Raw genomic sequence first — 71587 nt, forward strand, 5'->3', positions numbered from 1 at the left:
CCTTGTACAATACTGCGGTTTCCTGCAGTATAAAAATCCTATAGGATCCATTAGTGTCTCAGCAAAATAATATTTTATAACATAGTTATCACAGGCAGAACTATTAACAAGGATCAGGAATGATGGCCTGTGACAGGCACCTGCAGACTTCTGCTTGTAAAGGTGGGGAAGCAATTAATTTGCTGCTGAACTCTTCACAGAGTTACTTTGTATATTTTGGGAAGGGCTAGAATTGAAAGGAAAGCATTCTGCTAGTATAAACAGCAAAAGCAACACCTCAGTTCTACAACAGAAAGATTAAAAAAACCCAAAACCTCAACATTGTATACAGCACAATGAGAACATCCCATAATTTTTCACCTCTGAGTCCCAGCCCCAAGAGACCAGCAGCCTGAATGCTGGTTGCATCTGGTGAAGCCTCTGGCTCACCCAGGGTTATGGCAGCAGTATAACTGGTTCATACCTGACCAAGTACCTGACAAGCCAGAGAAGTCAGAACAGGGCTGAGGCTTTGGGATGTGCCAGGTCAGTTATGGCCTCACCAGGCCTTGCTCCTGACAGTTTACAAGGAGAACAGTAGTGCCAGCCACCACTTCTGCAGGGTAGCTGGAAGGAGGGCTCTTATCTACGTGGGCAGCCAAATAGCCAGCAGGTGGAAACACATTTACTCTCTCCCAGTCGAGGCAAGACAAAACTCAGTGCTGAAAGTCTCAGCAGTTTGCTGTTCCTCCCTAAATACTAACACTAAAGCTGTACAAATCAGCTTTGCATTCTGCAAAGATGATTTCTAAGTCAAGCGCTGATTTTTGTGGAGTTTGCAGAGACCACCTCCCAAGAGACAGAAGAGACTTAGCAGACGTTGCTGCTCACAAAACACATGTGGTACCCTGTCCTCAGGGACCAGCCCCCATTAACCAAAAAGCGACAAAACGAGTAAGGTCAATAGTAGCACAATATCTAACATAAATGGATTCTGCAAAGCAAAATTGTTATGGGAATCTTCCTGACATATCTACATATGTTTTCACCGCATTATTGCCAGAAAGGACACCTTATAGAATATAAAACTACCCAAAACCATATGCAGCTCAACTCTGGGAGTAATTTTTGAAAGTCTGTTCCTTCCTGGATGTGAGCAAAGGTTATTATGTGTCTAGAATAGATACAGTCTGGACAGATGGAGTATCATGGGGGGAGGAGGAGTCAACTCACGATCTGTTTGTTTCCTGAGAGCCTTTTGTAATGAACTTTGTAAAACGCCTTTTCGTAAATCCAAGTGAATTAAATTGCTTTATATAGCACTAGGATAAAAAAACTCATTGACAATTCGATTTTTTTTAATTACTTAAATGATGAATGTTGGAATCTGATGAACAAGCAGGAAAATTTGGAAAAAATAATTTAAAAATACACACATTGCAGTAGGCTGGAAATTATTTCTCTTCCAAAAAAGTGTTTTTAATTTAAATCATACAAGCAATCCCGTCAAAGTCAGGGTTTTAATATTTTCATGAATAAAGATCTCAATCTTTCTTTTTAAGCTATGACCAGTGTCAGATCACGGAACCATCTATCAAGATCCTCAATAATCCATCTCTTTCCCTGTGTTGATTATTGTCTGTAATGAACAACATGCCCTAGAAATTATTGCATGATCCAAAGACCTCTGAAGCCTTGCAAGATTTGCAACCTCTCTTGATAATTTTCGAAAGAACATATAACACTTCAAACACATGTTGAAAACTTGCACATAAAGGAGTATTCCTATAACATAGTTGTGTTTTTGTCTGGCATCAGATATATACTATATAAAAAAGAAAAAGAAAAAATAACCAAAAACAAAGCAAGGAACTTACGATCTTACAGCCAAACCAAAGAAAGAGAAGACCTGAGACAATTTTAGCAGGCCTGATGAGACAAGTGATTTTCAGCTACAGATAATGTTATTTTAACCTATCTTTGTTTATATTGCTTAACCCTTTCGTAGCACAAAAGCCATGCTCTTCTTCATGCACTGGAATTCCAGGTTTGGTGCAAATCCCAGAGGGAAGATATGAGCACATTTCAGTTCAGTGCCAGCTACAATATATCCACTTATGAGCCTGCTTCTTCTCTGGCACAGTCATTTTACCCTTTCCCCCATTCATATGGAAGGAGCTCCAACAAGGCAGAGCAACAGGTTCATGATCGCTCTTTTAGCTGAAAGAGCCACCACAACATGGTGGTGGGACTTCTGTCTCGAGGTCCTACTGACTGCTCTTCTCATGAGGAAACAAGAAAAATATTTGTTCAGACAATTCAAAGTAAAAACCTACTGCAAATATACAATTTCTGTTTGAGTTAACTTTTGAGTTAGCCAATCTTTTTCCTGTTTTGTTTACATTCAGGCTAGCCTTCTACATGAAAAAATCCTGGGAACTCCTTCACAGATATTATCCACAGATAATTTAAAATGAGGCTTAAATGGCAACCTGTTTATACCACAAAAGGTGAAATTAGTAAATGGATGATACTGTAAATAATTCAACTAGCTTTTAATATTTAATTTCTATGGATCATAAGTTTCTTTCATAGGTCCTATGAAACCTGCCCTTAATAGTAAGTAAAAAATAATTACAATAGCATTCTTCAGACATCTGTGCTTGAGTGGTGATTGCACTGAGCATGAGGGGCTGCAGCCACAGTTTAATGAGGTAGTAAAAGCAAAAACTGGCTCAAAGTACCTCCTCTGTTTTTTTCCATTAGACATTACTGATGAAGGAAACCTGCAGCATTCACTTGGGATTACTATCCAAATGCCCATGTCCTCAGGCCACAGTCTGAAACCCTGATTTTTCACCTAGGAAACATGGCATTTAGCAACAGAAATTCAAAGCCAAACAGCCAGTCGCTCCAGACTGCATCTTCACAGATGACCCGTCTAGGGTTCACTGCTAAGTTATCTTGCTGCCAAGTAAGTTTCCAGTACAACAATCTTCCAGTGTGGGAATTTAAGAACTCCAACACAGGAAAACATAACCCAGAGGAAAAAAAAAAAAAAAAAAAAAAAAAGACAAAACAAATCCAACTATACCCAGTAATATCTTGGGGAAAAAGAAATGGATGAAGGAAAAAGTTGTGGATAACTCTTTATCTGATTTTATACAATCAGCATAGAAATGCTTTATCATCCCTTACAATACAAGCAACCCAACATTTTTAGTACTATATAGAAGCAAGTATCTTTTTTGTACTAAAGAGAACTAATTTTAATCTATTTCTTCTGTTTCCTCCATTCAGGCAACTGCTTAATACATTGATCTTCCATGCATTTCCATTTTCTCCACCAATACATTTCTTATAATTGGAATGAGCTGCTCTATTAAGCTTCTTAATAGATTCTATGTTCTCAAAACCCAGTAACTTCAGGACAATACATTAAAATAGACAACAAATTAAGCTTGGTGTTTGCGAATGCAAAGCTCCATCTACAGTGACCTTTAAAGATACAGCAAGGATACTGCTTAAAATTGGTTGCAGAGAAACCAGTGTCTAATATGTCTAATTGCATTAGTTTGTGTCAATGTTACAACACCCCGAGACTCTCTGCAGTTTGTTGGTGGCCGGAACAAATTACAGTCCTGATGTGAAGCAGTAACGGACATGTGCAGATGTCAATTAATTCACTTAGAGCTGTGGGTCGCTAGCAGTTGTGAAAAAAAAAAAAAACGCAGGATCTCTCTATTTAGCTACATCACCTAGCACAGACACAGCCTAGTTTGAGCAATGAAGTCAAGACTGGCCTTAGCTTTGTATATGCAAGCAACATTAAACATTACACACAGCACAAAAGTATTTTGACGGTCTAACATAGTTATTTTAATTATATCAATTGAATCCAATAACTATGTTGCAGTATCCCATTAACTTAGTTTGAAATACAATGTGAATGGAGGTTTTATTTGCAAACCATTACAAAGATGTAATTCCATTTTAAAATAGCAAATGATATAAAATCATTCTCTCAAAGATACTTAGCCCTTGTATGATTCCTACATCCTCCCATAGCTGTAGAGCCAGCTACTTCACGTATATTTTATACCACCTCTTCAGTCAGTCAGGAGCTTTCCACCACAAGGAAAGAACAAGGTGACCTGACAATCCATGGGGTGAAGTCTTGAGCACACGATGAGCAACTGGAGTCAGGGGATGGGGAAATCTGCAAACTGCCGTAGTAGGTATTTGCCAGATACACACCCCACGACTCAGCCTCTAGGACAGGGCGTGAGACCTAATCTGCTCCAGTATACGTATCACCAATTCTAGCTTGAAATTGCACTGAAGAGACACTAATAGTTAAGAGGAATGAGGTCTACTCCTTGTAAAATTAATCCAGATAGTTAACCCAAAATGGAAAATATTCTTCATCTAGCTTTATGCTTCCTAGGAAAGGTTTTATTTAAACAGCCAGCTCCTAACCACTCTTCACCTAGCATTAGCCTTTGCTAACCATTTGCACAGATAGTGCTGTGGGTAACAGACCCCCATCAGCAACACAACTGCCCTCATGATTGTACCCTATCATCCCCTCACATCTCATCTATTTTGCAGAACTGCATATGGCCCATTTCTTTGCAATTTCAGTTTCTCTCACAAGTTACATGTTCATGCAGACTCGTAGGTTGAACCGTTGCTGTTGAAATCCCCTTCCTCACAGGCATCAGCATCCTCTCCTAGGTGAAATATTTTGGGATACAGTTCATATTGTATTAACTTGCCTGGAAGACCTGTATGGTACCTTCTACCAGCAGATTACTTTTTTTTTTTCCTTTAACATGGAAATCATTGTACAAAAGACTTTGCTGTTACAGGTTTTCATGTTTGCTTAGGGCTTAATCATGAGCAAGACTGCTAATTATTTGTACCTCCTGCAGCACTGACTAGGTTTATCCAAGATAAGAACAGTTCAGCCCCTTGTTCCGCCACCTGCTAGCGCAAGACTGTTGCCAGTGATTCCCTCTGATAACTCAGGCTTTTTTTGCAGCTGAGGTGGAGGAGTAAATATTGGTTTTGTTCTCCTAGCTGGCAGTTTTTCTTGGTGGCTGCAGTAAGGGACACAGCGTGCAGGGCAGGCTTTGGCCTCCTCTCTACCGAAGGCCCAGGCAAGAGGGAAGCACAAGCCGCAGGCCCAGCCCAGTGGCAGGTAACAGGTTTCTGAGGACCAGGGGAGGCATTTGGGGATTTAAATGACTGGGGGTTACTGAATGCAGTGCAAGGTCCTCACTTTCTCCAAGGCCAGCAGCAGCTTTGACCAGCATCAGGTTGGCATGCAGCATCTCTCCAGAGCAAACCTCCCTCAGCTGCCGTTCAGGGGTGCTGGTGCAGCATCAGGGGGGTGTTGAGCACTCAGCCCAGTACAACCCGCCTCAGCACTAGCCACTGCCCTTTCTTACCCCGGAGGCAAAACTAAAAGATTCAATGATAAAAACAGGCTAACAGCACTATCAAAAGTCACTGTTATTACTAAAACTAAGGTTTTATTTAGTCTTTCTGGACAAAAAACAAATACCTTTGCTACCACGACTGTGGTATTAACATCTCTCCCAGCTACCCAAAGGCTGTAGCACAGTTGTCATTTTCAGACAAATAGAGCAATGATTTCAACCTTTATGTTGTGCAGGGCTCCCCTCATGCTGGAGCAGAGGATTTACGCTGACCTTCTCCACAGCACTATAAATCACAGCCCAGGAACAATTAGCAAATGTATGGGCCCTGGGCCTCAGCCAGGCTCTCCATCACAACACCTGGGCGACACGAGGCCTCCTCGGGCCAAAGCAGAGCCAGGCTCTGCAGGGACAATTGCTAAACTGGTTCTCTCTCATCAGTCTCCAAAATAAAGTCAGCACTGCAAGACTGCAAAACCTCTGCCTTTCTTTTAGCAGCCCCTATCTACAATCCACTGCATATTAAACTTTTTATTTAAAAAAAAAAAAAATCTGTTAGATTTACAAAATTTTCCCTCCCTTTGAAAAGGGCTATCTAAAGAGTTAAAAAAAAAAGAGTATAATCTAGAACAAGTATCTTCTATATTCTTTGCAGGTGAAACATTTTCATGCTGTTGGCTGAGTGGTTCTCTCCACAATGAAAATAAGACTGAAGTCCATCATTTCCCCATTTTCATTTTTGGCAGAGCTATTATGAACAAACTAGATCAAAATTATTTTTCATTACATATAAATAGCAGATGTGAAACCTTCACTGAAGTGTTGCAGTGGTCAACTTTTCAGGCACTCAAAAAAAACAACCACTTGTCACACACATGCCAGATGCAAGCAGCACATAAAATGGAAGTTTGCTCGCAACAGCATAAAAATGGGATTAATAGAAAACACTTCCTTGATGGTTTAGATTAGATCTAGCCTAGTGCAGTATGACAAAAGAGAAAACAACCATGCAGAACAAAGTGGACCACCCTGCGCCACTCTGTGGGGCAAAAAAAGCCAACAGCTTTGTTGTAAATCTCTGAAGGCAGCAGTTGTCTATTCAGCAGAGAATTTTCAATTATTTAAACATAAAACATGTTTTCATATTCATGTGACCTCAGCTGAATCTCATGGGTGAAAAAAATTACTGACAAATTAATCTGAGTCAGGCTTCAGCCTAATATCATATAGGCAAAGATGGATACGTTACAATTTCAGTATCATTACGTAGAACGTTATGAGATTAACTAAGAAAATCCTGAAATGCTAAACATTCACAAAAAGGTCAACAAGCCCATTCAGCAGAAACCTTGTGTGGCAGCCTGATCCCACACGGGATCTCCCATCTGAGATAGCAAATTTTACTACAGTGTAATAATAATCATGAATTCTGGCTTGATGATAGAGTGAACTCATTCAGGAAGAAGATCAAGAAATTACTGGTGTCATCTGACAAACTGCCTGTTTGAGGGTGAAGTATTAAAAATATGTGTATCACAGTAACTATTTGATGCCACATATGGCATAAAAAAAAATAATTTCCTCTGCTCTTCCAACAGAATGACTGTTCAAAGTCTCTTGTCATGCAGAGAAAGACCTAAACTCTCAGTTATTTTAACAGGATTGAAACCATCTACTACCTCTCCTCTCTCTTAAGTCTAACAACTGTCTCATTAAACCAAGTTGGCTGGATGTTCGCAAAGGAAGGAAGTTACCCCGTTTGTGCTTACCTCACCAAAAATCACCAAGTAGTTACACACATTCAGGAAAGGTCTGGTACCGCTTGCCCAGAAAGCTGCAGTCACTGAGGTATCTACTGACAGTCTGTGTGCCAAAACTGGTCAAGTAACAGAAGATCTGGATGGAACACTAATTTGAAAATCTGCTTAGTATCTAGTGAGAAGTGGAAAAAACTGAGATGCTTTCATGCAGGACCAGATGATCTAAGCACAGGAACAAGGTACTCTGGTGGCATCTGCTAACACACCAAAGCTAGCAATCCAAAACTCCTGTCCAGTAACAGCTGATCTTCACGCCTTTTAATGGAAGATTTGTCAAGGACAAAATTTAGGCAAGGGCTCAAAGTACTGACAACACAGGAACACATTCGGAGATAACCAGAGGAGTTCCTTCTCCCACAGAAGTCTACTATTACTAAGACAAAACACTTACAAACAAACAATACTCTGTAATTGACATTAAAATACTTTATTGGCTAGATAGAGTGTGCAGTATGGATAGAAATATACTGAAATATAAAGTCCTCCAGAATATCGTGTAGAAAAACCACAATCCATACTTCTACATCTTATTTTATATACATTGCCAAATGTATTCAACAGTGTGAATAAGGTCATATTTGCATTTTTTCTTCTCTTGAAAGCACATCTAGTGTAGTCCAAGGCCTTTTTGTTTCTTTAACAGAAAATTGCACAGCTACCCTATTTCCTCATTTGGCCTGAAGTCAGATGAAATTTTACGTAGACTTCTCTCCCTTGCTACATCCTTTCAAGCTTGACTTCTGCCTCTTTTTCTCCCTTTGTCCCAGTATGCGATAGATCTTTTTCTTAGCCTCCTTTTGCCTCTTGAATTTCTGTTCATCCTCCTTCTGCTTAACTTTGAGATATTCTTTAAGCTGTTCCCGATGTTTTACTTTGGCTTTCTTTATCTTGTAATTATTCACTGTACTCAAAGCACTGAGTAGGGCTGATATCTAAAACAGAAAATAGAGAATCAATATACAAACTGTTCAGTTTTGGTGAGCAAAAAACAGTTTAACCTCAGCAGAGTGCCATATAATGAATCAGAGATTCAAGGTAAGTTCCTAATTATTTCCACACCTGTTACCCCATTTCTAAAATGGTTTAATTATTTATCTTGTTAAGAAGTTAATCATATGTTTAATTTTTGTGAACTCTGATTTTGTTTAGATACTATTTAAAAGGCTGCACCTAATTGCTACTAGTACGGAACACTTAAACTGCAGTTTGGATCTTCTTGCCTTTGCAAGCACTCTGTAATTCTCAATTTTTGAAGCAGAGTATTTGCTTCACATCCTGTCTGTGTTAATAATGCATAGCAATGACAAGTCAAATAAAAGACCGCAGCTGCCAATTTAAGTTCCCCATAAGGTGAGAGCACTACATTCAACTGAAATACCTTGAAAGTGCTGTGACAAGGACAAAAGTCATATTTAGGCTTCAGGTGACCAGCTAGTTTTTGAAAAATAGACACCGTCCACTCAGTGACAGTTCCATATACCTACTACATGCCAAACGGGAACAAAAGAAATTGCAGGTGATATTTTTCACTAGGAGCATATATGTCTTTAGCACGAGCAGTAGATTCAAGTGCTAAAACAATAGTTAGAAATGGTCTAAGCAACACATTTACCCTTTGGGAATCCTTGTTTCAGAATAAGTGATAATTACCTTCTTTTCATGAGGCTCCCTGATAACAGCTGGTCTCCACTGGTCTTTTGGAGTCTTGCCTTTCTTCTCCAGATTCTTAGGCTTGTTCTTAAAAGGCAGTGCCTTCTGCAGTGCTTTAGGAATGTGGAGCTTATTGAAATGCCTTTTCTCCCTCACAATAGGCTAAAGGAATGGATATAGAACATACATAAGATTCATGATCTTAAAGAAAGCTTTTATTTTCTATCTTTTGGGGGAAAAAAAACAAAACACCTTAAACAAAAAAAAACGCACAACACAAAACCCCAAAAAACACTCCCCACCACCTCCAAAAAAGATTCTCTGATGTCCTTGCACCAAACTGTGAATGGTATGTTCACTCCAATTTTACTATGACAGAAGTCTCAGTAAGCTTTTGGAGAAGACTTCTACCCTGCAGATTACTTTATAAACTTCCATTGACCCACAACAATCTGCTTTCCACTGCTTTATTCCCATCTCATGCCAGGAAAGACTGCCTTATGGATAAAAATATGAAGGCACACGTGCACATGAACATACATTTACACTGCTCTCAGTTTGCAGAGGTGTGAGGCAGAGTACATATTTGACTGTGATCACTGTTTTTTAAAGAAAAAAAAAAAGACATATCAAATATACCTTATAGAGAGAATCTTTGTTTTGTTTCACTTTGATGCCTCGCTCATGCCTTAGCTGGCCTGTTGTCTTCATTCCACTCCAACTATTTTTCTCACCTGCTGGCTTCAGCAAGGATGTTACAGGGTTATAAAATGTTGGGATAGAAACAGGATACCAAGTCCTCACAAAGACGATATCTGAAAGAAAAGGAAATGTTACTTGCCTCTGTAACAACACGGTTCATCACATCCACACTCCAAGAAAAGATTGCCTGGATAGAATAGGTAACTAACATCTAGACCACATGCTAGAGTATTGTGTTTGGTGCACATACACATTAGGCAAAAGCAACTATTCATACACTCAAGATTCTGCAAAACCCCATAAAGTCATAAAACCATGACATATTCCTGAATACCACCCTATTCATTATTCATTCAATTGAAGAACTAGCAACAAGGTTCATATATGTATATGTGCCTCTACTGTTCCTGACAAAAACAATTTGCTTTTCCTCTGCCTATTTTTATAAAAGAACTAACTTGCTTTTATTTTGCACTGTCCATAATTTTGATGGGTTTAAGAAAAGGCCATATGAACCCAAATAAGCATAAACTCATGTTCTCAACATCACAGTGACACTCAGCAAACACAGGAGATCACTTAACACCTGCATAATTTCCCCAAAAGGTTAGGGAAAAAGAGTTAACCAGAGTTACAACACCACTCTTTGGATTTCTCAGAAAAAATGTCCTTCTAGCACCTGTACCACTAAATACAATTCATCTTCATGTTCAAGGAGAAAAGCATACCATGCTATGTAAAACACTTGGAAAAACAGGTCTCTGAGGCAAACCTTTTCATCTACATACTATATAATTTCTCAGTATAACTGAAAGACACCCGACATAAAATGTACTTTTTAAAAATTTTATTCTGCATCTCACCAGATATTTCATGCTCTTTGAATTCACATCTCAATTATCAGATTCCCGAGATTCTGAGACACAGCTTTTCAATCTGTGAAGCAGGATGAAAGTTGTGACATAACTTACATGGAAAGTGCAACCTACCACTCATCAGCAACTTGTCTTCAAATGTTGCTCTGAAAGCACCTACTGGAGTTCGGAGGGCCTTTTTGATCTGTCCTCGGATACCACTCACAGTACGAATTGCTGCACCTTCAAATTTAGCCACTTCCAACTGAGAGTTAAACATTCCCTGAAAGTGTGAATTACCCACCATCATTCAAGATGCTAAGCCACAAAACGTTTTTAATTCTCACAAGCACATCTTGTAAAGATATTAAATATATGCATTTAAAATTCAAAAACAGAACATATTTGAGAGAATCTGTTCAGTTCTCTTTTGAAGTCATTTGCTGGAACACAGCATACCTTAAAAGCAAGTAAGCTGCCTTAAGTTGCTAGCTGTGAAACTCTAATACAATGTAGCTCTCCAAGGTTTGGGCTCTTTCATAAACCAAAAGGAAGCCAGGAAAAATTCTGTGTATGCTTACTTGAGTGCTTCACTGCTAGAATCAGTGCTTAGTTGCTTACTGCCCCAAATGCAGAATAACCTAACCTCTTCCTGAGCCTGGAAGCCCAACTAAGGACAGCTGAAAGGTCAATGAAATTTCACTCTGCAACACTTCCTGCCCCAAACACTTTCGTAACTGTAATTGTGAAGTCCTAAGCACTGCTAGAAGTTATCTTTGATCCCAGAGCTGAAATTCAGTGGGATCAAACTGCCTGAATGACACAGGGATACGTTCACAATTTGCCTGAGGTATCTGCCACTGTGGGAAGCTAATCCATGGGTTTGGGGCAGCGTGGGGCAGGGGGGGAAGAGAAAAAACAAAAAACCAAAAACCCACATTAAATGTCAGCCAGGAGACTGTTCTAGAACTTTTGTCTGGTTAACAATAATTCATATTCATTGGCTAATGGTTAGTACTTTTAGAGACTGCACTGAAGAGAGCTCAGAAAAACACCAAGCAGCTACTGAGATCCAGAACAGCATGCAACAGTTACGGGGAACTTCTGCCTTGGGAAAGACAGACGGAGTCCCAGGTTGCGTTCCCTCCTAACATCAGCACATGTGGTTTTACAGTATACATACCTACCTTAATAAAAGAAGTGTTCTTAAAAATTTTGAATGGAAAACCAGTTAGCTTTAATTTCTTTACAATAGTTATGGATTTATCTAAATCAAGCACAACTCCTGTCGCAGCAATCCGGAAATCAGGCTGAAACATACAGAGATGAAAGACACTGATGAATGTATATTTACCAAACTGTGAAGAAACCATTTCAGACACAATTTCACTGCTTTTTTAGAGTTTGAGTTCAGAATTTATAACCTTTACAGGAGTACAGCAGCATGACAAATGCAAATTGACTTCATACAGACTAGTTCAGGTGCTGCTGACATAACATTCCCACTATTCACTAATGAGATTTTCAGAACTGCCATTCTAATTACCTTGGAAGCAATCTAAGAGTCCTTGTTATCTATCTCACTGTGTTCTCTTTATGAGACAAAATCTTACTCAGACAGAAAGTCTCAAAGGAGAAGTGCTTTATGCACTGCTGTAAGTCACTGTATTATGCTAAGGACACGTGACGAATATAGCCTTTTAATATGTATAACAAGATGACTGTCCAATAGGACTTAAACAAGGTGTATTTTAGGAAGGACATAATAATCACCACTCTGATTACTGTCGTGTTCATTACAATGCCATGTAAAGCTTTTGTTATACATTGTATGTAAACATAAATCTACCTTTGGGTAGTATGCATGCAACAAAGATCTTATTTGATAAATACTGCTTTAATACTATTTAAATTAATTCAGATACCCATAAACATGCTAACCAGATGTGGAGAAATCACACCGAGGGCAAACTTCTTCAACAGGAACATCACTATTTCATCTGTAACAAGGTTTTAAAAGTTATCTAAATACTTAGTACCCGAAAACCAAGTATGTATAAATCCTTCCACAGAAAATAAAGCAGTATTTGTCATTTTCAATGTAGCAGATGAAAATTGTTTTTTTTAAAAAAAAGCCTCTATTCAGTTTCCTGTCTCATCACAATACACCTTTCAAAAGCTGGAGTCCACCTACTTTCTCAGTTCCTACAAGATCACTGCTTTCCCATATGTAAACCTTCTTCCCCAAATCTATATATTTTCTCCAAAGACCCATGGAAAGCAGTAATCAACATTTTGTGATTGACCTACCATTATGCCACTGACAGACTGAACTGCCAAAAATCCCGTCCCCTGAGGAGTGATGGGGCCTACAAGAAAATAAAATTTTAAAATTTATAAAAACCTTTACTACACAACATCTAGCCTCAATTTAAAGTCAGAAAGCTTAGAAATACGTGACAAATATTCTCAATTAATAAAACCGAAGAAAAGTTTAAAGCATTCAACCCATTACTCACATATATAGCCACACAAAAGTTAAAAGAATGGTTAATAAGAAGTTACTGAAGTACAGAAGCATTTGCAGGGCTGCGCCCCTAATGTGTGCAAGTATCTCTCTGCACACAGCCAACAAATCCAGTTCCTCTTTGAAAGGATACAACCAAGCAGAATGCTCATAGTTTGATTAAAAGTCAAATAATTCACAAATCATTCAAATAATTGGCAACTGCCTACTTTCCCATACTATTTGGTGTTATTTTATATTCCACAGGGATCACAACTTTTTGAAGACTTATTCTAAAAGCTACTGGGTGTATTTCCTGATACATCCTGTAAAGCCTGAGAATTTTACAATAAGTGATACAGAACAGTAACTCCAGAATGCCCTCACCCCAAAAAGTTGCTCCACAGTGCATATGTTGTGGTGTGTACTTCAGAAGCCTATGACGGCCATTGTGATCTTCAATGTAGAACATGGGGATAGTCTGAAATCGCCTCCACCCTAATGAGAGGATTAAAGGATCACGTGTCTTAAGTATCTTCTTATACCATCGGTGCTTCTTCAGGCGCAACTAATTAGAAGAAAAGATGAACAATGCTATTACAGGATAATAACATTCATTCTGAAATTCAAGCCTTAATCTTCGGGAATGATTGAAAGTAACTTCATCTACACCAGAATTTTTAATTCAGTAAGCTTTGTATCTTCGAACGTTCTCATTAACACTAGGTTGACTACAAAGATAAAGCTAATCAGTATTTCACTCACTCTGAAGTCATGTTTGTATGCATACGAGCAAATATTATATTAAAAAAATATATATATGTGCTAGTAATTTTTCTGTAGTCACTTGTCCATAGACCATGAACCTCAGAATACAATTTATGTTTGCAATTTAACAATCACAAGTATCAGATCTTAGTCCTGAAACATCTCTGCAAATGGACATTAAACAACAGTAACTTCTTTCAGTTAAGCCTATAAAAATCCAGTGTCTGCTACTGTAGAGTTAATTGTGTCAAAAGCAAATCCCCTATTCAAGAGACAAAGATGAAGCTTTCTCTCTGTGTTAATACATAGAAAATAAATAATAACTCCAGGCACTCTGAAGCACACCTGTACCAACATTTAGTGCCCTCACAGCTTTGGCTACGTACCTGTACATATCCAACATTTCCTTCACTGTTGCCTAAACCACCCAGGATAATAGGATAATGAGGATCAAAATTCAGGACAAATTCACATGGGACATTCTCAATCTCTATTCGAACATACATCCCAGGCCGGAAGCCCTCATACTGCACTCTGGTCTCATCATCTTGATCTTCAAATTCCGCTCGATTAAGCTATGTGACAAAGAGAAAGTCACCATGTGTTTTACAAAATTCAAGTATTAACAACTTGTTCATGAGGTGCCAGTTCTATTTAAAACATGATAACATTTATATAAATCTTTTCAGAAAGATCTGATAGATTTTGTGACTTTTTATTCAGAGCAAGATCTCTGCCACCATGAATTCCTTCCAATTTGAAATCCCAAGTGGGCCTGTTAGGTTACTTGAAAGACATTACTCAAGAGAAGCAAATGACTGAGTGACTTCTGATGTACCTTTCACAATGGTGACTTTGGATTTTAAAGATACACCTGTCAAAAGTACATTTTTGATTTAGGAGCCCAAATACATTTTAAAGTTAACATCCTGATCTTTAAGGTGTCACTTTATGAGGAGGCCAGCCTCCTATCTTACTCAGCAGCTTAAAAATATTTCTGTGCATCCTCACACTGTATATCATCAAAAGGGTCTTTTAAAGCTCTTCTGTACCATGTGAAGGTAGATACTGTGTAAATATTTAACAAGATATCCTTGTGAATAACAGAAGCCTCACCCTCCTGTCCTGATGTTCAGCTACCTAAGATGCCATGTTTAAGCAAACTAATTATTAATTTCATTTCTCAAGGTATTGAGATATGGCACAAATCTGTCCAAGTTTGTTTTTCTAGAAGCCTTTACACATCCCCAGTTTGAGATCCTTGACTTTCCATCCTGCAGTAGGAATGATGCTGATACGTATTTCTGTAACAGACCTCAAATGAAACAGTTGTAAATTGTCTTGTATTCTTTCACTGGAATGTCCTTCTTTGCACTTTTAGTAAGTACATCAGCATACCAGAGCTTATATGATCACTTATGACAGAGGCTAATGCAAGAAGATAATAATTAATTTAATGACTATTTACTGCAAGATTTTGTCAAAAGAGAAGACAGTGAAATTACTAGCAATGTAAGGCAATATTCTTTCAAGTCAGCCAAAGAAAGAAGCTACTTTTAAGCTTATAAGATTTTAGCTAAAAAAACAAGACCTGGAACAAAATCAACAGCTCCAATTCTAGATACAGTTACACTGAAGACTCCTATCACACGTACAGAGCAATGGTCATGAATGATTTTTTCCTCAAAATAATCTGACAGTTTGATGAAAAAAAGACTGCCACACAGAACTTATTTATCCGTTAATAACATTACAAAAATAACACTAAAAATAATATTGGGAAAATATTTGACACAAATAAGCATGAAAAAGATTTTCACCTTCTACACAGAAAAGGATCCCTTTCCCCTACTTCCTGGAGGGGAACCTTCTCCCTCATGTTTTGCAGGTTTTTTTGAGACCTGTCATGCTAGTTCCACTACTAAGGGACAAACGGATAACTTAAAAATTTTAAGTAGATGAAGTTTAGATGACACATCCTGACTTATTCAGTGATTTACAATATGGTTAACTACTTAAGTCAGTTTAAATTAAGCTTTCAGTCGTTTGGCTTGTTTGCTTGTTTTTCCTTCCAGCTAATGGAATCAAAAAGTTGAACCATAAAAAAAACCCACAAGCGTGTGTGTACTTTCTGAAGTAGCTCCTGAATGAGACACATGACTGTGTCTCTCCAGGAAAAAAACCTTTGGGCAAACTCTGTGGGGTATTTTTGAAGACATATAGCCAGATAAATTGCCAAGTTAACAGCTTGTACCTGTGCTTGTTTATGCATTTCTTCTTTAAGATCATCAAAGTATGTGGCATCCCCTTCATCATATTCTGCATCAAACATTTCTTTCAGTTTCCGTTTCTTATCCATGCGCTCCTTTTTCTTTTCCTCCTCCTCAGGTTCTGGTTTGGATATTTTTTCATCTTCCTCCTCTTCTTCACTTCCAGACTAATCAACAGTAAGTTATCAAACATGTAAAACAGTTCATTGAAAACAACCCATTATGATTAACAGTTTAATATATATTACTAAGTATTATTTTGTCATAATGCAAATTATTAGACACTTTAAAAATATTTCCATTTTAGACAGAAATTAGGAACTTAGTCATACAAGAAGATGTAACTTCAGCAATGACCAAAGCATTTCATGATCTAATCATATCCCTTTGCACTGAGAAAACTTCTTACGTTTATTTTAATGTCAGGGAACAGACCCTGCAATGGACCTGTCTGTTATTCTACAGCTAAAATAAACACATATAATAAAGGAAAAAAAAAAAAAGTAATTGTTGATAGCACCAAGTAATACTGTGCTGGAAGGCAGCACTCTAGAGGCCAGAGAAGAGGAAGCTGGTTCACAAGCCATTTGAAAACTGCCAAAATGATGCCGTTACCCTCAATTTTATAATGAAATGCAAAGCCATCAAGTTGCTCAGTCCGAAAAAAAATATTGATTTTTCAATCTGTATTGTCACAGACAACTACAGCTCATTCTTGGAAGATATTCAAGGCACAGCATAAAATTGCTTCCACCAGCCTCTTTTATGTAGATATGAAGAATGACTAGGAAACTGTCAGTTTCCACAATTTGTTGTGTTTAAACAGAGCTCTATAATCTTCTGCACCATATGAAATGACATAGTACAAACAGTTACGATTACATTTGGTTTTAAAATACTTCTTTCATTCCTCCAGCTCTTGGTTAAGCCTGACACCTACTGTTAAGTAAGTGAGGTGACTTCTCCTACATAATTAAACAATTCAGTTTGAGACTAAAAACATGCCATTCTAGATATTTATAGGTTCTGAAGTCCGTAATACATAAACCTTTTCTTCCTTGTTCCCACTGATTTCTTTCCTATTGATTCATGAAAACTAGATTTATTACACAGGACACCTATCACTTGATCAGAAACTCATATACGTTGCTAAAGAACATAAAAATACAGGTCAGACCTCATCTTCAGTAGCATGCTTTCCTTTGTGCACAACACCAGTTTCGAGATCTTCAAAATCTCCATACAGTTCTTCTGCAACAATAAGCACCCAAGATATCTGACAGTTAACCATTATGTTATATTGCAGTTAGCCATTCTGTTGTATTGTTCCATACAATTTCTCATGTTTTCAGTATTGTATATTTCTCAGTACTGCTTTGTAGATTAGTTTCAGCCCAAGTGTTTTTTTTTTCCCATCAACAGTTTTATAAGTCTGTTCTGCCCTCTCTATAGTTTCAGCTAAACACCAGTGGCTCCTCCTTTTTCCTTTCAACACCTTTAGGATTTCAAAAATGTAAGTAAAGTTTAGATCATTCCAAAGGACCACACAGCACATTAGTTAGCACTCTTAAGGACACAAGAAACCAGCAGGACAATCAAGCTCCTATCTTTAATTTTAAAAAATAAAATTAGCAAAAAATATAGCAGACAATTTTTAAGTTAAATACAAATGCTTATAAAAGCCTGTCAAGCCACAATCATTTTGCATAAGATACAGCCATCTTATTAAAATTTTCTACATATTTCCTAATTAAAAAAAAAATCTCCAAATCATCTGAAGATAGATCTCACTTTTCAGCCAGTGAATGACCAGTTTGCCTTCCCGTTAAAAAAGAATTTCTGTTTATTTCCACCAAGACTATCCAAAACATAAACCATACATAGAGGATGAATAGCTAAACTCAGATACATAACTCAAAGTTGGCATGGCCGAATGTTGACTAAGGACTCCATTTCCTAATTTATACTCTATTTCTTAGAGAATAAATTTTCAGAATGTGCTACTTGCCTACTGTTTGTACAGAGATTTACAGCAATGTTTAATTATATTAGTATTTGTATAATACTTTATGTAAGTTTGAACAAAAATTGCAAGTATATCACTAATGCAAAACATTCTACATAAAGTCGTACTTTTCTTAAAAATCCTGTACACATTAATCATTTTTAGAAGTCTGACACATACCATCTTCCTCCAACAGTTTTGCTGCATCTTTATCATCTTCCCACTTTCCAGTAACAAAGCAGTCTCGAATATTGTTCATAACCTGCAAAATAATAGTGTCATTGCCTTGTACCATTACAGCTTGTGATCAGCAGAAACATTCTCCAGTATGTTCCCCACTCCTCCATCAGAGATACCACCTCAGAGATAATCAGATATTCTCACACACTGCTCCACATCAACACATCATTAGGAAAATTACACAATGCCTCAGCAAAAGCAGGAAAGTGAAACCAACTCAACTCTTGACCAAAGGTCTTTACACTAACAAGGTCTCTACCCTAGATCATATTTTATCTCATGATTCCCCTGCTTTTTACTTTTCAGTAAATAAACAGTAAACTATGATCCACCAAATAGTCAAGAGAGCCAAGCATTAAACTGACTTAATTCTAACTTTCCATTTCTGTAAGACAGGAATTGATTAGCTAGTAAATACCTCTAACGACAGCAAGTAGCAGAAGATATGACACTCTGGCCGTAGCTCCCATAGGTCTGTTTCAATGACAATTCAGCAGTACTTTATGAGACACAGCCAGGACATAACCAGATAATTGCAGAAGCAATTATCCAATGGTATTACCTCTTCTAAATCCCAGTCTTGCGGCTTTTCTACCAGAAATTTGGAGCAGTCAAGAGCATTAGCCTTCTGTTTGGATGCTTTGTCCGGACGGCTGACACGAAACAAACCTCCAAGTTCACTACCTGCATCTTCACTCTCATGGTCCTCATCCTCAACAGCTAAATGAAAGATACAAGCTGTGATTATTTCCCCCACAGTACATGGATTACATTCATTAACAACCTCTATTCTGCCTTATGTTTCACAATACCTGCAGTAGTTTGAGGAAAAAAAGATGCAAACTAAAAATAGTTTTAAATATAGAAGACTGAAGAAAAAGGTACACTGATCCATTGTAAGAGTTAAATTACAACCCTCAACAAGGACAAAATAAGGTGAGCAGCAACCAGGGAGATAATATACACTGTGAGCAGTCAACTTCAGTTATACAGTTGTTCCAATCAGAAACATGTAATTCATTTCACAAACTCCACATAGTCCAAATTTTTTTGAACAACACGAAATCTGGTTCTATTTGCACAACTGGAATCATCTGAAAAAATATTGCCCAACAAGTAAACACAGGATGGTTCATTCAATATCATAAGTAGAAACAATACCAAAACAATCTGTGAATAGAAATGACATTAAACTAGTCTGTAAAGCAAGACTACCGGACTTGAGAACCTGCCAGCAAATCATCCTGCTCCTGCACTGTGGAAGGTTTACAGAAGCCAAATCCTCATTGTGTTCTAAGAGGTTCTGCATGATGAGATTTGTACACTCAAGACAACTACTGGAAAAATTGTGAATTAAACAGAACAAATTATATAAATAGCAATTTTCTCTTCCTTTTAAGCCAGCTAGCTTTTTTTTCTTTAAAAGCACCCTTATTACAGACATAAAAATACTAAGTCACGTCTGAGAGAGTATTCCACTCTCAGTCAATGTGAGACAGACGTTCCTGAAAGCAGACAACAAACAACATCCCTTTATGAAACACATCAATTACCACAATGGATTTGCATAATATCTACCAGATAATTACATAAATGACTAAACTTTAAATGTTTGGGGGAAAATAGTTGTACCAGAAAACACGAGTAACAATCAAGTAGTCTGGAAAATGAGCTCAAAATGCTTTTCATTAGCAAAGTAAAAACTGCCTTTGTTACAATTATTAGTGAAAATTAGTATCAACAATTAAAAGTCAATTAACTCTCAAGACTCCCACCAAAAGATTCAGACTTGCAACCTTGGTAACAGCTAAAAAGCTACCATATATTAAGACAGTAGAAGTTTCCAAACAGATTAGTACCTGTTCCATATATCAGTTTCCGAAGATTGGGGGTCGAACGTTGCTGTCTTAGAAAGGCTTGAGCTGCCTTCTGTGTAAGGTCCTCTTTCCACTTAAGTGCACCTGAAAAGGGAAAAAATTTGCATTCTACCTCCAAAAAAGAACAAGAATTAAGAGCTACACAAATAACTTAAATAAGGACATGACAACAACAGGCTTAAGAAGTATAGACACAACTCAAGTTTCTTTTTTTCATACTCTATATATACACAGAAACAAACTGTGACTAAAATTACATCACTTTTTTTTCCCCGAGTCCTTATTTTAGCACAAAGTTTTAAGAGATTATTAGCAATAGTAACAGATTTAATTATTTTCATGATGATACAGGTCGTCTTTACAGATTCACAGAATGGTTGAGGTTGGAAGGGACTTCTGGAGGCCCAACCCCACTGCTCAAGCAGGGTCACCTAGAGCAGGTTGCCCAGGACCACATTCAGATGGCTTCTGAGTACCTCCAAGGATGGAGATTTCACAGCTTCTCAGGGCAACCTGTTCTGGTGCTCAGTGAGTAGTTAATACATTTCAGTAACATTCCCCCCAAAATTTTTTATTCTTTCTAAATCTAATAGAGCATCATAATTTGTTTTACGCACATAGCCATAAAGAGAAATGTACGCGGAATCAATGAAGTTCATAAAATGAGCCACCTCCATCTTAGAGGAAGGAAACCCGAGACCCGTGTACTACACTGCAAATCAAAGGCTTAATAGCATATAATCCCAGGTTTCCTAACTTGAAGTTTGCCACTTAGCAACTATATATATATATATAGGAGGGGCAACATTATATAGTATTCAATAATTATAATATCCTTTAACAGTGAACCAAATTAAAAATGGACAGTAAAAATTTTTAATGCTGATCATCTACCTGTCGTGTCAGCAGAAAAATCTATTTTTTCTTCATACTCCTCTTCCTCTCTCAGTAGATTCTCCACATCATCATCCTCAGCTTCTACAGCTTTAAGTTTAGTCTGTCTAGTACCATCAGCTTTCTTTGCTTGACTGTGCTGAAATCCCTTTCTATTTGACTCTTCAACTTCTAATTCATCATGGGAGCTGCCTTCATCACCACCCTCATCGAGGGAAGAGTTTTCAACATCAGATTCTGATGCCTCTTCTGCTGTACAGTTTCCCGAATCTGTAATGAGTACTGCTTTTCTTTTACGACTGTGATCTGAGATTTGTGGTCTCATTACTGTATCTTCACTATTTATTTCATGCTGCTTAGATTCAGCTACTCTTTTTCTTGCAGCCTCAAAATCACTATCTGAGCTTTCATGTTCATAAGTCCTTTGCTCATCCTCCTCATCTTCTTCCATCTCACTCTCTTCAGGAGCAGTTTCTCCTTCTCCTTCAGAACTCATCTCAAGATTGTCATCACTGTCTGCAAATGCTGGCAGTTCATTCACAGCTTCTTCTTTAGCCACCTCTGTTTTCAGACGTTTGGTTCTCCCAACAGATATCTCTTCCCCTAATAGCTCTCTGTCACTTTCTTCCTCAGCATCTTCATCTTCACCATCGCCATCACTTCCATCCTCAGACATTGCTGCTTCTTCTTCTTGGTCATCTTCCTCATCACTTACTGCATCATCATTTTCTTTCTCCTCTTCTTCAAATAATGCTTTCCGACGTACTCTTCCAGTCTTCAAATCAATCTGTCTCTCTTCTTTTGGCATCACAAACCTGTTTTCCCAAAGATCACGTTTGGAGTAAATTGTAAAGTACAAGCAAATTTTAATGAAACAATGAAACTGCATGTTAATATTCAATTACTATTTTTTTTAAAAAAACAGAACAAGGTTATGGAGAACATTAAAAAGGCAATGGAGTTTTTTAAGCATAGAACGCCTCTTAATTCAAGAATACACCCTGTGTTATAACCACAAAGAATTCCAAGAAACTTCTTAATTTTCCATGGAATGCAAATAGGTTATACAATGAATTTTACTGAAGATTGTGACTTCCATTCTCCAAAACTCTAAAGAAAAACAGAAATAGGTTACGTAGGGGTATATCAGCAAGGAATTACTGGAGGACAGGACTATACTGCTTGCAAAACTTTTCTAGTATCAATTATTTTTAAAAAGGGAAATAAAGAGGACACAGGGAACTACAGGCCAGTCAGTCTCACCTCTGCCCAGCAAGATCATGAAGTGGATTCTCCCGGAAACTATGCTAGGGCACATGGAAAATAAGGAGGTGATTGGTGACAGCCAACAGGGCTTCATTAAGGGCAAATCGTGCCTGACAAATTTGGTGGCCTTCAACGACAGGGTTACAGTGCTGGTGGATAGGGAAGAGAAACTGATGCCATCCACCTGGACTTGTGCAGAGCATTTGACGCTGTCCCACACAACATCCTTGCCTCCAAATTGGAGACACGGATTTGATGGATGGACCACTCGGTGGGTAAGGAATTGTCTGGATGGTCGCACTCAAAAAGTTGCGGTCAACGGCTCAACGTCCAAGCAGAGAGCAGTGATGAGTGGCGTTCCTCAGGGGTCAGTGTTGGGACCAGCACTGTTTAACATCTTTGTTGGAGACATGGACAGTGGGATTGAGTGCACCCTCAGCAAGCTCACCAACGACACCAAGCTGTGTGGTGCGGTCGACACACTGGAGGGAAGGGATGTGCCATCCAGAGGGACCTGGACAAGCTGGAGAGGTGGGGCCCTGAAAACCTCATGGAGTTCAACAAGGCCAAGTGCAAGGTCCTGCACATGGGTCAGGGCAATCCCAAGCACAAATACAGGCTGGGCAATGAGTGGATTGAGAGCAGCCCTGTGGAGAAGGACTTGAGGGTAGTAGTGGATGGAAAACTGACAATGAGCCAGCAATGTGCACTCGCAGCCCAAAAAGCCAACTGCCTCCTGGGCTGCATCAAGAGAAGTGTGGCCAGCAGGGTGAGGGAGGGGATTCTGCACCTCTACTCTGCTGTCATGAGACCCCACCTGGGGCGCTGTGTCCAGCTCTGGGGCCCCCAACATAAGGACACAGACTTGCTCGAGTGGGTCCAGAGGAGGCCACAAAGATGATCAGGGGCTGGAGCACCTCCCTTATGAGGACAGGCTGAGAGAGTTGGGGTTGCTCAGCCTGGAGAAGAGAAGGCTGCAGGGAAACCTTGTAGCAGCCTTCCAGTACTTAAACGGGGCCTACAGGAAAGATGGGGAGGGACTCTTTATCAGGGAGTGTAGGGATAGGATGAGGGGTAATGGTTTTAAACTGAAAGAGGGCAGATTTAGATTAGATATAAGGAAGAAATTCTTTCCTGTGAGGGTGGTGAGACACTGGAACAGGTTGCCCAGAGAAGCTGTGGCTGCCCCCTCCCTGGCAGTGTTCAAGGCCAGGTTGGACGGGGCTTTGAGCAACCTGGTCTAGTGGAAGGTGTCCCTGCCCATGGCAGGAGGGTTGGAACTAGATGGTCTTTAAGGTCCCTTCCAACCCAAATCATTCTATGATTCTATTCTATGATTCCTATCTCAAAATACCCATGTGGCATATGAGTAGTCTCAGAAGAGGAAGAATTAGGCAATAAGCCATTCTACTAACTGTGCTCTCTTGAGAATTTTTCCTAAATTAGAGCCTGAAATTAGAGATTCATTCATGCTTAAACACTGCTCAGCAATCAAAACTTACTCTTGTCCTACATCTTCTGAACCTAAGGGTCTAGAGTCCATGAAGAGAGAGACCTTGCTTGACGCCATCTTAACATCAATGGCTGAATGTGTGGAGATGAGGCTCTGAACTAGTTCATGATTTGGTCTCACTTCCTCCTAGAAAGCCAAGATATTTTATTTTTCAATTAAAATGAATGAACAAATCTCTAATGACCAGCTAACAGACTTATTAATCTGCCTAAAACAGTAGAAATAAGCATATGCAAAAAACAATTCCAAAAGCATTTTAAATAAACGTTTTCTCAGAATAGCAAGGTGTCCCTTCCCATCTTCACATTTCAAGATGCATACGATATTAATCAAAGAAAAATTAGAGGGCCTCCTTCACAGTATGCAACCACTACAGTAAATATCAGCAAGCACACATTACCATAGACCCAAACGTACTTAACATTTAGCACAATAGAGGGGAAAACAGCAGAATTCCATGTTTGTATGCAAATGTTTTCCACCACTCCCTTTGACCACTCAAATTCTGTAAGTGTTCTCCCACAATCGCCCTGCCCTACAAAATAAGAGTGATAATATCCCAGTACCAGGAGTTTTACAAATCTTAAATCAGTTTGGAAAGTTTATGAAACTAACTTTAGGTACTTATTATTAACTGATCTTTCAAATGTTTTGCACAATATTTTACACAGAGTTAATAAAAACATCCCTCTTCTGAAATCAGTAGAGGAGAAAAAGAAATTATCAACTATGGATGTATAAGAACCGATTATTTACAAGAATCTTGTTTTTAAACACTCATTTTGAATCTAAGGATAAAAACTACATTTTGCAAGAGAATTCAAATCACCAACAGCATTCCCTTACCTCTTCTTTTTCATGAGCATGGCTTCCACCAAGGTCAATATAAACAGCATCTTTATCATACACAATGCCCCCAACTCCTGAAAGAGGGGCATAGACTAGTTTCTCTTTCTCATTTAAAGAACGCTTCTTCTGCTGTTCAGGTAGAGCACAGGGGTCTGGTAGGAAACTCACATCACTCACAGTAAAGTCCCCTACACCTGGGAAATTTGACAAGAGAAACAACAAGGTTTTCACGAAGTTTTGATTCTGAAATTTGTACAATTCACCATGAAGAGATTAAAAAAAAAAAAAAAAATCAAAACATTGTAGCATTCAGTGAACCATCAACAGCAAGCTCTATCGAACATCCAATTCTTCTGCCTTACCACTGAACTTAAACAAGCGTACACAAGTTCACCAGAATACTGCAAAGCTTTGGGTTTGTTTGCTTGTTTTTAAATGAGAAAACTAGCAACTGGCTTTTCTGAGTGTGTCTGTAAATTTATTATTAAAATATTCCTGAATTTAAGCTTTTAAATCATTCACTTAAAATTTATTCTATTCAATGAATATGAGAAATTTTACATAAGACAAATTTACTTTTCACTATTAGGGGTGGTATGTTTTGCACTTCAAACACCTTTTAAACCAAAACACCTCTCAGAAACTTCAGATACTGACTATTAACACTGCAGCAGAACTGCACATTTAAAGCAAAACTATTCACAATAATTTGTTTTTACAAAATCATGTATTATGAAAAATAATTTTCAAAAGCATAACATGTATTTAGAAAGGTAAAAAACCTGTTTTACAATGTACAGTTTAAAGATACAAATCATTCCACAATAAAAATAGCAACAGCTATGTTGTTATTCATAGATCAGAACAAAAACAGTTTTAAGAATCTGCTAAGTTACCTGGCATGTGAATTTGACTTTTGTTTTTTAGGTGTGCTCCTCTCAAGTATCCATAAAGCGATATCTTCCTGTCACATTTGGGATTGATTCGAACATCTTCCGGGTTTGTCAACTCTTCCATTCTACAATCAAAAAAAAAGTTAGAATATCCAGCTGTCCTAATAGCAACTTTTGAAAAAAGGTAATTTAAGAAAAGAGAATTGTGGCATCACTGCAGCCACTCCATGCTCAGTAGACTCTAATAGTCAAAATAGAATGATCATAAGAAAAAAAATCCATGGAAAAATAGATCTTCCAACAATATTTTAAAGTTGTATTTTAAAACTTGTACAATCATGTTCAACAATATATTTCCAGAAGACTTATTGACATTTCACTAAGCATGTACTCTTTTCTTAGCACATTTTAATTACTGTTTATACGCTTTCCACACACAACCCTCTTCAAATCAATTTTGCTGTTAGAGGGAAAAGAGCTGAAAGTTGCATTCCCTGCAGCCACACAATACCTTCTTTTCCCTAATAATGGCAGTGAGCAACACAAAAACCACCACAGGAAAGGGGATAGGGAAAGACTGGCTGTTTTCAGGCAGATGAGGGGGAAACTCCTTCCAGAGCTCCTTTCGACACTGCACAAGGGAGGCAACACAAGCACACAGCCAAGGAAGACGATGGGGGACACATTCTGGCTGCAGATCAGCTTAAAACTGATCCAACTAACAGTTATAGCAACCTAAAACAATGTTAGTGAAAGACTACAGAATTTTTTTTTTCTGATTTTCCCCTCTCTGCTTTGTGTATTTTCAGGACTTTGCACAATCCACTTCACTGACAATTTTTTCTAAAGATTGAGAGCTCTGAAAGAGACTTGTTCTAGACACCTTGGATTCTCATAGTAGTTTAGTCGTAACTGTAAGCATTCTAGTAATAAAATATGAAAGGTGAGGTAATGTCTCACATAAGTACAGCCACCATCAAGATTACTTTCATGCTCCAAAGAGACTGTGAATCAAATGCTATACATGGAGATGGAGCAGAAAGGATGTTCGAGGAAACACAGAGGACTAATTCACCAGCTGTTGTTAAATTGCTGGAATGCTGTTTCTTTTCCACAGAAATTCAGTATCATCATCAAAAAGTGGAATTATTTTAATTTTTTTTTTCTGCGTTTCACAAGTATTTACAATATACCAAAGGCCTATCTACATGATCCAATGCAAGTGAAAACTGAATGGCTAAAGTTATTGGCACAAACCTGGAGAGTACGCTTTCATTTCCCTAAAGCCATCTAGATAACATTAAATACCCATTCACACACAGAGCTGACTGGCTCCAACATTATAGGTTTTTTTAAGCAGCAAGGTGCTACCTATACTGAGATTGAAGAACAGAAAGAAAAGCACACACCTGTCAGCGAGAACATACGGGTGAGATGTCTGCCAAGTAAGAGGTCGGAATTTCATAACCGAGATAAAACGCCCCAAATTGTGAATTTCCTGCTTTTGATATTCTCCGTGAACCATCCCAGACAGGTAAAACAGTTTAGCACCCTTAACACATTAAAAAGACATAAAAACATTAAACATCAATTTAATACCTACAAAACTAAAGAAAGGTAATGCAATTCTAATTTGTAAATCATAACCTGAAGTTGCAGGTTACAATTGGTTCCAAAAGATCAAACTAGTTTACTTCTACATCAAAATTGTCTCCTAAATCTTAGGGGAAAACAACTGACATCCAGAAAACCTCGTACAAAGGTTAATTTGTCTCTCAGACCTACAAGCAGATCCTCCTTGCATAGCACCTATGTAACAGGCCTTTTCACTAGTACCACATGTTTAGTGCTGAGATAGAGAATAATTACACAAGTATTTTAGCAAACAGAAGATTACATAATCTGATACAACATCAGCACTGTCCATTTATACTATTATTTAAAAGATGTAAGAACATAATAAACACTTAAGTATTGCCCTACTTTTAATTTAGCTTCCATAATACAAAATATATGGAAAAATGAATGTTGAATGTCATACCGGATACACTTCAGTCCAGAATCTGTGCTTTAACTTCTTTTTAGTCTTCTTTAATTGTTTGTTGTTCTTGAATGTATCCAGGTGGGTAAGAACTCCCATAATTTTGGGAAAGCCATGTACCTGACAAATGTTCAGGAATTCAAATGTTTCCATCTCAAATCCAAAGCTGGCATCAATAAGCATTAAAACCTGAAAACACAACATCGGCATTTCACTATAACAATACCACAGTGCCCACAAGAGCTAATTTCAAAGGCCACACCTTTAAAGTCATAACCTTCTTGGGAATCAATATCTTGCAAAAAGTTTTGTTCTTTATTTTCATGAGACATGGAAATCAACTTTGGCTGTTTAATTAAAGTCTGGATCTTAGCTGCTTTAGAAGTTAGTGGAGCTTAGGAAATCCAATCTCTTCTTCCAGTTAATCAAGTCTCCTTTATATAGATCTGATTAGCTCTTTGCCTCTGAGAAAACTAAAGAAGAATAAGGCTGCTCTAAGAATGCAGTAACATATAGTATCATAAGGTCTGAACAGGTGTTTACTTGGTGAATTTAAAATATGCAAAATTAAGCATCTTCCAAAATTTGCAGGAATGTCTGAGAAAATTAATAAAATTTCTACATCTGTGTCTTGGATGCACTAATGCCTTTAAGGCCAAGTCTTTGGTAAAATGAGACAAACTTACTTCACACATCACAATTACTGTTAGGCATCCCTAAAACACACTGACACAGGAAAACAGCATCCAACAGTCACATGAAAATGGATGCAAAGTTAGGGCCTCAGAAACTAAGAACTTAAAACACATGGGAACTGATGACAGAGACCTGCAAGCAATTATGTAATCTGAGGCTCCTAACAATAAAACCAAAAAGATTTTCAGCATCACCATATGCGAACAGAATCTCAAACATCTATCACATCTACTAACAGAAAATTTTTGTGGTTTTTAATACATTTCCTTCCTCAAGTAGAATACATGCAAGTAGAACAACATCTGGATTAGTGCACACATGTATTTAGATATTTAGACAGTTAATGTTTAGATAAGGATCTCAAACTCTATTCAGCTATGAATAATATACTCCAAATCCATGTGTAAAGTAAAACTCTAAATAGACAAATGGACCATGCATTGGGTCCCCAAGATCAGCTGACATATTCCACTGAACCAAAAGTTACATGTGAATTACAACGATGACCACACTCCACTGAAATCAATCCTATTACTACAGTGACCTTCAAAGGGGGAGACATCAAAGTGCAACAAATAAAACCAACTAATGTAAACTAATACATATTTCTACTTTATACATTAGTTGAAAACTTCTTGACTAAAAAACATTTTCAGATTTTATGTGGTTTGATCAAATCCCTTAATGAAAAGATACTTTATCACCTTGGCTTGTTATAAGATCTTCCATTAGAAGTTTACCAGTTGCATTAACAATGAAGTTCAGCAGCATTTCCCTTCTTCCACATCCCCCACCACCACCACACACACACTTTTTTTCCCCCCACCCCCAGGATCAGGAAAGTCCTAGGGGTTTTTCCAGAATATTAGGTTTATTGTCAAGCTTAGTCCTGTTCTCTCTGAAACCAAAGACAGTTTTGCCTTCAATAGCAATGAGTAGAGAAATCAGACATTGGTGCAGTCCAGTCAAAAGTAGTATCATCAAAATAAATTATAGTAGAAATCATGTGACATTGTTAACTTACCAAATCAGCAACTTTAGCCAGGTCAATCATTGTGTTAATGTCACATCCACATTCAATGATAGTTAGCCTGCGTTTCTTACCTGAAAACAGAATTAAGAATCAAAAACTGAAACAGAGGGAGCAAACTGATTAGTCCACTGTTTATTTTCAGCTCACATTCCTGAAGTTCCTGAAGAGTATCTGGGACTCAAATTCTTGTCTAGCATAGAGATCGTCCAACATGCACCACTGTAGAAGTGCCTGTTTTCAAATGTTTATAATTCTGCTACATTTCAACTTTTTGGTTTAAAATTATCATGTTGAGTATGTCTTTTCAACAAAGTTGTTCAGACTTTTCCAAAAGCAATGCTAATAGAAAAAAACCTGGTGGGCTTTTTTACTTTGGAAAATAAAGAAATCTCTGCCTCTCTTATCTTTAGTTAATACTGTAAATTTTATTTTACCACATTTTTTTTCTTTTGGTATTGTTAAGAAAAATACCCTGTTCTAGACTTTAAAAATAAAAGTAAATTTACGTATCAAAAAATTTCTTAACCTGCATCCCAACGAGAAAGATGGGATGCATGTTAACTTGGCTTGACTAACTTGAGTTAGCTGACTGAACTTCAGACAACAGGAATAATAACTTTAAACAACTATAGACACAGATATCATGTTTTTTGTCTTCAGGTTATCAATTGCAAAATTCAACCCTTGCAGTCCCAGTAGACCAATTAGGAAATCCAATTTAACACGTGAATTTTCCTTTCTTTTTTCTTTCCCATATTTGTCAATTATTCCTTGCAAAAAAGAGATTTATTAGTTAAAGTCTCTGAAGAGTCTACCTACACCAAACATACAGTTGTCCATATCCAAGCAAGGTCCCCCTTATCAATTGGTTCCTTGAGTTGCCATGTGCTGTGCTCCCCTCAGAACGTCAATGATCCCCTCTGGTAATATTCAGGGAAAAGTATGAAGGGAACAGACTAAGACAAGTGGGAACCAGGACTGAAATCTTAACAAAAAGGAAGAGGAACTGACCAGGAGGTGAGGTGAGGAAAGGTAACTGGAAATGGCTAGGGAAATTAATTCTTGGCTTAAGAAAGAAAGGGACACAAAAACAGGATTATAGGGCAGGGAACCTGAAAGAATGGGAAATGCCTGTAGAGGTTGGGATGAAGCCAGAGAAAACCAGTTCAAAATGGAAAACAGAACCCAGTGGGAAAGGACTTGGGAAGAGTTTGGGGAATGGAAGAAACCGGGAAAGACAAAACCAAAATTAGCATCCCAGCAGGGTGGAAAACAAGTTTAGAGGGACAAGTCCCGCAAAAGCCTAAACCTCACTACTCTTTTACTGTTAATAAGTATGCCTGAAAACACATCCAAATGATTTCTTCAAAATGACCAAAAATTATGAGAACATGAACACGCCCTAGCTCTAAAAGCAAGGCAAATAAGGACTGCAAAATAAGCATTTCCATTTCCCCTATCTTTGTTCTCACCTGAAACAATTGTAACAGGACCCCGGATTTCAACCAGTTTTTGCCTTGTGAAGTTCTTAATGAGACACTTTATTAAGGTGCTCTTCCCAACCTTGGGAGGCCCGACTACAACCACCACCACAGGAGGTGGCTCCAAAGGAGTACGATCAACCACAGGAATGTGATGTTTTTTAGTCTTCAAATCCTGAGTTCTGAGAAGAAATTCGTAATAAGTAAATACAAGAACTTGAAAAACAGTAACATTCATTCATTGAAAGTCTTCAGTATTTGTAAAAGCTTGGCCACAGAGGTTCACCAAGAGGATGTGGAACTTCCACCAAGTGTAAGGAGCCATACGCTCTTCCATTAAGACTTACAAAGCTGTACCACGTAACACAGATGCAGAAAGCATCACACCTCTAATACACACATAAACTACAACACAACTTGGTGAATGATGAAAGCTATGTGAGCACACCAGTGAACATTACACTACATATACTGCTACAGAAAGTAACAAAGAAACCCCAGCCAACTCCTATCCATCTAACTGACCTTGTATGTTCTATAACCAACTCCCACTTCTTACCTATGGAACGTTCTGGCCATCCGCACAGCAGACTGGACTGTAAAGGCTTTGGGGTTTCTCTTCCGCGCATTCTCGTCGTCTCCTATTCCTAGGTCATTGAGATAACGTTTCTTTTTCTTCTCTGCCTTTGGCCCACTATGCTTCGCACGGTGCTTCTTCTTCTCTTTTTCCTCCATCTTACTCTTTCAACAATTGTTTAAAATCAATATGATGTAGATTGCCTCTGTGTGACACTGTGCACAGCTGACACAGGAAGAAAATGCAGTTAGCACATAGAGCATATACCTACAGCATACACGTAAGAGAACGGCAACACCGTGTAAAAATTACTTAACCACCTGAAAGAGCAGCTAATTTATATCCTGCCTGGCCTCACGCGACAGGCGCCGAAGTCCGCCCAGCGCAAAGCAGCAGCACTCCCGGCCGCCCCCAGGCCCAGCGCGCCGGGCACCGCGCTCTCCCCGCCACGGCCGCAGGGCTCGGCCCAGGCCGGGCTCCGTGCCGGGCGGGCCGCGGCTCTCCGGGCGGGCCGCCGCTCTCCGGGCAGGCCGGCAGCCTGCTCCCGGCGGTGCGGGCCCCTCACACGCAGCGGCGGGGCAGGCCGCTACTTCACCCCGGGCAAAGCCGACTGCCAAGGCCGCCGCGGCAGGGAGCCGCCAGGCACGCCGCGGGCCGGCCCCACGCCGCCTGAGGAGGGGGAGAAGGTGCTCCCGCGGGGCTGCTCCCCACGGGCAGCCGCCTACCTGTCCCGCCGCGCCGCGCCGCAGGATCCGCGTGGGCCCGCACGGCCCGTCCCGCTGTGGCGACACCCCGGAAACAGCGGCGGCGCCCGGAGTTCCGGGAGAGGCGGCGGCGGCGGAGCTCTATTGCCGGCGCACAGGCCGGCAGCCCGGCGGCGCCCGGAGCTGTGTGTGCATCAGCGGCGGGAGGCGCGCCGCGGCCGCCCAGCACAGGCGGGCCGGGACCCCGGGAAGCGGCCCGTGACTGCGCCCGATTTGTGAATCAGTAACGTTCCCGCAGGTGCTGTGAAGGTCCGCGGTATCTGTCCGGCAGCGCTTGCCCCGCGGCACCGGCGGCTGAGGCGGCGTGCGGGCCCCGCGACGGCTGAGGGCCGCTGGCGGCTCGGCGGTTCCTGCCTGCTGCCGCGCTGCCTGCGGGGCTGTCCCCGTACGAACGGGCTGCAGTGCCCCCAGAAATCAGTGTGAAAAAGATCTTTTTGAAAAAAATAAATCCTTAGCAAGGACTATGGGAGGTCAAACAAGGCAGAGGGTAAAAACCTGTGAAGGGCTGTCCAGTGCCCTTCGACAAAGTGTACTTAGATGGGGGCTTTTTTTCATCGATCAAGTCCGTCACCCCATAGGACACGCCTAGGCATGCAGGGCTCAAGTACTGCAGGTGTGAAGTGAGTAGTTTTTATCTGAGAACTGCGCCTATACCTTGAAGGCAAGTCTTCCTGAAGTTATTTATAGATACATGCCCTTCTTAATTAAGAGCCCTCCTCCAGGGTAATTTGCCTTACGCCAAGGAACAGTGAGGAACTGGGGTGCTAAAGAGGTGTCCAGGTCATGAACTGCTGTCTCTGTGATGCTGGCCAGATGCTGCCTCCAAGGCGGGTGGCTTCCAGCAAGGACTGGCAGCTGCAGAGGCCGTGGCTGTCACTCTGGTCCTGCTGCCAGAGGAGGTGGCTAAGAAGAAAGGAATGTGCTTTGCAGGTTCCCACAAAATGAGAAACTCAAGACGCCTAGCAGTGGGATAGGCCCAGGCTGACTATAAACCACATTGGTACATTTGGGGTCCTCACTATCTCTTTGACAAGTTATGTGAAAGAAAACACAGTTTTCAATATTCAGCATACAAAATCCTCCTTTCTTCTATAAACAGGAGCATTTTACAGGCAGTAGAGTAGTCCAACACTGAACACACTTGGTTCCTGCCCCACCTCTTCCTCAGTGTCACCTACTTGTATGACAGCAGAGATGCTTTTGGAATGCAAGTCCAGGGGAAGCTACTAATACCATCACTAATAGTACCTCCTACATGTTGAATAAGCATGTAATTTCTGTTCTGGAATTCTCCACCTCATAGCAAGGAGTGAAAGTTTACAGACATGCCATGAGAGAGTGTTGCATCTGACTGCTCTGCAGAGATTTTTCTTATTTGTGAAATATATGCTAGGCGGGTCTGTTAAAAGCAACTTGTAGAAAAATAAAGAAAACCAGTAACTTAGAAAAGCTCTACCCTGAGCAGTAGGTAGCTCTGTGATGGGAGAATTATTTATTTTTCTTGGACTTGCTCATGAGAAGTATTCAGTGTATTCCACTTCAGTGTTGGAAACATGGGTTTGCTAGTAAGGGAAGCGTGTTCCCTAGACCAGGTGAAGGGGTTCTAATGCCAGGAGTGACAGCTCAATACCAAACACTAACACAGCTGCCTTGGTGCAGCTTTGTGAGCTTTGACAGAATAGGGTGTCTACAGAGTGAGAGGGGGAAGCAGCTGGATGCACTGCAGAGACCAGGCTCAAGTAAGGGAACCTGTAACAGCGACCCTCCACTTATTTACCTCAGACCCCTAGGAGATAAGAGGGTGCTGGTTACCATGCATTGAGATCAGCAGGGAGGATACCATGGGAAGACCTGGTGCTGCCTGCCAGGTGGCCACTGACTCCAGGAAGGAACCAAAACTCCACAGCCTTGTGGTTTAGTGGGGCGTGTTATTTTTTCAGATGTCCTTTTCCCTCTTCCTCTTTCTTTGAGACACGGCTGTTTTGCTACACACTTTTGAACACCTGTTTCTGGTCTTTTTTATGTGCAGAATTATTATTCTTGTTCTGTCTGTGCCTAGGAACATGTCTCACTTCTCATTAAGTATGAGGGAGAGGGTATATGTAAATAAAGAAATAAGTCTTAATGTACAGTTTTTAAAAAGTTTACTAAAGGAGTCACATATACAATCATAAATACAATCAACACCTTGTACTTAGCTCTTAGGTACAACTTGTGGTGTTCAAAGTGCCTTGCAGCTATTGTTTGAAGCTACGGTTCTTCCGTAATACATGAGTGTGTTCCAATTCTTCAGGTCAAGGCACAAAAGTTACATGTCACAGCCACAGCTAAAAATTACTGACAAAAGTCAGGACTAATTTTCTGGACTTCTCGTGTACACATCTCAATAGACAGCTTCTTCAAAGAGATATAAACCTAATTAATAAAATAATGGTCTGTTTTTATTATATCTCTTTTGTTCTATAAACAAAATAATTAATAACCTATGTATTAAGGCATACTTAAAATATTCCAGAGCCACATTTTAAACACAAAAAAGGAATTGCATGCATAGTTTTCAGCATCCTAGGCCCAATATTGCTTTAATACACAACCACAGCAGCTCTCCAGAGATACAAATGAAGAACACTTCCATGATTACACACAGCCATGGATCTTGAGAAGTCTAAAAACTGGCTCAATGTGCAAATGCAAAGATGGAACACAATATTTTTTTTTTTCCTGTGAGTGAAGTTCTACAAGTTCATTATTACCCAGGTAGAAAACCTTCATTTGGCAAACACAAAACTACAATTTGGAAAAAAAAAAAAAAAAGGCAATTTGAAAAAAATTATACAAAAGGAAATCACAAAAATATTGCCTTTTAAAAAGCTACACAAATGGTCATTTTTAAATGAAAACACTATACATTAAGTATCTAGGAAAAGACCAGCAGTGTTTCTTTATCAGGAGCACACCTAAAATGCAAACACACCCAGTGAGCCATCCCCTGCCACCACCAAGGCTGCTTTTCTCATGCTTGTACCCCTTTGCTTTCTCCACTAAAAGCTATAAATAAGTCTGTTTTCTACGGATTTCTTAAGTTAAAGTAAGTGAATTCTGACCAGAATAGAAACAGAGCTCAGTGCAGTAAGGCCCCCAAACCAATGCCATAGTCCCAAGCCTCCTGTCAGAATTAATCAGGCATAGCCTGAGCATAGAAAGAGTAAATCTTCAGCACTGGTATATTTATGAAGATCATCAGTCCTCACGTGCAAGTTAGTGTGAGGCTGCCGATAACCAAACGCATGCAGGAATACTGCATGGTGACGGTTCCCGTAGGACAGTGCAGGGAGGCAGCGCACATTCAGCAGGTTACTCTCCTGTAGCCCTTGCTAACTTTGCCCATCTTCGTTCCCCTTCCAGACAGTGCACAAAACTCCACACTTGCTAAGCAAGCACTCCACACTTAGACCTGAAAAACCTCTAGCCACTTTGGACAACACTGCCAATTTAACAAAAAAACACATTAATTTTTCACTGGGCAAGCAGACCCCGTCAGTTTCATGTGTGACCCAAATTACAGGTTGAACTCTGGCCACCAAAAGCGAAAAGGTAACTTTTTGGCCCACCTTGCTCCCCATTTTGCTCAAACAGCGAATCTAACCCTGTTCCCAAAATTTCATTTCTCATGCCCAGCCAATGAGGGTCGTAGTCATTTGCTGTCTCCAGCAGCTGCTGCCCATACGATGGGGCTGGAGCAGCAAGAGTCCCCTGGTACCCCCCTTCAGGTTTTGGAAGTACCAAAGGAGGACTAGCGTGACTAGCCGCAAACAGAGGTGGGCTGTGCCTTATCTGCTCAAGCTTAGGCTCCCCTTCACCATAATTGAAAGTGGAGCCCTTCCCAAAGGGAGAAGTGTTTGACTTAATACACAAATAGTTCTCATCACCCAGGCCCTGGTTAGCATTGACGCAGTTTAAGACAGGTCTCCAATACATGTTCTCTTTAGCTGCCAGGTACTGGTGATCTTCTATACAAGACTGGAAAACATCTGCATCTGAGTAGTAGCTTTCAGGGAAAGATTTCTTCGGGTATGGATATTCCTGCGCCTGCTGCACAGGCAGTGAGAGCTGGGGGGGACTCCCCACACTTCCCACACCGAGTGGGACCCCTTTTCCCATGCAGTCCAAACCGAGGTGAGCTGGGGTCTGACCTGGGGCACCAAAAGTGTTATCCAAGCTCCTGAAGTGAGCATCGAGCCTTGAGTACGGCTGCCCCGAGTAAGGCGACGGCTGACTAGAGAAACTCTGGTTTCCTCCCGGTAGGCCGGGCTGCGGGAGTAGGAGGCTCCGGTCTGCCCCAAGACCCTGCGTCGTCCGGGACCTCTCCTGGCAGCCGCCGCCGCAACGGGTCGGCTTTTGCTTGCCACAGGCCGGCTTGGGGTAGGCGGCGGCTTCGCTCTTCTTGTGGTTCAGCTGCCGGGCTCTCCTGTTCTGAAACCACACCTGCGAGGCCGGCAGAGACTGAGCGCCCGCCCCCGCCGCGGCACCGCCGCGGCCCGGCCGGGGGAAGCCGCCCCGGCGCCCGCCCCGCCCGCCCCTCTCACCTGGATCCTGGACTCGGGGATGTCGGTGAGGCCAGAGAGCTGCTCCCTCAGGGCGATGCCGGGATACGGCTCCTTCTCGAAGGCGCGGACCAGCAGCGCCAGCTGGGCCTTGCTGAAGGTGGTCCGCTTCCGCCGGCCGCCCTCCCGGCCGACGCTGGGGGCGGCGGGGCGCGCCCGGGCCTCGCCTGCGGGGAGAGGGGAGCGGCGGTCAGCGGGGGCCCCGCCGCCGCCACCGGCATCACACTGTCCACCCGCCCTGCCCGTCCCGGTCCCGGGCGCTGCCCGGCGAGGCTTACCGGTGGGGCTGGGGTGAAGGGTGGCGAGCTCCATGCGGGCCGAGGTCTGCGGGCGGTGGGGCGGCACAGGCCGCTCCTCGCCTTATGAGCCCTCCGCCCCGGCCCTTAACGACCCCCACCCGCCCGGCCCGGCCCCCCGAGGGTGACTCAGAGCGGTCTTCCACACCTTCATTGTCATCCCATCACCAAAATACACATAATGAGGTCTCGCCCCACCGAAGGAGCCAAAGCGTCTCCCAGCGAAGCCCCTGCTGCCGCCACAAACCCATCCACCTTTCTTTAATTCAAATGGAGAGCGGATAATTTAATGAAGTTATCTTTTGCCTTTGGTTCAGCCCTCTCAGAAGGCTCCCCTTCTCTCTGCACCGCAGGCTGGGGGCTCTGCTGGAAACCTGGGGCTCCCCCGAATGTGGGGAGGCCTCCACACCACCCTTCTCCCCAAGGGAAACCATCCCAGCTCTTACTGCACCCGGGTGACAAGTCCGTGTCTTCCCCATGTAGTTACTCCATACCTATTCCCATCCATGGGACATTTCTCAGCATCTTAACTGCAGTAAACGCTGGTGGCTTTACTAGACATTGCATCAAACCCCACCATTCACAGTAAAGGACAAAGGCTCCCCCAGCACACTCTGCCGGCACCTGGGGAGAAGGAGCAGTCTCCCTGAAGAGAGTGTGCTGAAGAGCTCAGCACAAGCTTTTCCTTTCCTAGGGCTGCTTTTTCTTTCCTCCAGACAGCTCTGCTCATCCAAGTCATGTACAGAACAAGCAAGGTCTGTGCTTTCAGCCCAAGGTGAAATCATGACCAACATATTAATCCAAAAGAGAGGCCAGAAATAGTATTTAAGAGAGCCAAGAGTGACATAAGGACCTACAGGGAGCAACAGTTGCAATGCTGAAAAGGATTAGATGTTAGAACAGGATTAGAACAGCAGCAAATCAATTAGTCAATGTAATAATTTGTCAAATGAGGCCATTAATGGCTATCACTGAATGTGTTCAAGAACAATGGCACTATTACTTCATGTGTTTTTCATCTCAACATGTCCCCATTCATTTTTCAGATTTGGGACCCACTCCAGCTTGCTCTGAAGCTGAAGGGTACAGGGACAGAGTCTGCAAGCTGTTACATACTACTTGCATTCTGCGGGGACCATTGTGTCCACCATCCATGCAGCCACTTCTGGGTTGAGCTGGGCAAAGTTTTTAACATTACACACACCACCACAGTGGTTCAGAACAAAAATTGATGTCCTTCCAGACAGGGGAGACAATCAGCCCCTGTGAGTCTAGTACTCCAGAGACTGGATTCCTTCAGCAGCTCTGTCCATCAGGCAAGATAAGTGCCCTCAGAAACCACTATACCTAAATAATGTTTTCAGGCAGAAGTGCACGTGAAGGCAGTGAGAATTTCAGAGGGATGACAGCAGCATGTAGTCCAAATTATCTGGAAACAACAGCTTGAAGCAATTTCTCAGTACTCACCCCCTTACTTCTACCGTAGCATTCCAATAAGACTGGACTGTCATAATACAGATATATCTCACAAGATTTCTTTTCTCCCCCAGAGCTCCAGGATAGTTTGGAGTTTTTCCTCTCCATGTAAACAATAAAGTTTGTATTTAAGCAAGAATTTTCATGTGGGAGGAGAAAAGCAGCCAGGTAGCAAGTGGTTCAGCAGTACAGTCAAAGTGTGCTGCTAGTCCTTCACTTTTAATATTCAGATACATATGTAGGGAGGGGTGGATGAAGCCTCAGACACAACAAAGCAGACATGTAAAGCTTGGTGGCATAGTTTTATCAATAGTCTTCTCTACAGCACATCCAGCTTTAGCTGTTCCTTCTTGTCCTAAGCATGCAGGGTGCAATTCTACCTGCCTTTAAGCCCCCATATGGCTTTGCACACAGTCCTGTGCATGCCACCTCCAGTGCACCCTTGACTAGCAAATGAGCCAACTCACAGAGGTAGTCCTCCCAAAAAACTGATCACTTTTTATTTGGCCAGGTTAGTTTTTGGTGAGCTTAGTTCAAGCACCAGCATGGAATGGGGATGCACAGGAGCACAGAGGGTAAAAGAGAGTTGGGCAGCCCAGATTTAAACTGTCACAAGAAAGTATGGAATTGCATATGACCTTTCCATCTGTCTGCAATTCTAGTACAACTGTCCATGGAGTGCATAATAAACTGGATCAAGGATGCGAAGGATGTCTGTAGGGTACAAAGAGAGCTTACTCATTCAGTCTGGCCACAGGGGAGGCTAGAACAAATGCTGTCATTTTTTTTTCTGGATTTCCAATTTTCATGGCAGAAAACATCATCTCAGAAATAACTGCAACACCAAGGTGACCCTGCAGACAGCCTGCAATATTGATCTCACAAGGACAGGGAAGCCACCCCCTCCAACACACACATATACACCTTATAGCCACAGCCAGTGCAGAAGAGATAAGGAGGAGTCAGCAGAAACTTGCACCGACTTGCACTACTTGCTAATAGTGACTGTCCATCACTATAAACTAGGTCAAATAGACCCCGCTTTTGTTAACATCCTCTGGCTATGAAGAGAGCAGTTCACACTTCCCGGAGTTACTGTTTCAGGCACTCTGCCAGGCAGCCTCTTTACACCCTTCATTTTCAGAGATTTTCTTTGCAATGCTAATTGATAGAGGCTTAGATTGTGAGTTTTGTTTTTAAGTGAGATTCCAGGAAAGAAGATGGCAATCTTTGCCTCCCCCTCCTCTTCCCCCTCTTTTGCTGAGACATATGGACTTGGCCTAACGTAAGAGCTAATTTCTGCTACAGCTACAGTTTGACCATACACTAATCCAGGCAACAACACTGACCAGCCCTTGCTGCCCATGTTCCCTTGGCATCATCATGCTGTTGCATGTCAGTCATAATTAAAACAACTGTTTGTGAGCTCCTCCATCTCTTCTCTAAACTGTGTCGGGAAAACAGTATTCCCCCCTGCCCCATATTTTTGATTCATTTCACGAATAGGGGAATGAAAAGAAGCAGGAATACCCAAAGCAGCATGCTTAAGTAAACCAGCGCCTCTTCGGTTCATAGATTGTCTTCAGGCTCCCACCAAAATCCACAGAATTTTGCTATAGATTTCAGTAGAGTTCAGATGTGGAAACCCACTGTGTCCTCTGCCAATGTTTCTTTATGCCAGAGTGATCGTATAAGTGCATCTACAGAGGAATCCAAATCACATGAGGAATATGCTGAAAATACAACAAAATGAAAGATACGTACGTAAAGGACATTTAGGAGAGACAACACAGTTGTTAGACAAGGACTAGCCACAGTGCTCTTTAAAATGGCTCTTGCATCTATCCTTGTCCAGATTAGGGCACCGGGAGCTCCTCTCCTCTCTCCCTCCAGAGGAGCCCTAGTGTTAGAAGTTGCAAAGGCGACCCCAAAATCATGCTAACATGAATGGCATGCCGAATTACCCAGTGCAGCATGGGTTTCGTCACCAGGCGCCTGCCTGGGGAGTCTTAGGACAAGCACAGCCCTTTAGAAATCCTACATCAAACATTTTCTAGGGCAGTACAATGCTATTGATGTTTAAGCAGAACTTTCATCCTGGAGGAGGCAAGATCAATTTCACTAGTTGGTCCTCAGACATTAACACCTCATAAAAAGGATGCTCATGCCCTGGAGTGCATCTTTAATTATCTTTTGGTACACCTTTTGCAGCCCATTATTTACCAGTCAACACTGCTTTAATTATGGGCTTGGCAGTAAAAGGCAGCACTTACATCACTGAAATAAAAATGTAACAAAGCAACCCTGGAGAATTGCAAAGAGATTTCATGTTCAAATTGAAAACTCTGGAATTCAGCAAAACAATGTGGATTCTCTTCCACAAAGATTTCTCCCTAAGTGCAGTACTGTCATAGCCAGATGTGCCCAGGAGACCTTCAAAGAACATGAGCAGCCAAGTGATGGTTGTGCTCTTACCTGTTCTTCAGGGAAAGTTACAGCAGCCTGCCTTGTTTTGAAAATAATTCAGTGGCCAGACACACACACTTCCATGATGTGTCATCAGGGCAAGCAGGACGGACACACATTTTGCACCTTGGGCAAAACTTATGATAATCCTTGCTTGCTAAAAGCATTCATTTCCCAGTCCAAAACTGGCTCCTGAGACAGCTGTCACCTGCACTACTGAGCTTTTCCCTCCCAGTAAATGCCTTTATCATGCCAAACCATTGCTCTAGCCTTTTTTCCTACCCAAAATGAATGTTATTTCTGACACTTGAAGGTGGAGGAAAACAATACTGCTGAAAACACATATCAGTCTTGCTCTGACTCAGTTCCCACTAAGATCTATAGATTTCAAGGTGTAAAAGGCATTAGGCCAGTTTCACATAACTTTTTAATAACCTCACACTTATTTTTTTCTTATATTTAACTCTTAAGATAACTCATGGCATTGATTTTAATTTATCTAGGATAACTGTAAAAAAAGGGTCATACTCGCTAAGACCAAACGTCTGTCTAGCCTGATATTTAACTCTTCATCAATGGCCAAAAATGGATACCCATCTAGGGAAGGTACGTATCTATAACCAGTTCAGTCAGCAACATACTGGTACTTTCACCTAGTAATGATGATGATGACCTCTGTTGTTTTCAGCCCGAAGACTTCCTGACATGGATGAGAGTTTCTAAGTATACAGAAAACACAATATGCTTCTATTTTGTGAATTTATTCAGTCTTTTTCTGAACCTATGTAAAATTTTATCTTCCAAAGCATCCTCTGACTAGGACTTAACCACATGTTAAATGAAATAATACTTACTTTTATGTGTTCTTAACATGTTGCCTGCTAGAATCATTTGGTTCTCGCTGCCTCCCACACAAGAATGCGGAATAACCTTCACTGGTTCCAGCAATTCACGCTGCCCGTTTTTTCATCAAACCCCATCACTTTTCCCCTTTAGCCACCTCTTCTGCAGACTGAAGAATCTCATCTTACTCATGGTAGCTGGTTCATGATTACTCACCCTATGGTAACTGCTCCATATCTCTGGTTGAATGTTGCTGCTCTTTTCAGAGCTTTTTCTGGTTCTACTGTATCCTTCCTGAGATAGGAAGAACAGAATGGCTCTCAGAATTTAAGATGTAGAGGAATCATGGTGATTTAACTATTATGATGATAATGTTTTTTTTCTCCATTGCTTTCCTAATAGCTCCTAACGTTTGCTTTGCTTTTTTTGACCATCATTGAGCTTGCATCCTCACAGAACTGTCTATCAAACTCCAAGATCTCATTTCTGAGTTGTAATGGTAATCTATTGTCTGAACCTGAAAATGGTTTCGTACCTGTACTGTCTTTATTGTGCCTACTGGTGAGTTTTTGAGTCCTGTGACAATCTTGAAAGAAATTGCCATCCCTTTCAAAGAGAAGACTGCCTTAATTTTTAAAGGCAATAAGACCCCAGGTAGAACTGAAACCAAAGTATTTGCAAACTTTGTGTCTTTTATTGAATGGAATACCAGTGGTGCCCAACACCATTCATTTTTCTTCTGGGCAGTAGAAAAAAAGTCTTGAGAGATGGATGTAGGATAGCACAGAGTTGCTGGGAAGGTAATGATTAGTGCTCCTACCCTCACACAATACAATGTCTCCTGCTCTGATGGAGGGAAATCTTTCTTCTGTGGGACAGGTCTGCCTCACACAGCTACACAAAACACTGATCTAGAGTTTGAACAGGCTGAGCCTAAGCCTGTAAAGAGTTGATGACCACAGGGAAGGGCAAACTAGCAGAGCAGAGTCTGCACCAGTGCAGGAATGGGCTGAAGTAGGATTTCCACTTTTAATAAGCCTAATGAGTACATTATCATATTCTTGACCCCTTTGAACACTGAGTAGAAAAGCCACACAGGAGCCCATGCAATAACAAACCTCTGTTCTCTAACATCCTGCCTCAAGAAATATAAAAAAATTGTGTAAAAAATATCCTCCTGAAATCCAGTCTGGGCCTCCAGAAGATTCCCGAGTGCAGTTCAGTCTGGCAAGCCCTCACTTGCTCCAGCACCACTGAGATAAGTACAATTTCATTTAAATGTAGTGGTATTTTATGCCCAGTAGGGTCAGGTTCACAGTCTGCATTACTTTATGGTAATCCTTTCCCTCATACTCCCTGCAGTCTGCTTCCCTGTCTCCTTTCCTTTGTAAGAAAGTCTCTGTCATTGTCCTCACCCATGCTGTTTGTGTAGCTGGCAGATGCCCTACCACTGATCGGCTCCAGAAACACTTGTGGACTCTTAGCACCTGAGAGGATCAGATCTCTGAACTGCAGATGTTTTAGGACAAGGATTATATCTTCTTTTTTTGTGCTGGCAGAATGCAAACACACCCACATGATACTATAGATCTATACAACAAATCACAACATCATAGTCTGCCGAACTTGATTACGATAACTGGTCGCCTAAAGATGAGTGAATTTGGCCTTAAGGCTAGTCTGCTGGGACTGGAGACAAGTTGTCTGGAGTCTTCTCCTTCCTGTTCAAAGAACTATTGCTCTAACCTCCCTTGTCAGTCCTATTCCTTCTCATCTCCCAAATAACATCCCCACCCACGTGGTTGTAATGAAATGTGCTTCCCACCCGCCTCACCCATTTGCTAGTGACCCCATTTCTTTGCTAGATCTGCTCTGGCTTTTTTGTACAGGTAGCTTTTCGATCACAATATTCCTATTCCGGACACGTAGGAAAAAAAATACTCAGAGCTAGAAAACTGTGTCAATTGACATGACTTGTTCATTAACTGAGAAACACACTAAAGATGCATTAGCTGGTCCAAATAGACTCCCAAAAACAGTGAACTCTGCACTCCTGTGTTTACTACCATGCATGTGAAGAACTTGGCAACCTATGGCAGTGTCTTTCAAAATAGGAAGTAGAAATAAAGAGTTAGGAATTCCTTCAGAGAGAAACAAGAAGAGATATCAGATGCCAAATACTATGTATTAAAATACACATGCACTGTCATCAAGTGGTTAGGGGACAGAACAAGGCATCAAAATGCTGATGGTTTGCTGGAGACTTACTCCTTTGGCCTGTCTTAACCACTGAATCCATAATTCTGTAGAATGCTGGTATGCAGTCATGGCCCCTTATGTGTATGTAACACAGTTTTGAATAGTCTAAACTACTCAGGTTTTTCCAGCATGATCAATATGAACAAGGCTGTCTGCTCACATGTAATTTATCCTTGCAAGGTACGTACAGTATTATTAAATAGCCTCCCCAAATGACATAAAATAATTTTTTCCCCACATACCTTTAAAAAAATCCTGTCAAATGCCTGTAGCATATATCCGATTTAAAAAATTTCACCAAATACTTGTAGCATAAATCCAACCTATTTTATAAACTGAGATTTCAAAACAATGTTACTCGTTACTCTTTCATTTTTTAAAGCTACCTCACACACTAAAAGGAAGCCATCAGAGATGTTCACAAAATGTTTTTAATAGGATTGAAGTTATTGACTTCCGGCAGACATCAGTAAAAACAAATACAGATCTGTAAAATGCACAACTGTGATCAAAACTGAACCTCTCTGTGCAACCTGGACTTCAAACTGGTGAGCTTTGGCTGTCTATTTAGAAGGGCTTATTAATGCAATGTTGGCTGAAGCACATCATGATAAAAAAGTCTGTTTAATAACAGAAGAAATCCCACAGTGAGAGTGTTAGGATGAGCATATAGAACTCCGACATAAATTAATCTCTAAAATTCACTAACTGAATTTGTAGTAAAATAAACAAGAAATTCATACCTTTATAGCTTATAGGCATTACTTCGTTATTAATCTTTGCAAAGAATAAAGTATTTGACTGGGACCTTTATAGCTGACAATTTCCAAGACTTGAATATTGCTTCCAGTTGTGTTAAAAATATGATAGAAGATAATTAGTTTTATCAGACATCCAAGGAATCCATTTACCTATGAGAAGGATACAGCAAAGATATGTGCAAAGGTTTATTTACTTCCAACTCACAAAGGATATTCATTACAAGCAGAATCACTATACCCCGTTGTTTCTTCTTATGCACATCTCATTACTCTTTTTTGTAAATATGAGAATCCGCTGAAAATCTTCACCATTAGCCTCAAAACTGTAATGCTTGTCAAACTGCAACATGAAATATTTTTTAAAGACCATACTTCTCCCTAGCTTCTCTAGTCTTAGAGCTAAAAGATTAAAGTGAAATAATTTTTAACTCCCCATTAAAAATAAAAAAATGACAGAGGAACAGTCACATGTTAGCTAGTGACATTAGGAATCAGACATTGCTTGCAGCAGTTTATTTACAGCATTGTGTCATTTAACCCTGATTTAAAAATGTTGTATTGATAATTCCATGTCCTTAGGAAACTTTCACTGAATGCATCTCATCTCTTTTATACCAGCTTCAAATCCAGTTTAAAGTTGGCTGCAGTTCATTTCCAAGTAACTTCCTAAAAGAAGCCCAGTCCCTTAATCCTTACTTATACAGAAAGCTGCTGTTTACACAAGTCACATCACTGACTCCAGTAGGATGACTCATGCCATAAAGCTTGGTCTGAATTAGACTAATCCCCCCCCCTTTTTTTAAAAAAAAAAAAAGAATTTTAAAAGACACAGAAAAGCTAACATGTCTCTATCTAGTCTCTGGCATCTACCAAGAACACCAAACAAAAGAGGCAGACTACCTGGCAAATACCCTTTGTACTTCCCGATGAAAGTGAGATAGTCAATATCTCTAAGTTAGAGATAGCAAATGTTTCTAAACTGAAGGGAGAACTAGTTTTCTCCACCACTAGTTGCAATAGAAACTTTAGTATTTTAAAATCTGAGAGAATGATACACTGATATAAACCGCATGTGAAATGAGCTAGCTGTCTCGGGGATTAGGCAGGAAGAATGCACAGGTCATTTTATCATTTTCAGCAGAACTAACCCACCTCAGTTTACATACCCAGTCACTATGGAGACTTCAGGACCCTATGGACACAACTTCAGTGAAAAAACTTTAAAACTAATATAGTTGTCTTTGAAATCTCAAAGAGGATCATATGTCCCGTTTTTGTGTTACTGGTTAGTAACCTTACCTGGTGATCTCATAACAAACATCTCTTTTGGTCTTAGATTCTTAAAAAGTACTCGTGGCTTTAATTACCAATCGAATTTGAAATCTAAACCAAGTGATGCAAGTGAAAGAAAAAATGTTTGTACGCAATTATGAGGGGAGATGCTTTTTTTCCCCAACTTGTTTAAGATTATGCTTTCCCTGTCTTTTCTATGGCCTTGACGATTATAAAAATAGACACAGTTTAGCAATCTGTGCAGCCTGAAGCAGGGTAAAGCTAGATTAGCTCATCTTCTTCAGATGCTTATAGAGCCCTATCATCGTGATGGCATCTGTGCTGATTGCTTGCTACCAATATCTGCACATTCTCTATGTGTGTAGGCCTGCGAAAGAACATGGAGCTGTGTTAATCCTGTCACAACAGAGATATGTGTTCCAAACTACAAATCTAAATCTGGCTTCCAATAAGCAGGGCCAGAGCTGCCCGAGCTGGCTGTCTGCATAAGCCTGGCTGATATTTTGCTGTGTAGTATGCTATTGAGAGCTGCCAACTCACAGCAGCATGCCAGGTCTTCATTCAGTCACTCTGTGGCACTGATTACGATAAAAGGAAAGGAAAAAAGTAGAAATCTCAGAAGTTATGGTGAAGTAAAGCATGCAGAAATAGTTTTATTTCCTGTAAACCTGGCAAAGTTCACATAACACTGTTCGGGATTTGTAGTTTCTAATTCAGGTTATACTTGTCAATAAATGCAATTCACTGACAGATAACATTTCCAGTGTTGAAGCCACAAAAGTAGCTAACCTATTGGCCCAAAATATGAAGTCATGAATGCAAACATTTTGCAAAATATGATAGAGCAAGCTTTTCAGCTAGACTCCGGAAAATTACTCCCTCAAAATTAGTTGTTAGGTACATACTAACAACACATAAGAAACACATGAAAGTAATAATTGAAGCAGTGGATTCTCTGTCTTTTGATGTCTTCAAAGCAAGATAAAATGACCCTTGAAATGTATGCTTTAAGTAGAGCTCAATTTAGAGAAACAAGGTAATATTTAATGGCCTATACTGGCCAGACTAGATGATGCTACAGGACTTCTGGCTTTAAATTATGAAAACTGGAACCATGTTCAGCTGCTTAAATACTCTGAAGACTCCTCTGTCAAGAGAAACAGCCTTTTAAAAAAAGTCAGGTCAAAGACACTGCCCTGGTTTGGGAATGGAACCGCTGAAAGTCCACCCCCACAAAAGGTCTGAGTAGGGAGCTGTTTTTAACTATTTCACTTTCAAGTCCGAGGCCGTGGAGATGCCCGGGGCTGGTAGAGCTACCTGTGTCAACAAGGCTGGCAGCGAGTGGGGGCTGGTGTCACACATGAAGACTGGCCCCTTCTGGCGGGCCACATGCTGGGCTAGCTGGTTTTGTGACCATGGTCTATCCGGGCCAGGAAGAATACCACTTAACAAAAAGGCAAATCAATTATTGTTGGCGAAAGAGAAAGAAGAGTAAACCAGCTACCCCTCCTCTGCCCAGGATGACACAGTGTGGGCAGTCTTCACTGGAGTGTGGCAGAGAGGGCACCATGACATCCTCTCTGGCTGCTTTTGGCCACCAAAGCAGTCTGACAAAGCAGATGTCCACAGGGATCAGGAGCAGCTGAGATGTGCGTCCCCTCCGAGGAGCAGCAGGAAGGGGGAGGGTTTGAGTCCCCGTCCCCAGCTGCGGGTCACACACCCCATGGCCGAGACAGCACCACACTGCCCTGCCTGTGCCCGCCCGCTGCCCCCCGCCTCTCGCTGTCCCGCGGACTCGGCCGCCCTCTCCCGCCCGCCCAGCGCAGCCGCGCAGCCATCCTTTCAACAACCCGCTTGCTTTTTGTTTACATTCTAATGAACCCGCTTTAACTGTGCCCTCAGTTGCTGTGCTCGGTGTGCGGGCAGAGCTCCCCGTGCGGGGCAGTCCTAGGCGCTTCTGTCGCAAGGCTCGGGCCATCCCAGGGTCTCAGCACAACCTCTGGACACGGATTTACAGGCAGGCAGAAACAATTTGCGTAGAATGTTCTAAAGAGCAAGAAATTAAGTAACGGGCTACAAAAAAATGAGTTTGAATTTTAGAAATTTCTGCCAGATACCAAGACGGTGTAGGTGGAGCCACACACCCTCTTCCCCTGCATCACCAAAGCGACCCAGGCAACTGGATCACGCCGATGGTGTTCCGTGTAGCCAACCGCCACGGTTTTTATAGGTAGCCTCCCAGCAAGTTTTACCACTGCAGGGATTTCTTGACAAACTTTCCGGTAATCCCCACAGAACGCCCCAGCAAAAAACGACAGCGCGTTGGGCAGGAATAGCTGGGAACGAAGTACACAGACAGGGAGACAGAACAGTCTCGGGACAGGACAAAACTAACCCAAACACGTGCGAAGTCAGTCCCCTCTATAGCGACCTTTTTCTGCAACACAGTGCTCACGCTGGGAAAACGACAGGACTTGCTGCATGAGTTGTTGAAGAAAACAGCTTTACAGTCATTAACACACAGTTAAAAGAGCAGCGTATTTAGCCTTCAGGCGAGGAGAGAGAACAGCACAATCAACCTCTTTCGTGTGTTTATCTTCTACGCTGGCAAACGAACAGGTAGCAAAACGCAAACGAAAGCATGACACACAGACACACACCCTTTTCTATCTGTGGGCACCTTTCCCAAGGCCATAGTGACTCCTTTGGACAAGCTCATCACCAAGTCCAAAGTCCCAAAAGTACATGGAGTAGAAAATGCTGGATTTAATACACTTTAAATCGGTAGTTTACAAAAGGGAAGGTATTTGTAGTAGTCTAAATAACAAGATTGAACTGCTCAGTGATAGAAATGTCATTACCTGTTTATTTACCAGTAGCGAGAACTCCTGCTAATTTGTAACCCACAAGTGAGTTGCGTCAGTGATGCTGTGCACATTTGTACCAGAGACAGTCCTCTGCACCTTCCCGGAGCCGGGGGCAGCCCTTGGAACACCTTTCGACCTCATTTTCCCTCTGTGACTGCTTACCATTTGTGCCACAAGAGAGCACTCTTGCTCTAACTACGGCACTGTTCCCCTCCGAGCTGAGGGGCAAGGGTCGGCCCAGGCAGCGACGGGGAGCGCTGGGAGATGGGGCCGGTCAGTGCCTGGACTCCAACGGTGTCGGTGCGTGTCGAAGTACATCTGCTGTAACTGATTTCCTACAGCAGGGATCCCCAAACTTTCCTTCACCACGGACACCTTTAAAGCACTAGACTGCATCAAATATTTCAATTTTCTCATGAAGGGTCTTCAAATTTGGAGAGAAGGGGAAATAAGTTACTGTTAATGCACACACTCATATCGTCATTGCAACAATTCTATATGAATTTAAAATAATAGTATCAACACTCATCTTGCTCAAATGGCCCATTTTATGGTATTTTAATGGGCTAGTTCCGAATCTGATGCCAATTTTTACACAAAATTTGATGAAAGATTTTTACAATTCTTCTCACCTCCCCCCTTGTTTGTCTGTGTTCAGTCACCATATCTTTTTGTTTACGGGTCCAGGGCCACCACTTGGAGGAACAGACTTCAGCCCCGTTGTGGCCCTCAAGAGGGCCGTTGGGTTAAGAAAGTGTCTTTAAGAGAAAAACCGCCCAGTTAAAGCGGGTCCCACCAACCACAGTATCACCCAACACACGAGCGCGTCAGGGCAGGCGGGTGGGCTGGGGTATGAGAGGAGCACTGAGGGGAGGGGGCTGTGGGGAGAGGAGGCGCAGTGCTCGCCGCGGGCCACAACAAATATTTCGGGGCCGGACGTTCCCCACCGCTGCTTTAAGCCTTCGCGGCCCCCCAGTGACGACATCGCGGCCCCCCAGGGGTCCGCGGACCACAGGTTGAGAACCACTGGCCTAGATTTTCTGCTTTTTCCCCATCCCCAAAACAGATTGCTGTTGGTAACCGGCAAAAAGTTGAGCTGAGCCGAAAAGCTCGCTCCAAGTTTTGCGCTGAGTTTCATAACTGCGTTTCACAACCTTGCTGTTCTCCCCCTCCTGCTGCAGGGGCAGGGCCGCCTTCGGGGGATGCCCGGCTTGCTGACCGGGGACCTGCGCGGCACTACCTCCGGAGAGCCAGTAGCCGCGACCGGGATCGGCCACATACCGCGGCGGGGAGAGGCGGCGGCGGGCTCCCCGAAGGAAGTGACGGGGCGCTGCTGCTCCTGCTAATGGCCGCCGCGCCCGGGGGCACCCCGCCATCCCAGCCCACGGCCGGGCACGGCTCCCTCCCTCCAGCGGCGGCACCACGAAGCCGCCGCCGCACCGGTCATGGGGCCACCCGCCCCCCGCAGGCGACGCCATGGGCGGCCGCAGATCCCTCCGCGCGAGGCCGCGTCACCGCCTGCCGAGGGGCGGCCTCGCGCCTCCCGCGCCCGCCCCAACGGCCACCTCTGCCCCGCACGACGCCCGGGGCCGGCCCCCACCGGCCCTGGAAGGCCCCGCCGCATTCCTCGGGCACGGCCCAGCCCGGCTATTCCCGGCTCGCAGCCCGGCAGCACCGCCCCGCCCCGCCCCAGGCACGGACAAGGCCACCCCGCCACACGTAGTGGCACCGCCGGCCCGTCACCACCGGCCGCACGCCCCGCCCCCGGCCCCGCCCCTCGCGCGGCGGCCTTAGCGGCGGCGGCGGCGGCCGGTGCCCAGAGAGGCGGTTGGCGGCGGCCTGGGCGAGATCATGGCGGCGACGGGCGTGGAGCGGCTCCGCGATGGCAGCTGCTACTTCCAGCGCTCCCGGCTCATCTGGATGATCGCCATCGCCTTCGGCATGATCGTCCTCGGCGTAAGGAGCGGCGGGGGGGCGCGGGGCGGGGGGACCCGTCGGAGCTGGAGCTGCAAAACTCGAAGGCTGGACGGGGCCCGCCGTGGGTTCGCCGCTACCTCAGCGGCCCTCGGCGGGACGCGCGGATAGCTCAGAGCTTGTGGAACAGGCTTCCTGAATAGTCCCAGTGTCCGTGGAAACGCCACCTTCTAAAATAAACCGGGAGAAAAAGGAAACTAAAAATGCTGCTTTGCCAGGTCAGCTTGTGAGGTAGCTGAAGAAATCCATGAAGGAAATTCAGGGGAAAAAAAAAAAAACAAACAACAAAACCAACCTCGAATCAGGTTCCCAGATGAAGCGAGGCTGTGGCACTGAAGGCATACCTCATCCCTGGCTGTGACTACAGCCACCCAAGCACTGTAGCTTGCGTGGGTTTGCAGTGCAGGTAGCCTGTGAAAGTGTCTTCTACATTCACAAAATTTAAACCGCATTGGGTGTCAATAAAAGGACATTGGGTGTCACTCTAGGACAGCTGTCGGTTATATCAATAAGTAAGGTGCATTTACAAATGATGGTTTTAGTTACAGACTATATTAACTGGTAGTGTTGTTGGAAAACAGGCTAGGTCAGTCACCATGTTGCCTTAATTTCTGAAAATGGACTTCATCTAAAATAGGTCAGATTACTGGAGTGGGGAGATTAATGACAGTTTTGATATCGGACAAGTTTATGAAGTCATCCATTGACTTCCACATGTTTTTCTATTTGCGTGGGTTTTCTACACATAAGAGCCACCACTGAATAAATGATGGTTAAAGCAAGCCAGATGGCTTACAAAACAGCTTTTGGACTGTTTCAAGAAACAGAATGAGCTTTAAGTGGATTCCCTGTTTAAATCCATCATCTTGCCACATCCTTGGCATAGCTGAATTTAGATGTAGTTAGAAACTACAGTACTGATACCAGAGGAAAGATGGACTCTAAAGCGCACAGCTCACTGACTACCTCCTTGTTAAAAGAAAGGTGATAAACACTGCGGACAACTCAGTGACAGGAAAGATACCCAAACATTGCGTGCACCTTGGGTCCTGGGCTTCGTGCTCAATTATCTTCTGCGCTCTGTTCAAAATAGGACAAAATCTGACATTTTTAAGGGGCAAAAGAAGAAAGACTGCTCTCGTAGTTCTAGATAAGTAGTCATTCCTCCTTCTCAGTTTAGTCGTTTGAATTCTTCAGGTGAGTTGCATCAGACTAACTTCTTCAGAACAAAGACAATGTAGTTTTTGCTGCTACCATGTATAAAGGTAACAAGCTTACAACTTAAATGCCACTTAATGTGCAGATGTATTCTTGGTACACAGATAGCAACCTTAAACTTAGCACTTTGTTATCTCGCATGTCAAGCAAAATAAATTTAATGGGTTTGAATCTTCTTAATAAGTGTGCTTTAGAAGGCTAGTCCTCTTGTTGATGAGGCGTATGGGTCTTTGACAAGTTTAATGGGATGGAAGAATTGAAATACTATGCATTGATGAGCCCTAAACGACGGCAGACATGGGGGGCGGAGGGAGCAAAAAGTTAATTTGAAGGTTAAACTGGTAGTCATTATACCTTGAAGTAAGCTAACAAATATTTTTTTTTTTTTTAAAGTGGGTAACACTTTGGCCTTCAACTATACCTTATAGTTATTTGGGCATATTTGGTACCTTCCTTAATTATTTAGTGGAAAACCACCACAAATGGGTATGCTATGGGTAAGTTTTATTTGACTTTATAATTATTTGCATCTCTCCTGTTGCCTCTCTCTGACTCTTCTGCTTAGTCTGTGTTAACAAGCTTTCCTGTAACCCAGTTCTTAATTACATTTAAAGAGCTCTCCTTTCAAGCTCATTACAACTAAGGGTGTGGGGTAATAAGTATGTAGAGGACTAGACAGGCTAAGTCCAGTATGAAAGTTTAAAAATTCAACTTAGAATTTAGCATCTGTGTTGTTATAGTGAGAAAGGAAAAAAAGATACTACTTTTAGAGACAGTTATTAGTCCATATGTAAGCTTATATATGTAACACCTCCTAAAAGTGGTTCTTTTGTCCAATTATTACTCAAGTAGTCTAATTCTCTCTGTTTCACACACCCCCCAAGCTTCAATTGACATTTTCTACCCTGCTGTTAACTTACCCTGATCCTGTCCCTGTGACAAGTAACCTGCTAAAGAAACTGCATAGTACTAAGTTTTGCTGGGTTACAGAACTTAGGTTTTGTTACTTTAATTAACAAAAGAGCTGGAATACACTTCCCTGTCACGAGATCTCTCACTTGATGACTTCCTGTAAAGACAGGAAGATATCAAAACTTTGTTGTTTACCATGCATCGTGTAGAAGATGAGCCTTCATCTTTGCTCAGAGCATCTTTTGCTTTAGCAAGGTATTGAACTGATCCTAACTGAATATCCTGTGTGGCTTTTTTTTTTAAAAAAGCTTCTATATGAAAATTTGTAGACCAAGTTTGACTAATCAAGTCATTATATATTCTGAATCTGTACACAGTTTTTGTAGAACTAAACCTATAAAAACTTCAGTAACTCATTAGGACCACTAAAAATACTTGTGTAAGTAAAAAGATAGACTTTGCACACTTAAGTAAGATTAATTTATACTGCTTTCACTAAGCATTTGGCTTTTTGGCTTAATCTAAGTGCTGAAAGTTTTGGAAACATGCAGTGGATACTTGAATTGGCAGGTCCAGGCATATTGCATGAGTTAAAGTTCCTCTAATTTTCTCAGTGGACTTTAGTTTCTTTTGTAAGACTACAAATGTTATGTTTCTGAGATAAGAAACACTCCTCACTTTCTAGCTTAAAGTGAGATGTCACTTCTGTGCTTCTGGTTTTACATTCTCTGCATAATGCATCTTGGATACAACAGTCTACTCCCTAACTTTAGACAAAATAAATCATGTTTTCTTTTTATTAGGTTCTGGGTATCCTGGTTGATTCACATAGTAGAAGCCTTCTACGGTGTTAAGTTATGCCAGTAAGTTGTTCCTTCCCCTCATCCCAACAGAGATTCTCTGAAAAGTATTTCTGATACAAGTGACATAAGCTGCAGACTCATTTTGGTGGTTCTTAGCAGCAATATTAGTTCAGAGGATACTGATAAAATTCTTGTTGCAGTGATAGTTTGCTATCCTCCACAAGAGGTTACTGCAGATTCTGCTAGTAGTTACTGTTGTACAGGGTGGCAAAAGCAAGGGATGGCAACTTGCAGAACTGGCAGCAGCAAGCTTGTCTGTCTGCCTCTGAACTCACTATTCACCGAGTAACATTGCGCTTTACAAAGCAGAGGGAACAATAGGTAGTGTAGAAATAGTCTGGTAACTTCAGGTGTTATAACTTCATCAGATCTTACCTCATCAGAATTTTGAAATTGCTAATTACCTGCTTAAATGATTGCATCTATATTGTGAGAATACAATTGGACACTTCCATTTGGGACTGTTTAAGATCTAGTTGTATCTGCTGGTTTGTGGGATAAAGCATTTTGACTAATCAGACTATAAAAGTAAGGCTGACTAGGTTAGGATGTCGGATTATTTGAAAGGGTATACTGTCCAAACACATCACCCTTCTGTTCATTTGAATTTTGTTTGTAATAATTCAGAAGAATGTAGATATTGGTATTAATGCTCTACAGATTAGATAGCCAGTCTGTTTGCCACTGTAAAAATGGTGGTTTTCCACTTGATTTAGTTCAGTTCAGAGCTGTCTGTCACAGGCTTCTCAGGTAACATGTCTTAGAGGCAAAGGGATTTTCTTCCATGGAAAGCTATATAAGGTGGTTCTGGAGATAACAGAATATGGATGAACACTTTCTACCTTCAGAATGGCAGTCAGTAATAAATTTTTTACCAGGCTCCAGTTTTAAATTATAGCTTTAAGGTTAAAACTTTTAACTCTGATTCTGCAGATAGATAGGTGTACAGGCTTAAGGTGATTTTTAAGTGAGAGTGAACGTGACCACCAGTGATTGTACTAAATGGGTGTATTGTAGTCAAGTTACAGAGTAGTGTTAAAGCCCATAAGAAAGAGAGAGCATAGATTACCTGCCCATTAACATCTCTTCAGGCATATTTCTGTAGATTACTAAACAGTTGTACTTAACTATGAGCACCAAACACCATATACTTTTTAGTGACATAAAAATGATGTCTACTTGCTAGCATCACAAAAGAAGCATGAGGAAGAACTATCAAGGAAGCAGATACACATTTGTTAATCCATAGTAGTACTGTCATTGGCTGTTGGCCTGTTTCTGCATATGGTCTATTCCAGTAAGCTTGCTTTATTTAAGTAAGTAAATTTCTTAAGCCCTAGTTTTCCAATTTTTGCACTCATTTGGAAACACTGCAGCTGGGAATCTAAAACGAAGGTTTTCATGGTAAAACAATTTAAGAATGAACATCAAGAAATGTGTTTATCAACACTTGCTGCACGATCATTTTGTATGTGTAGAGGCTATGGAACAATTAACAGCTGAACTGTTCTAGCAAAGGTCAGTAGAGGGAGCTCCCTTCTGAACTAATGTGTTGGAGCACACTTGATACAATTGTTTACTGGAATGTGAAATCCGTTAATTTGGTATCACGTTTATACTCCTCGACTGAGTTTTCAAAGAAGAGTATTTCTCAACATCAGTGAAGTGAAGAAAAAGGTGACACTTTCTGTAATATACATAAAAATTCACTTATGCCAAGTTAGAGATAACTGACATAGGAAGGTCTCTGTTTCATAAATCACATCAGGTGTCTTCAGCCCCCTCTACCCATATTTTTCTAGCCACAAATTCAAGTAACAGTGCTTCTTCATCCTGCATCACAAAGTAATTGTCAGGCCTCTTTGTCCTGCTAGCATACAGTCTACCTTCAGTGCCTGTAGTCAACAAGAAGTTATACACAGACTTGTTTATTAAGATTAGTATTAAGCTACTCTCATTTCTTGGTTCTTTGTACATAAACTTCTAGGATATTTCAAATAGCATAGACTGAGATTGCAATTTATATGTTATTGAGGAAATTGTATGCATAAAAGTTTTGAAAGAACCTTTGTTCCGTAGATAGCTTAAAATCCACTAAAATCACAAGAACTGGTACGTTTAGTTAGTACAGGAAGTAAGTCTCAGTAGATTGAAATTAATGATGCTAAGTTCAAATGTTCTTATCAAATCTGATGTATCGAGGATGGGTAGAAATACCTAACCTTACTTTCTAAGTATCGCAGTATAGTTGCAAGACCATAAGGTTTTTGACACATTTTGTGCTTCTGTTAATGTTACAGATCTAAAGGAATCACTGACCCAGCAATTCAGTTTCACTGGTTCATTCAGACACTTTTATTTGGATATGCTTCCTTTGGTCTTCTGGTGTCTTACAAACCTTCAGCCAAGAAGCACTACTAGAAGACAGTGAAAGAAGTCACTTCTCACATTCCTCATCCTCATTTTTCAGAAGATATCCTCACTTACATGTCTAGGTGCTGTAATTAGCTAAATTGCATTCCTGCTACATGATGCAGTGCCCTTCTACCCAAGTAACTCTCATCTTACTAAATAAGACAGTTACAATTCACAGGGCACTGTGGATAGTTCAGTAGAAATGCAGTCCTTCAGTCCTGGCATTGCCAAAACTTAATCCCATTTATTATGCAAGAAGCAAGAAACTGCTCCTCTGCAGTTTTTACATAGACTATATACTCTGATTGTCATTGAAAAGTCCCTGACAGCTGGTAGTAATGATTGATAAATTACTTTTTCATGTGGAGGAATTTTCTTCTACAACAGGGAGAGTTATTTATAGCCACAATGCAACTTGCACCTGTTCTGGTATAGGATTTAAATTTACCTGTATTTTCTCTACAGGATATTTTACTGGCTGCTTTGTTGTTGTTAGAGCCTGGTCTTTGTACTTTGTTTTGTCAACTTATTTTCTTCCACAAAGGACAGACCACTATTGCTGCAGGCACAGTGACAAGACCAAGTCTCAGTTCAGGATGAGGTGCAGTGATGAGCTGGGATACATAAAGCACTTTAACTTGGGTTAATAACATGAGCCTTAAATTTCATGACCTCATCTTTTGAATAAAGATTTTAATCTTTGAGTTAGTATAGCATAAAGTAGTAACCCTGTAGGCTTGAGGGCAGCTTTTTCAAAAAGTAATTTATTATCCAAGAAAAAAAATCAATTAGCATTCCAAGACCTAGCTTCAAATTTATATTTATGAATGAAATTAGATATAGTGAGTAAACATACACCACTGTTTCCCAGATGCTGATGTCCTGAAATCTGTGGTTGAGAGACCATCTTAAGCACCTCTCAGAGTACTTCCTGTATGTGTAGTGAGCCTTTTATCATATTGTCTTCAACTTTTGACTGAACAAGAATTTAGTCTGTCTTGGTTTAGTACTTTTAAAAGTAATAAATACTTAAAATACTAGCTATGGTGTGGTGAGAAGTTTTACTGTGTTATCTGTGGTGCTACTGTTCTAGAAGAAACGACAAGAAAAGGTGGTTCTTCCTCTAAGAAAGGGTTCCATGAGGCAGTAACAAATAAACTTACGCCTTGCACCGTACCTGCAGACTGTAAGATTTCTGATGGAGAAGTCTTACTCAAGCACAGGTACATAAAGTTTTTGTTTTTCAGTGGATACTAAAATCATGGAGAACTGAAGGGTTTGAAGTGGTGGTTTGCATTTTTTTTTTTTTTTTTAAATGGCAAACTGGTAACATTTTGTAGAGAAGTAGAAGGTTGTATTTAGTGGCTAGAAATCCAACATGAATGTCAAGAGCCCAAGTTATGTTTTACTGTGTAACCTTTTATCTTAGTCTGTGACCATGGAATAAAGATTTTAAAAAAAGTGAAGAAGTTGTTTTTCTTTTTAATTTATCCTGGACATAAATGTCTATACAAAATACATAGGTATCATCTTTACACCATGTACTGGGTCTGGCTGAGCCGGAATTGGTTTTCCCCTGTAGCAGCCCTCACGGTGCTGTGTTTTATGTTGGGAGCTGGCAGGGTGTTGATAGCACACTGGTGTTGTGGCTACTGCTGAGTAGTGCTTACACAGCACCAAGGCTCTTTCTGACATTTCCCCCTCCCCAGTGGGACGGGGTGGGCAAGATCTTGGGAGGGGACACAACCAGGACAGCTGACCCGAACTGACCAAAGGGATATTCCATACCATATGACGTCTGCTCAAGTATAAAGCTGGGAAGAAGGAGGAGGGGGGTGGGGGTCACCCTTGGTCCTCCGAGGCAACCACTACGTGTATCAGAGCCCTGCTTCCTGAGAAGGCCTGACATTGCCTGTTCATGGGAAGTAGAGAATAAATCTGTTTTCTTTTTGCTTCCACGCACGGACCTTTGCTTCACTTTGCTTACATTAAAACTGCTTTTGTTTTACCCACAAGGGTGGGTTTTTTTTTTCATATCTTATTTTTTTTTGCCCTGTTGAAAAAAAAAGGGGGAAGAGGGGGAAGTGATAGAGCGACTTGGTGGGTACCTGGCATTTAGCCAAGGTCAAACCACCACACACCAGTATCAAACATATGGAACAGGGGATTCAGCTGGCTGTATGCTTTCTGGAGTAAGTCCCACAGAAGTCTGGTATTCCTAACAGGGCAAGGTATTCATGTGACTTGTTTCTATCAAAAAAAAAAAAAAAAAAAGTAATTCTCCATGGCACTAAAGCACATAGAGGTATAATACTTTGTGTTTCAAGATGAATTCTAATTGAATGGTTAATGAGCATTAACATAAGAATGTGAAGGGATGAAAGGAATAACTGGTTGAACATTTTCATGATGGTGTTCCTGTACAGAGGAAAAGGAGTAACAATAATGCCAAGGGTAGTTTAAAACTTAGGAGAGGTAGTAAAAGACTTTTTTTCTTCTTAATAGGTTTTTGTCTGTTTGTGTTTCCTACTGTTCACTTCCCATCAGTGAAGCTGTAAATAAGGTCAGAACTACTACACAAGCTTCCCCTCCCACCGCCAGTCTGCACACCCGGCACTTGTGACACTCACCTCATGGCTTTCACAGCCCTTCCTGAGGGCTCTGCAATGGCTATAGGTAAAGCACAGCTCTGAGAAGTTAACTGCTTACTGGCAGACTCATTTAGAAGGGCTTCCTTTAAGAGGGGCAATGGTAAAAGCTTCCTCAGTGCAGCTCAGGGGAGATAGAAAAAAAAGTAGTCAGTTTATAACTGACTTAGTTAAAAATTATTTCCAGGTCAGAACAAGTTTTAGCCAGACACTGGCATCAGCAGGGTTTTTTTGAAGCTTCTCTGGGTTTTTTTAGGGTTTTGGTTTTGTGGGTTTTTTTGTTGTTTTTTCGGTTTTTTTAACTTGACAGATCTCAGCAGCTTTCTGTTTGGAGGTTGTTGGGCATTGCCTATCAAACATTTTAGAAATGCAACTACGTTGTATTCGGCTACCTTCAAACATTTTCTATTCCCTACCCTTATTTGGCAGCAGTTCAGTTTTTCTACTTGTTTAAAAAAAAAAAGTATTTACTCTCAGCCTCTGTCCCAGAGCTGTAAGCAGCATGGATGCCTGTTTTCTAATGTTTTTGAAGCCCATGAGATCCCCAACTCAAAATCTGAGAAGCCTGGAATAAGCAATGCTGACTAGCTTTTAATGTAAAATGCTCTTGATGAAAAGAAAGAAACCCACAGAATGATAAGATTCAAAGTAATACTGAGATGCTGTTTCTGAATATTTGTTTGTAGTGTCCCTAACATTACAGCAAGATAAACATACCATGATACTTTAGAAGTTAAGCCCACAGAAGCATGAATGCAGGTTAGCACCCCACTAAGCCCATAAAGAGACATACAATCATGGCTAGTAACAGGGACTTTGGAAACAGCGCTGATTACACCAGGCATAAGTATTTCTGCAGGCTATCCAAATAGTGACAATAAAGGATTACTCTTAATCACATAAAGTAATTCTTTCCACTGCAAAATACTCTTTCCACAACAAAGGGGGAAAGCAACAGAAGTGTACCCTTATGTTCTTACAGCAGCTCAAAGGCTAGGCTGAGTGTCAAACCATCTCCCACATCAGCACCCAACCCACCAGGCCTGCCAAAAGAAAACACTTGCAAATGTTAGTACTTCACTGTAGAAGAATGTTTCAAAATATTACTTCCCACCAAAAGGAAAACCAAATGAAACAGAAGGGTTTTTGCTATTAAAGAGTAGCACTAAATAAGAAGGTAAATCACCAAGGAAGCTAAGCTGACATTGGCAAAGGTTTTCCAGGATGGATATTTCTGCCAACTAGGCTGTTGACTGTACTGAAGAGAAATAAATGCCATTTAGCCATCCATTTCAAATTGAAGACATAAAAAAACGCTTTTCTATGAAAGCCTATGTGCAACACTGGGTATGCTTTATACTAATAATGGAAAGTAGGTGCCAAGAAAATTTAAGACAGCACCTGTTTTTTCTAGGCACATACAAAAATAAAGCATTATTTATTTGAACTGCGTTGGTGATCAAAAGAAATAATTTCATAAAAGTCACAAATAACCACATTACTTACAACAGCGGTTTTATGCTGTGATTGCTTGGTAACTTTGTTGCAGGAGAAAACACATACTACCAAGATCCATTTTCGCCTTTAAATCATATATATGGAAATGAATGTAATGTACTTCTTAAAGTAAGGTGAGCAATCCAGATCAGCATGTTTGGCAAATCACTGCTCAATCAAGCTCTGTCACTGAGAAGCCAGGTCAGGAAATGCAGCATAAGCTCAGAAACTTTGCTGGGTCTGAGCAGGGGCAATGAGATGTCTCCTGTCTGTTTCCAAGAACTATTTCTAAAGCCTTAAGGGCTGTAGTTCATTTTTGCAAGTGAGTGATGAAAAACCTCGCTCAGAATCACAGTATGTTGTCTTGTTTTACGTCTCATTCATGCTGACCTAGATTTTTCTGAACAGAACAGGAATCAGCTGGGCCAGTCTTTGAAAATACCCAAGTGTTGGTTCATTAAGGACATTTAATTTGCCCTGGAGCTGGGCAGCTGGTCTCCTGAATGGCAATAGAGCCCAGTTAAAGCTGGGGGAATGGCCTCCTTGACCATGGTTATAGAATCTGCAGTAGGTTTGACCACTATAGGCAAGGTCTTTGAAGTCCTACAGTCTGCTGCTTGTGGGCATTCTGGCACAATCTCCCGGGTGGGGGGACAGAAATTGCAGATCTTCCACAGAAATACAGAAGATTTTAGAGGAACATGTTATGGAAAGCAAATTTTAGCTCACTGATTTTAAGGCTTCCAGACAAATGACCTTTGCAAAGAAAAAAAGTAACTAATGCAGTTATATTTCCATGAATGATATGATCTGAATTATATGTTCCTTTTTTATTTATACATCACGTTTGAATAAAGAGAGGAGAACATCAATTCACATTTTTTAATTACAGTACTGCTGTATATGAGCCCTTGTTAATGAGGCCGTCAGTCTTACTTCACTATTTACAAGGCTACGCAGTTTAAAAAAATCCTTTGCTTTTTTGCTGGTTAATTACAAGTTTGTACATTTTTATTCCCCTGCCTCCCAGCAGGTGATTTCCACATACAAAAGAAAGAGATTTTTCTAGAGTTTTTTTTAATTACTCCACTCATTTGAGACTTAATGAAAACTTTTGGCATGTGGCCAGCAGCCTGTACATTCAGTTTATCTTATCAGCAAGATGTTTATTCAGACAAGTGCATGTATGCAAGGCCTGCATCAACAGCTCAAGACATTGTCACGGTTTGGTGAAAGCAAAATAAACAAAAAGCCCCTCAGCATTTCCTTTACTATTGCTCTTCAGAGGAAAGGCAGTAACATAGCACAATCCGTATGCTGTACTGGACCTTAGGAGGCCCCTCCAGCTCCCAGCGTAACTACTGCACATGCACAGCTGGGAAGGGGAAGAGGAAGGGAAGGAAAGTATAAGGAATATTCTTGTACCATTTACCAGCATTCTTCGAGACTGTTCTCTTAAAGCAAAACCTCTTAGGTACCCCTGAGGGAACAGACAGGGAGACAAATTTACCAGGTTTAGAAATCCCACAAGTTAAAAACCTCCTCCTAGAGACACTCTGGACTTCTTATCAAAAGAAAAACTGCCTGCAAACAACACCTTTTTGCACAAATTTCAGAAGCATGAAAGATTAAAAAGTTCACAGTTGGAAAAAAAGGCAATAAATAAGAGTACCTGCATCTAGAAGAGCTTTCAGACACCACCAGCAGCACAGCTGAAACCCCTCACCAATATACCCTTCCCCTTAGGGCCAGGCCAAGCCCCTCATATCCTGTCTGTGATGCACTCAGGTGGGGTTTATCTGTCTCTGCCCCTTATGGACTTGCTCAACTCTTCCTTTCTTCAGTGACATGGGCTGTATGGGTGTAGGGACCTTGTTGTTATGTATCATTATTATTGAATTACTTTATTAGAGTGTTTTCCAACCACAGCCACCAATTTTTGCTGCAGCTTTATTTTATATAAATAAATAACATGCTTTTGAACAATGGGAAATTCATCAGCTCAGGAGGGCACAACATTCAGCAGGATGCCCCCTCTATTGGGATGTAGCAAAAAGTTGGGAGCACAGGAAAGCAAAGGTTTGTAATAGAAAGAAACTCTGCAAACTTCAATATCCTATATGTGGCAGACTGCTTACAGTTAAACAAACAGCAAAGAAGGTAACAGGAGAACCGAAGCCGTCAAATAAATGACTGGCAGGATTTACAGCCCAACCCTGGAGTCAAAATCGATCACTAAACCACATGCCTAGGTCTGGATCTAGCAGCAGTTTGATTTGCATGTCAAATGCACCTACTGCATTTTAGGATGGGAAAGGAGGAACACATATTTCTACATCTTCCAAAAGCAGTAGGCTAGATGGCAAGGTGCTACTTGTGGGGACAGGCCACCTGTAAGAGAGATGAACTTTTCCTGACGTTATGTAATCATGTACTGGCAGAGCTTTAGATATTAATCCAGAGCTAAAAGAACCTGGATGAAGAAATTAAGGAATCAATATGGGAAGAGATTTTGTTTCAATTAAAGATACACCTTGTTTGCTTCAGTCCTTGGAAGAAGTTGTGCTGTCGCCCTTCCAAACCTTGTATTCACAGGTCTGCTCTCAAAGCTAAGTAGTTTAGCTCTAGTGGAATTATCTGGGTCAAAGCATCCTCTTCCACTGGAGACACGAACATGCATTTTAGCAGGTGGAGTCTGCTGCACCCTGAAAGTGAAGGACTGGTTACCAAAGTTCACATTATTTGTGATGAGTATCTCTGAGATCTGATTCACCAGGTATCATGGACTTAATTCACCCGCACAAGCCCAGACCAGGATACTTCTGCACCCAGACTCTACACATTGCCCAGGAACACAGCCAGGTACAAGCAAGGTGGCATTTGCACCTGGCCCAGTACCCAAAACAGAACCTTTTTCCAAGCCAGTAAAGAGAGATGCTCACCCAGCCATGCTGTGGAGCAGCCTGGCAGCCTTCCATCCCACTCCACAGGGCAAGAGCAGCAGTCCTGCCCAGATGTGCTCACCTCCATGGCAGCCCAGAGCTTGATGTGCATGAATGACGTGGATTTCGTGCCCATGTCAATGATGGAGAAAGGAAAAAAAATGAACTCTGAATTTTTAATGCAAGGCTGCTATCAGTACCATATGAGAGAATAACAAATCTTTCATTGCTGAGGTGGCATAGCATAATTTTAATTATTTTTCAGATAAATACAATGCTTAGATTTACATTTTGCTGATTTAACAATCTGTGAAGTTTTATATATTCATTAAAGAATACTTTACATAAAAATACTTCTTTAAATGAAACATTTAAAAACATATTTTAAGATCTTTGAAATGTCATAGTCCTATTATATTTCATAATGAAAAAAAGGTTAGCAGCACAGATATTTTGGTATTCTTTCCAATTGCATACATCCATTTAAAGGTTTAATTTTGTTTGGTTTTTTTTTTTCCCTTTGAAGTATTTTATCTTAGCTTTAAAGCCAATAGACTTGTATAAAAGCAATATAGAATGGAAATAAACTCTGGTATCATTATATTCACATGTAAAGTGTTTACCACTGAAGAGCAATGTACAGTTTATACTTAATACAATGAAAATAAAACCAAACTGCAGATATGTTTGACATTTTAAGTAACTTCTAGACATCACTTTCCTTTTTTTTTTCTTTTTTCCTTTTTTTCCCCCCAGAAACATATTCTCAAAATCATACAGTGATTCTGAGTGCACTGATTTTCAGTTGCTCTATCTGCTACCTCTCTTGCCCCAGTTTTGTGAAGACTTGCTAAATGCAGTTCCCACTGATTAGAAAAGAAGTTGTTAATACTCTGAGCTTCTAAAAAAATAAAGTCCAGGATAATAAACCAAGGTCTCAGACAGCAGAACTGTTGGCCACTACTGAGAACATTGGTTATAAAGTCCCATTTTCTTCTCACATAGATATCTGACACATCCTCAAAATTTCCTGAGAGTTTTGCCAAAAGAGATGAGAGGATAATTAGACCCTTATTTATAGTGGGTTTACATCCCCAAATCTGCTCTTTGATGATGTGGTTCATTGCTTGTTTCAATAGAAATAGCACATACACAATATGTAGTCTGTCATCACATATTTCTATATAGATTTCTTAAACTCTTCTGACTGTGAAGAAAGGAATTGTGTCTGACAGGCTGTGATTTACAGAACTTTTCTGGAGACCAAGCCCTATACCGATCTGGATGGGAAGAAGGGAAAGAAACTAACCATTGGGGCATCAATAATTTTTAGTTCCATGTGCAAACCAACATGATCCTTCCAAAAACAGACCAAACCAGAGAACTTCTGTTATATGTTCACCATTTGTGAGAGTCTCCTCTCTACTCCTACTCCTTCATGAGCAACAATAAGAAGGAATGAACAGAGTATTTCCCAGAAAAAAATACTGCAGAGACAGCCAGAATGCTGCCCTCTTCACCCCACCCTGCAGGCACAAGTTATAGATATAGCTAGATATCCATAACTAGTAGATACAATACAGTTGAAATCTGTGTAAGATTGGATATGCAGTTCATTCTTTTTAGTCCATAGGGACCCCCTGTTTAGGTTGCTCTTCCTAGCCTGCAGATGGCCGAGAGTTAAGAGAGGGCAGAGAAAGCTTTCACCTACCCCAGGGCGTCTCCTCTTCCACATGTGACTTTTTGACTGTGCTTTAGAGACAAAAGTTTCCCACTGTAGAACCAGGAAAGGAAACATACTAGCAAGTCCATTACTAACTGCAGGGGAGTACTAAAGATGGAAGCTCAAATTATAAATTGTAATATGACAACAAAGCAGAATCACTATGGGCTTGCAGCATCCTTCTCCCCAAAAAGCTATAATAAAAGTTGGTTTTCATGGACACCTAGCAACAGCTCACCCAGCCCTGCACATGGGAACTGGAATGATTTGATCCCACGCAGCCTGTGGACATGCTCACTCTGACCTTGCTGGATTTTCAGCTGTGCTCTGCTAGGGCACTGCTAAATACATCATATTTACTTCATATACTTAATTATCAGCTTGACATGCTAGAGGCAGGATTAAGACCTCTCATTAAAATACCTACACCCAAAATTTGGGTCAATCCTGGTTAAATTTAACCAAGTAGAATGGTATAGATTGGCTCTGTTGCAGTTGGCCTTAAACTGAATTTTGCCCAAGTGGAAAGGCAACTGTTGTACACGCGCTCAGAAGTGGGCCTGAATTTCTCCTACATTTCTTGCCATCCCACTCTGTTACCTTATCAGTTGGTCTCTGCCTGAAGTGATGAAAATGGTATTTAGGTCAATGTGTTCTTTGTTAATTGCATTAGCCATGTGCCTAAGACTTAGGCTTCCTCTTCTCCTGGCACTGCCTTTGGCTAGTAACATGTGGTCTTTAAATATATTTCACTCTTAACAGTGTACTTAATCCGTCGGGTGAGATGCATAGAGTCTGTTTAAGGCTGACTAAGATGATCAGTGGAATGTTAATTACAAAATTCCTATGGGTCGAGAGACTCCTTTTTATAAAGAAACACAAGCCATTTTATATGTTACTTTTTATACTGAATCCCCGAAAGCAGGGGGAAGAATTACATTTGTGTTCTGCATGGGAGATCTAATTATATTCAGAATATGTTTTTTTTTATTGCTGCAACATTTTGGGGAACTTTACTTTATAAATACAATATTGGCTTTTATCTTCCAAGGGTTTTTTGTTTTTGTTTAAAACACATTTTATTAGCATAATTTTTCCTCATGTGATAGCAAAGATCAGAACAGAAGTGTGTTCAAACCCACACCCACACACATGTATATATCTCCTGAAGCAGATTCAGCAAATGGAAAACTGCTTTTGGCTTAGAAATGAAAAATTACTATACTAGTAGTATGGCAAAGTCCAGCAGAAGGAGATGCATTAATTTAACTAGGGGCATCAAAATCAAAAGACCTTTGATAGGACTATTTTCAGATGTAAAGAAAAATACCTTCTCCTTCTTTATTTATTGAATGCCATTGGATCCTACATATTAGCCAAAATCCAGACAGCCAGCTGATAATGAATTATTGAATTCCAACACCAGCAGAGACTAGAAGTTTCCCTTATAGCTAAGCTAAAGTTTTGAGTTTAACTTTATTCCCAAGGACATTTTGAGCAGGAAATAAATATCCTGAAACTATTTGCTAACTGTTCAAGCTTTGAAAGATAATATTTGTTCTGAATGCCTCAAGATTAGGGCTCTGTATAATACTTGTCAGAGGACCTCAGCCCTTTCCCTTGTGCTGTGCCCATCACCGCTCCGTCCAGGCAGCTGTGGGGTAGCGTTCCAGGAGTGTGTTCCTCAGCTGGGCTGTATGGGTCTTGTCTCTGGTCTCCACAGTGCAGGTGACCTGGGAAAAGAATTAGGAACACTCCTGACGGCATGGCAGCAATCTCAGACAAAGGCATTTCCAACAAAATCCTAAAATACACTTGTAAAAGCAAAATGATCAGTTCGACGTAAAAACTCTGGGCCTCGCATCCCATGTCTATGCAGGTAAGAAAACTGAGATTGAAGACATCTGGGGCTCCTCCAGCCCTTCTGCACAGTATTAAAACCTTCCAACAGCCCTACTTTTTATTGCCTTCAACGTCTGAAGAAGATAGACTGATCCTCTGATGGCACTTGGGCAAGTATTTGTCTACTACTGGCCTCCCTGAAGTCATCCATTAGCAGCTGCTCTTTTCCATTCCCTGGTGTACGTGCTGCTGCTGCCACCTCACCTATCTTTGACTCTTACCTCACCCCATTACCCATGTTTCAGGGCAGTGTTTGTTCCATCCTTCAAGCTTTTTATATTCTCTTCCTCTTCTATCTCATGGAGTTATCCCCCAATCCTTTATCATCTAGCAGCATTCTGTCTGGTTTCATCTACTCACACACCTTCTTGTTTTACTCTGATTTTTTGTTTGCTCATTGATTCACTTCTAGTTTTCTGTGATGGTTGTTCTGATGCTAAATCAAACTAAACCCAGGCAAACCCCTAAATCTTGATAGTTTTTATTCTTCACTTTCCTTGACAAGTATTATTGACAATCCTGTCATGCAGCCACTGAAGACAATAACTTCAACGTCATTTTTAAAATCCTTCTTTAATCCCTCTTTTCTACATACTCGCATCTCTACTGCATCATTTGAAAATCTGGGCACTATTAAAGGTGAGGAACAAATGAGAAGGTGCAGAATGAAAATTAAAATTATACTTCACAATTTTAGACTACTAACTTCCATCACCGCTGACCCTGCTGGAATTATCACTGGTGCTGAAAGTGCCACATGGAAAAAAGACCTCACAGAAACAGGGAAATCTAGTGAGGAAAGGATGCAAGATGAGTCACAGTGCAACAGAGAGTTTATTTTAACAAGCAAATCTACAGAGAACAGAGGAAAAACTGGTCATGGTAACCTTAAGGTGGACTACTAGAGACAGATGCCCTGTATAATGTTCCTATCCAAGCTGCATCCTTTACAGAAAGCAACAAGACAAAAAATAAAATTGTCTCTACTCAAATATGTTTATGAGGACATTTCTAAATAAGAACTTTGTGGATTCATGTTTCCAGGAATGAGCTTAAAATAACAATAAACCTTTAGCAAAACTAAAGATAAAACACTAACTCCAGGATATTCTAAACAACCATAAGCTCATTTAATTGGAAAACTGGGTATAGCTTCTTAAATATCCATCATGAAATAAGCCACATTTTTGTTCTGTTTCCGTAATTCTTCATCTTTTATCCTAAACATAGTTCTATTCTTGTTTGGTTCTTTGGAACACAAATTAGATGCTAATTTCTTTCTCCTCTGAAAAAGTGGGATTTAGTCTCAAGAGAAGGACAGTCACAGAAGACAATAATGAGGGAAGGCTAGAGAACACAAAGACTGGGAAAAGTATCTTTAAGGATACCTAGGCACCAAGGTATCAAATACTCGTTATCCATTTCCTGGTTGATATAAAAATTCCTAAAGCTTTGCAGTCATATCTTCAAGAGCACATGTTCATCTCTCACAGAGTCTGTAATTAAAAAAGGCAACCTTTTTCCCTTTCCACAGCAATCATGCCTGTTTTGTCCTGAGCAAATCAATTGCTGCACTTGAAACCAGTCTGGACTTGCCAGGTTTGGCTTTGAATATTTGGCAGCAAGCAGTTGCTCTGCCCTGGGAGCAAGCATGGGAAAGCATTTTGATTTACAGAGCTAACTATCCTCCTCTCTGCCCTTTTCTTTTTGTTAATGATTGAAGCCAGACAGACTTGGATAGATTGAAGCCAGAGAGCTTGTAAACAGTTTGGATAGATACTGTCTTTTTTTTTTCCTGTACACACACAGCATCCAACACGTGATATGGCCATTAATACGCTGTAGTGTATTATAAAAGTAATAACAGCAGCAGCAGAAATAATAAACAACTCCAGAAATTCACCTGATTTTTCACACTTGTCAAATAGAGGAAGAGAGAACATTTGCACACAGCAGGAGTGAACAGAGAATCACACTACACCTTAGAGCAGCTACAGATCTAAACAGCAAGAAAGGCAAGAATTTGCTTTCTTGCTCAGATTAAACCAATTTACACTGCAGTTTTACCTTCACAGAATGCTCCTCTCATTTGTTTCACCTGACAAGTATGATTTACATGAGTGTCCAACAGGGCAACACTCATGTTCATGGGGAAGTATATAAGGATTATATTTATCTAGGATGAACAGTCACCCAGGTACTACTAGCTACTGGAGGTTGCATACCTACTGGTGAACTAAGAGTAAGCACTTCAAATTGGTCTTATTTAAGAAGAAATGATCAAACCTATAGCCTGATGCTTCTTATATTCCAGACAAGATAACCCACAACAACTAGAGAAAACTTTAAATTCGTTTCAAACCCAGAAGCCCCCAGTACTAGACATAGGCTTTTTGCTCCAGCAGAGCTCTCACTGACTGCAGGACCATGTTTGCATAGTAGACCTTTCTTTTCTGTGTATTAAAAAAATCCAGAAAAAACAACAACAAAATATGAGTACATTTTATGCATTTCTCTCCTGCATATTATATTCTTGCTGGATTAAAAATAATAATAATTTTAAAATTATCTGGTCCTGTAAGATCGTTAAAATATCCATCCAGATGGATCTTTTACTGCATTTAGAGTTCTGCTCTGTGTGAGAGGTAATGTAAAGATTGATTCCAGCCTAAGGGTTTGGTTAGCCCATTGGGGTTTTTTTATAGCAGGACTACAAGTAATGGAAGACAGAACAGTCTTCACTGAATATTGATGTCTTGTGGGGTTTATTTAATAACTAGAAATAATTTGAGGGAGCAGGACAAAGGCTGAAAAAAAGATAAAGAAAAAAAAATTATCATAAGTTATCACTCTGTGCAACACCAAAATCCAGATGCATAAATTAAAATATTCATAGGAATTAATTCCACTTCAAAGAGAGGAAAGTTGGTAACTTCACAGAAGCAGTAAATTTGCAAAGTTCTGTGCTGAGTAATTTGGGCAACAGGGTGGGTACCTCTGCTCCCCTTTAACTGCAAGTCTCATATGTGAGCACTTTGCCACTTAAATCATATTTTCCTAGACATTAAAAATTAATTCAGCATGCCCCTCACCTTCCTGCTGCCTGATATCTGTAGGTTGTATGTGCAAATAAAGATATTGGGTGAACATGCCAACCCAGTTGGCATGAGCAGAGAAAATGTGAGTAGCATTGCTCAATCAAAACTTTTCAGTCTTTTGTGCTTTTCCAGGCTCCATATATAAAGATAGATTGTGCAAGTCCTTATGTCCCTGACTCATCCATTGAACCTTTGTATCCCACTTTAATCCTAGAAACCATATTCATCACCTTCTTTTAAACTGTTGACCTTGGAGGATTCACATAACTTAATATTCGTGATATACCATGCTCAGCAACAGTATAGGTTTGTTTCCACAAAAATCACTGAAGTTAGAAATTAAAACTTTATTTATATACACTGGTTTCAGTTCTATAAATAAAGCAAGGCTTTTCATTTCTATTAAAAAAAAAATCAACAACTGGGCAATTTTCTGAATTATTCAGTAAACATCCAGTGTAGGTTACTGCACATTACAGATCATTTGGCAACAGCACTTCAGTTTATGGTTTGGGGATCAGCTGCCAGATAGTCCCCAAGGTTGGTAATGCAATGCTTGAGAAAGAGCATAACAGCTACCACAGCTGTCACTTGATTGTGCAACCTGAGCCCTTTTTGCATACTCCCGCATTCAGGTTGGTGAGCATGAGCACAAACAAGTTACTGTCACATTACCTAAATCAGATAATAATCCAACAGGTCTACTCTTAGCCTCCTCAGACTCAGGTTCCTATTTTGACAACTGGGGCAGGCTATTCTGTACCATGTGAGTCTGCTGTGGAATGCCATTAAAGAAAATGACCAAATTCTTTTGGAGAGTCTCAGAAGAAATGTATTGTCAAACTTCCCACGCCAAACATCTTCATTTTGCAGATAGGGAACTGGAGCATGGAAACAGTGCCTTGCCCAGGTCACACAGGAAATGCTCTAGGAATGATAGCATCCTTCTTGTAGCTGGACAGCTGTGTGCTCCTCTGTATTCTCTTCACAGGACAGCAATATGGAATATGTTGGAAACTGGGGACTCTAATCCAAAATATTCCCCTTTGGCCTTTTACAAAATGCAAGTTGGCCTGAAGAAACTTACTCAAACTGACAAAAGCAGACTAAAATAATTTAATGCTTTCTGACCCGAGGTGAACAAACTGTATGGAAAAAACAGGTATTACACCACATAAAGTGAGCTAGGAAACCCAGCACCACTGGGACAATGTGTAATGTTATCATAAAGAAAAAGCAACATTTGATTTACGAATTAGTATTTTGTTGCACAGTCAGAGGGAGAAGTAATGTGATGGATGTTCTTCTTACCACTGGTCTCTTCTGAGTTATTTAAAACCACAGCAGAGTTAAGGTCCTAAGAGGTCTGAAGTGAACAGATCAGACAACCCCATAATATCAAACAGGA

The 71587-nt window shown here is 40.9% G+C and overlaps 4 protein-coding genes across 9 annotated transcripts in view; 1 reads left to right on the top strand and 3 right to left on the bottom strand.

The window, feature by feature from the left end:
- Positions 1 to 7654: 7654 nt before the first annotated feature.
- On the bottom strand, positions 7655 to 32154 carry BMS1 (BMS1 ribosome biogenesis factor). Of its 3 annotated transcripts, none has more exons than XM_074830515.1 (23): positions 32084 to 32154; positions 31341 to 31583; positions 30773 to 30963; positions 29292 to 29371; positions 27572 to 27760; positions 26940 to 27082; positions 25534 to 25655; positions 24635 to 24831; positions 23778 to 23914; positions 21010 to 21824; positions 20098 to 20199; positions 18801 to 18958; positions 18179 to 18260; positions 17171 to 17244; positions 15978 to 16160; positions 14110 to 14298; positions 13343 to 13523; positions 12760 to 12818; positions 11637 to 11759; positions 10585 to 10732; positions 9533 to 9708; positions 8894 to 9055; positions 7655 to 8175 (listed from the first exon to the last, which is right to left on the bottom strand). In XM_074830515.1, exons 2-23 carry the CDS (start codon positions 31514 to 31516, stop codon positions 7939 to 7941), a joined length of 3924 nt encoding a protein of 1307 aa, XP_074686616.1. In that variant the 5' UTR covers positions 31517 to 31583; positions 32084 to 32154; the 3' UTR covers positions 7655 to 7938. The 3 variants fall into 3 exon arrangements, with proteins under 3 accessions (XP_074686616.1, XP_074686617.1, XP_074686618.1); XM_074830516.1 differs by lacking the exon at positions 32084 to 32154 and adding an exon at positions 31679 to 31700; XM_074830517.1 differs by lacking the exons at positions 7655 to 8175; positions 8894 to 9055; positions 10585 to 10732 and adding an exon at positions 10459 to 10531 and having other exon boundaries at positions 9606 to 9708.
- Positions 32155 to 35665: 3511 nt separating this feature from the next.
- On the bottom strand, positions 35666 to 37038 carry LOC141925615 (uncharacterized). The gene is made up of 2 exons (XM_074830027.1): positions 36709 to 37038; positions 35666 to 36607 (listed from the first exon to the last, which is right to left on the bottom strand). Exons 1-2 carry the CDS (start codon positions 37036 to 37038, stop codon positions 35666 to 35668), a joined length of 1272 nt encoding a protein of 423 aa, XP_074686128.1.
- Positions 37039 to 50642: 13604 nt separating this feature from the next.
- TMEM254 (transmembrane protein 254) lies at positions 50643 to 57838 on the top strand. The gene is made up of 4 exons (XM_074830518.1): positions 50643 to 50943; positions 52573 to 52676; positions 53895 to 53954; positions 56255 to 57838. Exons 1-4 carry the CDS (start codon positions 50839 to 50841, stop codon positions 56373 to 56375), a joined length of 390 nt encoding a protein of 129 aa, XP_074686619.1. The 5' UTR covers positions 50643 to 50838; the 3' UTR covers positions 56376 to 57838.
- A 5780-nt stretch (positions 57839 to 63618) lies between these two features.
- LOC141925836 (L-threonine ammonia-lyase-like) overlaps positions 63619 to 71587 on the bottom strand; it is a 32545-nt gene continuing 24576 nt past the window's right edge. For 3 of the 4 annotated variants that reach the window (XM_074830522.1, XM_074830520.1, XM_074830519.1), the window contains one exon: positions 63619 to 66912. In XM_074830522.1, coding sequence (XP_074686623.1) covers positions 66814 to 66912 — 99 coding nt within the window. In that variant the 3' untranslated portion in view covers positions 63619 to 66813. The remainder of the gene's footprint in view (positions 66913 to 71587) is intronic. The other variant, XM_074830523.1, reaches the window with a different exon arrangement.

This window comes from Strix aluco, chromosome 7 (assembly GCF_031877795.1).
Source record: "Strix aluco isolate bStrAlu1 chromosome 7, bStrAlu1.hap1, whole genome shotgun sequence".
NCBI classification, from domain to species: Eukaryota; Metazoa; Chordata; class Aves; order Strigiformes; family Strigidae; genus Strix; species Strix aluco.

Bases quoted from the DNA above. Each gene is read 5' to 3' on its own strand.
- BMS1 (XM_074830515.1), bottom strand. From the start codon at position 31,516: ATGGAGGAAAAAGAGAAGAAGAAGCACCGTGCGAAGCATAGTGGGCCA. The intron at 24,832-25,533 runs GTAACTTAGCAG...CAAATTTCCCAG, and splicing joins AAGTCAAATTCACATGCCAG to GTGTAGGGGACTTTACTGTG. The intron at 17,245-18,178 runs GTATGTGTCAGA...TTATTGTTGCAG, and splicing joins AAAACTGTTGGAGGAAGATG to AAGAACTGTATGGAGATTTT.
- LOC141925615 (XM_074830027.1), bottom strand. From the start codon at position 37,038: ATGGAGCTCGCCACCCTTCACCCCAGCCCCACCGGTAAGCCTCGCCGG. The intron at 36,608-36,708 runs GTGAGAGGGGCG...CCGGCCTCGCAG, and splicing joins TCCCCGAGTCCAGGATCCAG to GTGTGGTTTCAGAACAGGAG.
- TMEM254 (XM_074830518.1), top strand. From the start codon at position 50,839: ATGGCGGCGACGGGCGTGGAGCGGCTCCGCGATGGCAGCTGCTACTTC. The intron at 52,677-53,894 runs GTAAGTTTTATT...TCTTTTTATTAG, and splicing joins CACAAATGGGTATGCTATGG to GTTCTGGGTATCCTGGTTGA. The intron at 53,955-56,254 runs GTAAGTTGTTCC...TTAATGTTACAG, and splicing joins TACGGTGTTAAGTTATGCCA to ATCTAAAGGAATCACTGACC.